The sequence below is a fragment of the Phyllostomus discolor genome, chromosome 4, assembly GCF_004126475.2.
Source record: "Phyllostomus discolor isolate MPI-MPIP mPhyDis1 chromosome 4, mPhyDis1.pri.v3, whole genome shotgun sequence".
NCBI lineage: Eukaryota > Metazoa > Chordata > Mammalia > Chiroptera > Phyllostomidae > Phyllostomus > Phyllostomus discolor.
This window is the reverse complement of record NC_040906.2, coordinates 85,049,078-85,121,166: the sequence shown is the minus strand read 5'-3', so window position 1 is coordinate 85,121,166 and position 72,089 is coordinate 85,049,078. Positions and strand designations below refer to the sequence as shown.

The window sequence follows — 72,089 nt, the reverse complement described above, 5'->3', positions numbered from 1 at the left end:
CAATAGAAAAATAATTGAAATTAAAAAAAAAAGAAATCTGAATGGAAACAGGCCTTTAAACAACCAAAGTTTCAAAGAAACCACATGTAAATTGGGAAATATTTTGAGGAAAAGGAATATGAATACACCACATAGAACTTATGAGATGTGGTAAAAACAATGCTGATAAGGAAATTTAATAGCTGTCAATTTATACATTAAATAGAGGAAAATGTCAAAATAAGAATTTAAATTTTTACATTAAGTAAAAATGAACAAATCTATAGCTAACAAAAAAGGAAATAATACATATTAGAAGAGTCATATACAAAATAAAGAATAGAAAAACAATACAAAAATAAACAAAACTATGAATTGGTTCTTTAAAAAAGATGAAAATTTGACAAACCTTTAGCTTGACTTACTAAGAAAAAAAAAGAATCAAACAAGTAAAATAAGAAATGAAAAAAAGAACATCACAACAAACATTATGAAAAGAAAATAATTATAGGAGAATATTATTACCAATATTATATCGAAGTATTAGATTATGTAGATTAAATTGATAAGTTTCTTTTAAAAGCATGATATAAAAAGACTACATCATGGAGAATTTTTTTTAAAAAAACTGAAAACCTTTTAAACACATTGAATCACTAACCAAAACCTCCCAAATAATTAAAAACATGGGAACTAGAAGTCTTTACTAGCAAATTCTACCAAACATTTAAAATATTAAACACTGATGAATATGTGCCCCTATCTCCAATACTGCAGCTCTAAGAAGTTTCACACTCAACCTAGCCCACACTCAACTTCCAGTAATGCAACAAATCTAATATTTAAGTATTTCTGCCAGTTTATGGCTCTGGTATCACCCACTCACCTTATTGGGAAACATGGCATTAATCTCTTCCTGCAGTTTCTGCTGCACATCAAGGTGAGTAGCCAATAAATACATAAGGAAGAAGAGAGAAATGCTAGTGGTCTCATAGCCAGCAAAAATAAAGATAATAGATTGGGCCACAAGATCCAGATCAGATAAAGCTCAAAACAGAAAAAGGATATTTTATAAAGAAGGTCAGAAGGGGAAGATGGCCATGAGGTAGGTGGGAGCTGAACCCACTTGCTCTAGTGCCCAAATTGGACATCTAGCCAATCTACTGAAGAACAAAGTGAACAGCCACCAGAAACCCACCTTATATAAAGTTTGGAAGTCAAAGATTGCAGATTTGAATAATAGATAGTAAGGTGATTGTGTAGGGATGGTAAGGTCCCTGGGACATGTGCAGGGACCGAGGCTGCTATGGTCCCCAGCCTGGCACCTGGCACCAGGTTTGTTGCTGCCACAGGAGCTTTAGAAGAGAACCAGATCAGTGATCATAACTTTGAAGCTCCCTCCCTTCCCAGAGCAGGGAAGCCAGACCCACACCAGGAAAGACATGGATGCTTGAAGTCAGTTGCTGTGACGAATAAGGATGCAGTGGGAGGCACACAGGCAGTGTTCCCTCACTGGGATTGTGGATGCTAGCTGGGACACTGCAGTTGCTGGCTGGGACACTGCCAGATAAATCGGGGAGCCAGGTGACGCCTGGAGATGGGAGAAGAGTTGGACCCAGGTAGTCTCTGGACTGACCAGAGAGTTGGTCTGTGTAAAAAGTTGGGTGCTTGTTAACAATGGTGGGTGCCAATAAGAGGGATTTACTAAAAAAAAAAAAAAAAAAAAAAAAGGCTCTCCACCTCTGTTCAAGGAACTTTCAGGCGGCTACAAGGCCAGAGAAGAGGGAGGAGTGAAATATTTTCCAAATCTGGGTGCCTCATGGAGTGATCAAAGGAGGGCAGCAGGGGCTCAGAGGGGTAGCAGTCCCCAGAGAGGTTTAATTTAATACAGGAACTAAACTGCCTTGAGGGGGCTTTGAGAGCGCACAGCACCCAGACCAGCAAAGAGGGGGTGCAAGTTGCTCCCATTTGGTGCACATCACAGGCTAACCAAACACAAGCAAAATGAGGTGGATTAAAGGCACTGGCCTGGCACGTATGGACAGTGGGGACCTTGAAAGCAACTTGAGGACTTGGGCTGGAGGTTGGACACCTGTGAATACTGGAGCCCAGATTGAGCCCCAAATGAAGAACCACAGGAAAGAAAAAAAAATGAAGCCCCTCCACCCTCTTCCTGCAACATCCAGGAAGACCTGTAGAACCACATTGGTGCTTTCAAAGTCAACAGGATGCATTTTTTGTTCTTTTTTCTCCCAAGTGTAAGACATTAAGACCTAGAGTTCTGAAAGGAGCAAAAGCAGATCCTGAGAGAGATAAGACAACTGAGATAAAATATATTTTGCTCGTATCCTAGAGACCTTGCAATTTATTTCTTAGTTTTTATTTTTATATTTTGTTATTATCATTTTATTATTATATTATTTTTTCTATTTTAATTTAATTTTTATTTTATTTTATTTTATTATTTTATTTTAATTGTTCAAGTACAGTTTCCTGCCTTTCAATCCCATCGCAGTCCACACACCAAACCTTCCCCACTTCCTTCCCATTTCCACCCCCTCTTGTTTTTGTCCATGTGTCCTTTATACTTGTTCCTGTAAAAGCTTCCCCTTTTCCCCTGAAATTCCCTCCCCTCTTCCCTCTGGTCACTGCCAGCCTGTTCTCTATTTCAGTGTCTTTAGTTATATTTTGCTTGTGTGTTTGTTTTGTTGATTAGTTTCTTGTTAAAGGTGAGATCATATGGTATTTCACTTAGCATAATGCTTTCCAGTTCCATCCACACTGTCCAAAAGGGTAGGAGCTCCTTCTTTCTTTCTGCTGCATAGAATTCCATTGTGTAAATGTACCATAGTTTTTTGATCCATTCATTTACTGATGGGCATCTAGGATGCTACCAACACTTGGCTATTGTAAATTGTGCTGCTATGAACATTGGGGTGTATAGGTTCTTTTGTATTGGTATTTCAGGGTTCTTAGGTTATAATACTAGCAGTGGAATTGTCAGGTCAAAAGGCAGATCCATTTTTACTTTTCTAAGAAAATTCTATACAGTTTTGCAAAGTGGTTATATCAGTCTGCAATCCCACCAACAGTGTACTAGGGTTCCCTTTTCTTCACAACCACTCCGACCTTCTTGTTTGTTGCTTTATTTATGATGGCCATTCTTACTGGTGTGAAATGGTATCTCATTGTGGTTTCAATTTGCATCTCTCTGATAGCTAGCGATATTGAGTATCTTTTCATGTGTCTCTGGATCCTCTGTATGTCCTCCTTAGAGAAGTGTATGTTCAAGTCCTTTCCCCATTTTTTAATTGGGTTACTTGTCTTCTTAGAGTGGAGTCATGTGAGTTCTTTATACATTTTGGAGATTAAACCTTTGTGTGAGGTATCATTGGCAAATATGTTTCCCCATATGGTTGATTCTCTTTTTACTTTAATAGTTTTCTTTAACCATGCAGAAGCTTTTTATTTTGATGAAGTTTCATTTCTTTATACTTTGCTTTATTTCCCTTGCTCTAGGGGATATATCAGTGAAAATGTTGCTGTGTAAAATATCTGAGATTTTCCTGCTTATGTTCTCCTCTAGGACTTAAATGGTATCATGGCTTATATTTAAATCTTTTATCCAACTTGAATTTATTTTTGTGTATGGTGTAAGTTGGTGCTTGGGTTTCACTTTCTTGCATGTAGCTGTCTAGCTCTCCCAATACCATTTGTTAAAGAAGCTATTTTTACTTTTTTTAAGTTGCTGCCCCTTTTGTTGAATATTAATTGAACATAGATACTTGGGTTTATTTCTGGGCTCTCTTTTCCATCTCATTATTCTATGGGCCTGTTTCTATATCAGCACCAGGCTGTTTTGATTACAGTGGCTTTGTAATACAGTTTGGTATCAGGTACTGTGATCTTTCATACTTTGCTCTTCTTTCTTAAAATTGCAGAAGCTATTCAGGGTTGGTTATGGTTCCATATACATTTTTGAAGTGTTTGTTCTATGTCTGTGAAATATACCATTGGTACTTTAAATAGGTATTGCACTAAATCTGCAAATTGCTTTGGGTAGTATGGACATTTTGATGATGTTAATTCTTCCAATCCATGAACTCGGTATATGTTTTCATTTTTTGTATTTTTCTTAATTTCTTTCATCACTATTGAGTAGTTTTCTAAGGTCTTTTATCTCCTTAGTTAGGTTTATTCCTAGGTATTTTATTTTTCTTGTTGCTATATCAAATAAGATTTTTTTATTGATATCTGCTTCTGCTGTTTCATTGTTGGTATACAAAAATGCCTTTGATTTCTGAATATTGACTTTGTATCCTGCTGTTTTGCCAAATTCATTTATTAGGTCAAGCAGTTTTTAGGCTGAGTCTATAGGATTTTCTATGTACACTATCATGTCATCTGTGAATAATGATAGTTTGTTTCCTCCTTTCCATTTTTGATGACTTTTATTTCTTTTTCTTGTCTGATCACTGTGGCTAAAACTTCTGATAGTATATTGAATAGAAGTGGTGAAAGTGGACAACCTTGTCTTGTTCCCAATCTTAGTGGAAAAGATTTTAGTTTTTGCCCACTGAGTATGATGTTGGCTATAGGTCTCTTATATATGGCCTTCATTACATTGAGGAATGCTCAGTGTATTCTCATTTTCTTGAATCTTTTATCATAAATGGGTGCTGCACCTTACCAAATATTTTTTCTGCATCTATTGATATGATCATGTGATTTTTGTCTTTGCTTTTGTTTATGTGATGTATTATATTTATTGATTTGTGACTATTGTGCCATACTTGCATCCCAGAGATGAATCCCACTTGTTCATGGTTTATGATCTTTTTTAATGTATTGTTGGATGCAGTTTTACTAATCTTTTGCTGAGGATTTTAGCACCTATGTTTATCAGCAATATTGGCCTGAAGTTTTCTTTCTTTGTTGTATCTTTATCTGGTTTTGGGATTAGGATGATGCTGCTTCATCAGAAGAGTTTTGGATTCTTCCATCATTTTGGATTTTTTGGAGAAGTCTGTGAAGGATAGGAATTAGCTCTTCCTTAAACACTTTTTAGAATTCTGTGAAACCATCTGCTCTATAACTTTTGTGTTTGGGGAGTTTTTTTTATTACTGCTTCAATTTAATATACTGTGATTGGTCTTTTCAGGCTTTCTGCTTCCTCTTCATCGAGTTTTGGGATATTATATTTTTCTTGAAATTTCTTCATTTCACCTAGGTTTTCAAATTTCTTGGCATACTGTTCTTTGTTGTAATTTTTTACAACCCTTTGTACTTCTGTAGTATCAGTTGTAATCTCTGCTCTTTCCATTCTGATTGTGTTTATTTGGGTCCTCTCTCTTTTTTTTTTCTGGAGCCTGCTTAAAAGCTTGTTGATTTTGTTTACCTTTTCAAAGAATCAGCTTCTCAAATCATTGATCCTTAGAGTTGTGTTTTTAGTCTCTATGTCATTTAATTCTGCTCTGATTTTGGTTATTTCCTTCCTTCCACTTGCTCTGGGCTGTCTTTTTTGTTGTCCCTCAAGTTCTCGTAGGTGTAAGGTTAGGTTGTTTGTTTGAAATATGTCTATCTTTTTTCTTGGTAGGCCTGTATGCTGTGAACTTCCCTCTCAGGACTGCCCTTGCTCTGTCCCATAAGTTTTGGGTTATTATGAGTTTATTTTCATTTGTTTCCAGAAACATTTTTATTTCATCCCTAATCTCAGTCTTGACCCATTCATTGTTTAATAGCATGCTATTCAATCTCCATGATTTTGAGTGTTTTGGGTTTTTTTTTTTCATTATGGTTGGTTTCTAGTTTCAGTGAATTGTGGTTAGAGAAAATACTTAATATGATTTCAATTTTCTCGAAATTGTTCAGACTTATTTTGCGTCCTATCATGTGGTCTATATGTGAAAATGTTCCATGTGCTTTTGAAATGAATGTGTATTTAGCATCTTTGGGATGAAGGGCTCTATATAGATTGGTTAAGTCCATTTCATCTAGGGCATTGTTCAATGCCACAATATGTTTGTTGATATTTTGTTTGGAAGATCTGTCCAGTTTTGACAGTGGGGTATTAAAATCCCCTACTATAATGGTGTTGGTATCAATATCTTTCTTGAAGTCCTCCAAGATTTTCTTTATGTATTTGGGTGCTCCTATGTTGGGTGCATATATATTTACAATGTTTATGTCTTCGTGGTGGATTCTTCCCTTGAGTATTATGAATTGACCTTCAGGGTCTCTCATTATGGCCCTTCTTTTTTAGTCCATTTTGTCTGATATAAGTATTGCTACCCCAGATTTTTTTCCCGTCCATTTGCTTGGAAAATTTGTCTCCAGCCCTTCACTCTTAGTCTGTGTAGATCTTTTGTCCTGAGGTGGGTCTCTTGTAGGCAGCATATGAGTGGATCATGCTTTCTTACTCATTCAGCTTTTCTATGTCTTTTGATTAGAGCATTTAAACCATTTACATTTAAGGTTATTATTGATAGGAATTTATTCATTGTCATTTTTGTACCTGTGTGCCTCTCTCTCCCTCTCTATCCCCTCCCCACCCCTTTTCCTTCAGTTCTTTAAAACACTCCCTTTAGCATCTCTTGGACAGCTGGTTTAGAGGACATGTGTTCTTTTCAACTTCTTTTGTCTGGGAAGCTCCTTATTTGGCCTTCTATCTTTATTGAGAGCCTTGATGGGTAAAGTAGCCTTGGCTGCAGGCTTCTGGTTCTCATTAATTCAAATATTTCTTGTAATTCTCTTCTGGCTTGGAGCGTTTCCATTGAGAAGTCAGCTGCTAACCTTATTGAGGTTCCCTTTTATGTTACTTCCTGATTCTCCCTTGGTCTCTTTAAGATTCTCTCTTTGTCTTGGAATTTTGCCAGTTTAATTATAATGTGTCTTGAGGTGGGCCTCTTTGGGTTCCTCTTGATTGGGACTCTGTGTTTCCTGGATTTGTGCGACTTTTTCTCTAATCAAATTAGGAAAGTTTTCCATCATTACTTTCAAATAGGTTTTCTGTCCCTTGCTTTTCTTCATCTCCTTCTGGTATCCCTATTCTATGGATAGTATTACATTTTATATTGTCTGCATTTCTCTTAATCCCTCTTTATTCTTTCTGAGCCTCTTTTCCTTTTCTTTTTCTTTCTGGCTGTTTTTTTCTATGTTGTCCTCCAGCTCACTGATCCAATTTTCTGCTTCATTGATCCTGCTATTGATTCCTTCTACTGTGTTCTTCTGTTCAGAAATTGTATTTTTTATTTCTTCTTGGCTCTTATTGATAGTTTCTATTTCCTTTTTCATGTTGAAATAGTTTGCAGTGAGTTCATTGTAGCTTCCCTGTAGTTTTTGGTAATTCACTGTGAGTTCATTGAGCTTCCTGATGACCATTGCTTTGAACTCAATATCTGATAGTTGACTTGGCTCTATTTCATTGAGCATTCTTTCTGAGACTTCCTCCTTTCCTTTCATTTGGGGATTGTTTCTTTGTCTTCCCGTTGTTTTTGAGACTCTTCTTGTTAGCCTCAGTTTCTTAAGTTTATCTTTTCTGCCTCCCTGGGTTTATGGTGTGAACTTCTGTGTTAGAATACCTGTGAGATTCAGAGGTGTCGTCTCCTTGATCTCCAGAGCTAACTGGTCTTGGGCTGTCATTTAAGTTGGCTCTGTGTTTGTCTTTGGGTTTTTATTTTGTTGGCTCTTTCTTTTTTGGGTCCTTCCCACCAGCTGGTTAACTAAGGGTCACTCTGTCCACCACTTCTTGTATTTTGTTGTGCTGGTGCGGGCAGGTTTTGTTGAAGCTGGTTCTTCCATGTATACAAGGTTTTGAGGATTCTCTCTTGCTCTTGTTCAATTGCTTGTTGTGGGTAATTTCTCCACTATGTAGTTGTATCTCCAGATATGTCCTGGATTGAGGTTAGTGTGGCTTCCACTCCCTCCTTCAACTTCTTCTGTTTTTATCTGTTGGTGGTCCTTTTGTTGTTGGGTTTTCTCTTCCAGCAGGTATCTGGTGTTCACAGCTTCCTCATACTCTCTTTTGTGATCAGTTGAATGGGAAGGCAAAATGGTTTAAGACAGCAAGTGTGTATTCTATGATATTTACAGTAGCAGCTGGTAGAGAAGAGATAGAAGATCCTTTTGCTATGTATAGTGTTAACTGTGATATTCCATCCAACTAGCCACATTTTAGAAAGGATGGAAAAAAAGATAAGACTCTTGGTGGGGATGGAAGGATTGTAAGATTGATCTAGAAAGCAGTGAGTTTGTGGGAGGTTAGATTCTGAGGTAAGGTGAGAGTAAAGGATAGTAAGTAGGTGTAGTGTGTGAGGGAATAGAAGTAACCACTACAGTAATAGAATCCAGGAAACTGAAGTGGGCTGAGATCTGGGAAGGGTGTTGTATAGTATGTACAATTGTATGGAACAGCTATTTGTTAATAATGGTGCAACAATCATATTGGAGAATCTATGTGATGTGGATAACAAGACTAGGGAGTATAGGAACTTTACTAGTGTGCTAATGGAATACAGAGAAGGGAAGGACAGTAAATTTGTAATATAGTATGAAAGAGAGAACAGGAGAAAACTGTCAAATGATACAATTTAACCAGCCAAGCAAAGAAGACTAAACAGAAAGAAGAGGAATACAAAAATACCATTAAAATAAAAGATGTAAGAATAATGAAAACAATAATAATACAAATATGCAATAAGTTTTAGGTTCTCTGTAATAGCAAAGTGAAATTTGTCTCACTGTCTCAGCTATTGGGATGATCCCTCTTTGGGTACATCTCTGGTCTTTTCACAGTCCCAGGTTTTTTGTTTTTTTCCTCACTTGCAAGTATGTAAAGAAGAAAAAGAAAAAAGAAAAAGGAAGGAATGAAGAAAGGAAGAAGAGATAAAGTTGGAAGGAAAGAAAGAAGGAATAAAACAAGAAAGAATGAAAGAGAGGAAAAAAGAATCAAAAGATTGAAAAATTAAAAAAAAATAAAGAATTCCTTAAAAAAAATAAAGCTTCTTGCTGGTTTCAAACTGGCCAAACCAATGTTGCTGGTCTTGCTGGCTGCAGCAGGCTGAGGGGCAACAGGTTTTGCTTTACTCCCTTCCTTATCTGCACTCATTCAGCCTTAGGTGCACACTCTCCCCAGGGCTAGCCAGGTGCCTCTCACCAGGTGTTTGGGTGTGGGATCCTAGCCTTCCTCAGAGCATGCTCTCCTAGGGTTTATGGGTGTGGGCTTGGGACTTTCTGCAGAGCACACGCTCCCTGGGTTGCAGGTGTGTGGGCTCATCCAGGCTGTCTCCAGTCTCAGGTTCGGGTGCACAACCTTCTCAGGGTTATAGGGGTGCACAGGGCTTACCATGCCACCTTGGGAGCACTGCCTGGCTGAGTGGGGAGGAGGTTGGAGTGGCTACTGCAGGAGAATTCCCTAGACAGTTTCTCTTTTTTCACTTTTTCTTTTTGAGAAATTCCTCATACTGAAGCCTGATGCTCCACACAGAGGTCTGGCCTCTCACACAGCTCAATTCTCCAACTAGTCTGGGGACTACCAGGGTCAGGGCCCATCAAGGACCAACTCTCAACTCTCCCCAGACAGCATCCACAGATTCTATGGGTGCTCACAGCCCCTGTGTGCTGTTTGTTTGCCACTCAGTCTGTATTCCCCTCTTTGCAACTTCAAGCAACTAGGTCTCTCCTGGTGCTGCTCAAACCTTGTTTGGCATGGGAGGGAGCCATCGACCCAGTTCTTTCCCAAGAACCCTGTGGTAGACCCATTGGGTACCTGGCCTAGGGCTGCAGCTGCCCTGGTCGCTGTGCTGGTCCCAGGGTCCTTATTGTCCTGAAGCACTCTCCTTACTGTCTGGTTTTTCTTTTTTTTTTTTTTAAGATTTTATTATTTATCTCTAGAGAGAGAAGGGAGGGAGGGGGAGAGAGAGAGAGAGAGAGATAGAGAGATAGAGAGAGAGAGAAACATCAATGTGTGGTTGCTGGGGGTCATGGCCTGCAACCCAGGAATGTACCCTGGCTGAGAATCGAACCTGCGACACTTTGGTTCTCAGCCCGCACTCAATCCACTGAGCTACGCCAGCCAGGGCTTGGTTTTTCAATGTCTGCTACAATTTTTGGTCTCTTATCTTCATATGTGCTAGGGTGCTGTTGGCTGTTTGCTCTGTTCCTCCACAGATTGGCTAGGTTTTTCTCCCATGTGTAGGGGAAAGTGGTATCCACTCCTTACTGCCTCACCACCATCTTCCCCAAGACTTTTTTTTTTTTAATTTCTCTTACTTCTATGTAGTTTTCTTTGTTTTTGTTGTTGCTGTTGTTGTTTGTTTGATTTCACTGTTTGGGTTTCTCTGTTCTCCCTTTCATATTACATTTTAATTTCTTATTACATTTCCCTTCACTCATATTCCTATAACACACTACTCTTGGTTTTTTACTTTTTATTCAAATCACATATTGTTTTTCACATTATTATTGTTCCCACTCCCACACAGCACTCTCTGTTGCTCTTGGTCAATTTTACTATCTTCCTGAACTTTAACACTGTTGTGATTAACTTTATTCTCTCACAAACTATGCTAAGTTTATATCCCTTACTCTCACGATATCTCATCATCTAACCTTGCATAAGTACTCTGCTGTCTGAGGCAGCTCACATTCTTTTTCTCCTCTAATAAGAGTCTTATCTCTCTTCACCTTTTATAAAAAGTGGCTAGTTGGGTGAAATATCATGGTTATTACTCTACTTCTCCAAAGGATCTCCTACCTATTCTCTACTTGTTGAGACATAAAATACTCTCCTTGTGTCTTAATCCATTTCATCTACACCCAGCCCCTGATCACATATAAAATAAGGGGGATTTATGCATACCAGTGAGCCTACTGGAAGAGAGAACCCACCAACAAAGGAGCCACCAACAGGTAAAATCCAAGTACAACCAGAGGGCATGTACAAACAGAAAAAAAGGCAACCCTAGAGCATCCAGACAAGAAGACCAAAAAGACTACACCACTGAGTCCTGCAGAACTCCTTCCATGGAAGTTTGCCCTACAAAGACAGCTGGCAAAGAAGAGCATTGGGAATTGCAGAAATAAACAAAAATATTCACCTAAAATGAGGAGACAAAGAAAGAACCAGCAATCGAAAAGAATGGAAGACCCTACCAAAAGAGCTAAATGAAATGGAGGCAAGCAAACTATCAGATATGGATTCCAAAGAATGGTTATAAGTATGCTCAAGGAACTCACATACAACTACAAGGAATTGAGTGAAAACTACAACAATACAAAAAAGAAAATAGGAACTATAAACAAAAACCAGGAGGAAATTAAGCATCCAATTTCTAAAAATAAAAGACTAACTAGAAGGAATTGCAGGCAGGTTGGATAAAGCGGAGGACTGAATTAGTGCTCTGGAAGACAAGGTAGGAAGAAATACCCAAGCAGAGCAGCTGTGTGAAAAAAAAAAAACAACTAAAAAAATATGAAGATAGATTAAGGGAACTGCAAGACAATATGAAATGCAACAACATTTGTGTCATAGGAAAACCAAAAGGAGAAGAAAAGAAGCAAGGGATAGAAACCACGTCTGAAAAAATAATGACAGAAAACTCTCTGAACTTTTTGAAGAAAAAATCCATGCAAGTTTAGGAAGAACAGAGGGTCCCAATGAAGATGAACCCAAAAAGGCACACTGCAAGACACATTATAATTAAAATACCAAGTGTAAAAGTAAAAGAAATAATCCTAAAATCAGCAAGAGAAAAACAAGAAGTAACATACAGAGGAGCTCTGATAGCCTAGAAGCTTATTTTTCAAAAGAAACACTTCAAGCCAGGAGAGAATGACAAGAAATATTCCATGTAATGAAAAGTAAAAGCTTACAAGCAACACAATTCAACTGTGAAAGGATCTGAATAAAAATGGAAGGCAAAATAAGGAGTTTCCCAGATAAAAGAAGTCTGAAAGAATATACCACCAAGCCATCACTACAAGATATACTAAAGGGACTGCTATAAGAAGAGGAAAGAAAAGAGTGTAAGAAAGAGGAACAAAGGTAAAAAGGGGGTAAAATGAATAAGTACCTATCAATAATAACCTTAAATGATAATGGATTAAATGTTCTAATCAAAAGACAAAGGGTAGCTGAATGGATAAGAACTCATAACCCACACATATGCTGCCTACAAGAGACACACCTCCGAACAAAAGTCCTACACAGACTGAAAGTGAAGAGTTGAAAAAAAATATTCCAAGCACATGTTCAGGAAAAAAGCTGGGGTAGCAATATTTAATTCAGACACAATAGAATTCAAAACAAGGGATACAAAAAGAGATACTGAAGGACACTTCTAATACTCAAGGGAAGGCAATAAAGAAGATAAACATTATAAACATATGCACTGAACATATGAGCACCTAATTATATAAGGATAATCTTGGAGAACTTCAAGAAAGATATTGACAGCAACACAATTATAGTGGGGGATTTTAACACCCCACTGTCAAAAATGGACAGATCTTCCAAACAAAATATCAACAAAGATATTGTGGCAGTGAACAATGTTCTAGATCAAATGGACTTAACTTTATATAATATATAATATAAAACTTATTTATATTATATATTATATAAACAATCTTTTATTCCAAAGAGGCAAAATACACACTCTTCAAGTGCACATGGAATATTTTCAAAGACAGACCATATGATAGGATACAAAACAAGCCTCAACAAATTCAAGAAAATTGAAATCATATCAAGCATTTTCTCTGACCACAAGGGACTGAAACTAGAAACCAACCTCAAGGAAAAAATTCAAAAAAATACTCAAACTCATGGAGATTGAATAGCATGCTATTAAACAGTGAATGGGTCAGCAATGAGAACAAGGAAGAAATCAAAAAGTTTCTGGAAACAAATGAAAATGAACTCACAACAACCCCAAATTTATGGGACACAGTGAGGGCAGTCCTGAGAGGGAAGTTTATAGCATACAGACCTACTTAAAAAAGATAGAAACATTTCAAGTAAACAACCCAACCCTACACCTACAAGAACTTAAGCAGCAATAACAAAGACAACCTAGAGTGTGTTGAAGGGAGGAAATAACTAAGATCAGAGCAGAACTAAGTGGTATAGAGACTAAAAGCACAATTCTAAAGATTAATAAATTCAGGAACAGGTTCTTTGAAAAGATAAACAAAATCAACAAGCCTTTAAGCAGACTCATCAAGAAAAAAAGGAGGACCCAAATACACAAAATGAGAAATGAAAAAGGATAGATTACCACTAATACCACAGAAATACAAAGGATTGTAAGAAATTACTACATAGTCCAATATGCCAAGAAATTTGAAAACCTAGGTAAAATGGACAAATTTCTGGAAAAATGTAATCTCCCAAAACTGAATGAAGCAGAAAGCCTGAACAGAACTATGACAGCTGAGGAAATTGAAGCACTAATCAAAAATCTCCTGGTACACATAAGTCCTGGACAAGGTGGTTATACAGGAGAATTTTACAAAAACATTTAATAGAGAGCTAACCCGTATTTTACACAGACTATTCAAAAAATCCAAGATAATAGAAGACTCCAAAACTCTTTTTAGGAAGCCAGCATCATCCTAATCACACAAACAAAGACACAACAAAGAAAGAAAATTCCCATCCAAGATGGAAGCATAGGTAGATACCCTGTGCCTCCTCGCAGAAGCAAAAGAAGGACAACAACAATTTAAAAATACAAAAAACAACTCGAACTGACAGAAAATCAAACTATATGGAAGTCTGACAACTGAGGAGTTAAAAAAGACATATTTATCCAGACCATTAGGAGGGGTGAAGACAGGAAGCTGGGCAGACAGGACTCGAAGCAAGGTGGTGGCTGGAGGACCAGGGCTGGCAAGGCAGCAGCTTACCATCAAGGCAGCAGCTGTTGGACCCAGAGGGGTGGAGGCTGGTGGAGCAGGTAGTTCCACATTCACATGCAGATAAACCAGGAGGAACAACAGGAGAATGAGACAGACTGTGCAACCTAGGTTTCCAGAGAAGGGAAATAAAGGCTCAAACCACTGATTGAAAACATCCATGTGGGTTGAAGTAGTAGAGGGAGAAACTCCCAGTCTCAAAGGAGAGTTTGTTGGAGAGACCTACAGGGTCCTAGATTGTACACAAACTGTGCCCCCCACCAGGGAATCAGCACCAGAAAGGCCCACTTTGCCCGTGGGGGAAGTAACTGAAATCTGGCAGAGGGAGGAGCAAGCACCATTGTTCCCTCATGGACCCCTCCCCCACATATAGCATCACAGCACAGCTACATGGGTTAACCTGCCCTGGTGAATACCTAAGGATCTGCTCCTTACTATGCAACAGGCAGGTCGAGACTAAAAAAAGTGGCCAAAATGAAAGAACAGATCAAAGCTCCAGGAAAAATACAACTAACTGATGAAGAGATAGCCAACCTATCAGATGCACAGTTCAAAACACTGGTAATTGAGATGCTTACAGAATTGGATGAATTTGGTCACAAATTAGATGAAAAAAATGAAGGCTATGCTAAGTGAAATAAAGGAAAATGTACAGGGATCCACCAGTGATGGGGAGGAAACTGGGACGCAAATTAATGGTGTGGTCCAGAAGGATGAAGGAGACATCCAACCAGAAAAGAATGAATAAATATGAATTCAGAAAAAAAATGAGGTGAGAAATAGGAACCTCCAGGATATCTTTAAATGTTCCAACATCCAAATTAATAGCGTTGCCAGAAGGGGAAGAAGAGCAACAAATTGAAAACTTATTTGAACAAATAACGAAGGAGAGCTTCCCCCATCTGACAAAGGATATAGACTTCCAGGAAGTGCAGAAAGCTCAGAGACTCCCAAAGAAGTTGGACCAAGGCAGAACACACCAAGGCACATTATAATTACATTACCCAAGGTTAATAATAAGGAGAGAATCTTAGAAGCAGAAATAAAAAAATGAGAGAGTTATCTACAAAGGAGTTCCCATGAGACTGTCTGCTGGTTTTTCAAAAGAGACCTTACAGGCAAGAAGGGTCTAGAAAGAAGTATTGCAAGTCATGAAAGGCAGGGACCTACATCCAAGATTGCTCTATCCAGAAAAGCTTTCATTTAGAATGGAAGGGCAGATAAAAGGCTTCTCAGATAAGGTCAAGTTAAAGGAGTTCATCATCACCAAGCCCTTATTATATGAAATGTTAAAGGGGTTTATTTAAGAAAAAAAGATAAAAAATATGAACAGTAAAATGACAGCAAACACAGTTATTAACATCCACACCTGAACCAAAAACAAATGACTATAACAGGAACAGAACCACAGAAATGGAGATCACATGGAGGGTTATCAACAAAGGAGTGGGAGAGGGAGAGAGGGGGAAAAGGTACAGAGAATAAGTAGCATAAATGGTAGGTAGAGAACAGACAGAAGAAGGATAAGAATAGTATAGGAAATGTAGTAGCCAAAGAACTTATATGAATGACCCATGGACATGAAGGGGTGGTATATTGGTGGAAGGGGGTGTGCAGTGTGGAGGGAAGTGAAGGGGGGGGATGAGACAACTATAATAGCATAATCAATAAAATATATTTAAGAAAAGAAATCTATAGGCAAATATCACTAATGAACATAGATGCTAAAATCCTCAAGAACATATTGGCAAACCACATCCATCAATACATGAAAAAAATTATACACCATGATCAAGTGGGATTCATTCCAGGGATGCAAGGATGGTACAATATTTGCAAATCAATAAACACAATATATCACATAAACAAAAGCAAAGACAAAAACCACATGATCATATCAATAGATGTGGAGAAAGCATTTTATAAGGTACAACACCCATTTATGATAAAAAACACTCAGCAATTGGGAATAGAATGAGCATTGCTCAATGTAATAAAGGCCATATATTAGAGACTTAGAGGCAATAGTACCTACAGCCTTATTGAATGGTAAAAATTAAAAGCTTTCCCACTAGATCAGGAACAAGACCAGGATGTTCACTTTCACCATTTCTACTCAACAAATTACTGAAGATCCTAGACATGGCAATAAGACAAGAAAAAGAAATAAAAGGCATCCAAATTGGAAATAAGGAAGCAAAACTATCATTGTTTGTTGATGACATGATAGTGTATATAGAAAATCCTATAGACTACACAAAAAAAAACTATGTTACCTAATAGGTGAATTTGGCAAAACAGAGGGATACAAAGTCAATATTCCAAAACCAAAGGCATTTTTGTATACTAACAATGAAATATCAGAAACAGAAATCAGAAAAAAAAATCCCATTTGATGTAGCAACAAGGAAAGTAAAGTACCTAGGAATAAACTTAACCAGGATGTAAAAGATCTATATGCAGAAAACTACACAATGCTGATGAAAGAAATTAAGGAATACACAAACAAATGGAAGTATATACCATGTTCATGGATTGGAAGAATTAACATCAGAAAATGTCCATACTACCCAGGGCAATTTATAGATTCAACACAATCCCAGTTAAAATATCTATGATATATTTAACAAATATAGAACAAACACTTCAAATATTTATATGGAACTATACATAATCCCAAATAGCTGCAACAATTTTGAGAAAGAAGAACAAAGTAGGAGGGATCAATTACCTTATATCAAAATGTATTAAAAGGCCACTATAATCAAAACAGGCTGGGACTGTCATAAAAACAGACACATGGTCCAATGGAACAAAATAGACAGCCTAGAAATAAACCCAAGTCTCTAGAGTCAATTAATATTTGAAAAAGGGAGCAGAAGCATAAAATGAAGCAAAAATAGCCTCTTCAACAAATAGTATTGGGAGAGCTGGACAGCTATATGCAAGGAAATGCAATTCAATCACCAACTTATACCATACACAAAAATAAATTCATGGTGGATAAAAGACAAATATAAGTCATGACATGATCAAAATTCTAGAGAAGATAGGCATGAAAATCTTAGATATTCCACGCAGATATATTTTCACTGATATGTCCCCTAGAACAAGATACATAAAGGAAAGAATAAACAAATAAAACTTTGTCAAAATAAAAAAACTTCTGCATGGCTGAAGTAAACAGCATTAAAATGAAAAGAGACCCAACTATATGCGAAAACATATTTGCCAATGATACCCGAGACAAGGGTTTGATCTTCAAAATGTATAAATAACTCACATGACTCCACTCCAGGAAGACAAACAAACAAATTTAAAAATATGCAAAAGTGTTAAACAGACACTTCTCCAAGGAGGACATACAGAGAGCTCAGAAACATATATAAGGATGCCCAACAACATTAGCCATCAGAGAGATACAAATTAAAGCACCCTTGAGATACCACTTCACTCCAGTCAGAATGGCCATCATAACCAAATCAATAAAAAAAATAAGGGCTAGCCAGGTTGTAGAGAAAAGGGTACCCTAGTGCACTGTTGGTGGGAATCCAGACTGGTGGGGCCACTGTAAAAAAGAGTATGGAATTTCCAGAGAAAAACTAAAAATTTAACTGCTTTTTGACCCTGCTATACTACTGCTGAGATTATTCCCTAAGAATCCTAAAAACACCAATTGAAAACAAACAAACAAACAAACAAAACAACAAAAAACTATGCACCCAATGTTCACAGCAGTACAATTTATAACAGCCAAGTGCTGGAAACAGCCTAAGTACCCACCAGTAAATGAGTGGTTAAAAAAACTAGGGTACATTTACACAGTGGAATACCAGCAGCAGAAACAAAGAAGGAGCCTCTACCCTTTGTGACAGCATGATGGAACTGGAGAGCATTATGCTAAGTGAAATAAGCTAGGCAGTAAAAGAAAAATACCATATGATGTCACCTGTAAGTGTAACCTAATTAACAAAACAAACCAGGGAGCAAAATATAAACAGAAACCTTTCATTAAAGAACAAAGTATCAGTAATGAGAAGGGAAAGGGGAAGGGAGCAATGGGCAAAAATAGGGAAAGCACAAATGGACAAAGTCAATGGGGGTAGGTTCAAAGCTAAGATGTGGGAATGCATGGAGTGGGGAGCCAAGAAGTGGTGAAAATGGAGACAATTCTACTGGAAAAAGAATAAGAAAATATTAAACACTAATCTTTAAATTCTTTCAAAAATTTGAAGAAAAAAAGAGTGATTCCAAACTCATTGTATAAACCCACAATTGACTAATTCCAAAGCCAGAAAACAAAACCACTACAAGATAATATAACTATAGAACATTAACTCATGGCTACTGATGAAAAATTGTAAGCAAAAAGTGCCAGCAAAGAGAATTCAACTGTTAAGAAGAATATACACCATAACCAAGAGTCATTTATTCCTGTAATGAAATGATGAATCCACACATAAAAATCAATCAAATAACTACATTGACAGAATAAAGATAAGTTTTTAAAAATATCTCATTTGATGCAGTAAATGAATTTTAAAAAGGGAGAAAATAATCTTCATGACTAAAACATTCAATAAAATAATAATAGAAGAAAATTAGCAATCCAATATGGCTGTAGAGTAGCTAGAAGCTTTGTCTACTTGTTCCCAGACCAGACTGGACTTCCAGCTAAACCACACAGCAATTCACTCAAAAATCAATTTGACAGTGGATGAAGGCTAGCGTGAGTGAGTGTGTACATGGATGAAAGTGCAATGAATATACGTGAGTGGGCAAGAGCCTGTTTGCCTGAAATGAATTCAGAAATAGTCTGCCTGGGCTATGCAATCAGAGCAACTGTCACCACTGCTGCCCAGTTTAGCATTTGTGACTGTGCAGATTTGGGGTGGCCACAGCTTGGCTCAGAAGCCAGGAGCTCTGGGGACAGAGAGAGATGGTTGAGGAGGTCCTGGATCCTGAAGCAGTGTGGCCAGAGAAGGCCTGCCTGAGGATGAAAATCTATGGCAGGTGTCAGGAAGACACACCACCTCCACTCCCTGCTATAGTATCGCTGCATGACTCTTCCCAGTGCCATCCAGGTGAGATCCAGAGAGAAACTTCATCTAAAACTGTTGGAGGTTCTGACACACATTGGCCAGCCCTGACTGAGATAGACTGTGATTTTGGGGGAGAGATAGCATGAAGAGAACAGGCCCTCCTAGGGCTCAGTGCTGCATTGTGGGGACACACAGAAACTGTCTTAAAAGAGGAGCTGAGGAGAAACTCTAGACTCACCAGGGACCCAGTGCTCATGTGTATGCATGTATGTGCAGCAGCTCTAGTAACAAAGAACTCAGAGAAATAAAGTCACACTGAAGGGACTATGAGACCCAACCCACAGTGGCTCATTAGAAGACCACTTCTGAACAGTTGTTCAGAGTGGAAAATTTGAGTCCATGCCTCCTGTGATAGAGTAGCAAGGTGGGGACTGGAAATCCAGGAGCTGAATGCCTGAGATTTGCTGTAACAAGGCAGATCCCCTCACAGACAGAACCACCACTAAGGGATTATAGGCTCTACAAATCAGTGAGGACCGGCTCAGGGGCCATCTATGGGGTGCATTCTGCAGGAGAAAGAAGAAAAAGCTCTGAAAGGGCCCTTTACCACATACTATGAACTACACTGTTCCTTGGGCCCTGATCCACTAAACTGAGCACAGCAGAGATAAAAGACAGGTACAACAGGGGAGACTCAGGACTCTACCTATCCTTGGCATCTAGATGGAACTACTGTCTATATCAATCAGGAAAGAGCTGCCCATGTTACACAAATTGACTCCTCACTGGAAACAGACTGCTAATTCTCTGGGAACCATACATTATTGGAGAGAATCTCAGACAGATCAAGATGTGTGGTGAGAGGATAGGAAAACACTTCCACTATCTTCCCTGAAAACTAGTGACCAATGGGGGTGATTCAAGATTCCCACATTTCTGATTGCACCAGAAGCCCCTGGTGAAGGTGGATGGTAAAGGTACTAGTAGTCCTCTTGGGTCATTAAATTAACTACTGGATCCAAGGATGATGGAAAGCCAATAGGACAGAAGAGTGGGGTCCAGCCAAATCTGAAGGAAACAGCCACAGACTCTTGATTGCTTATAATCCTGGACAGGCTGCCTAGGGTCAGACTAGAGTACCATCTGACATCACCAGAGGAAGATCCAGAAGGAGAAGGAAGTGGTAAATGCTGGATTCTACTGAGACAATTCCACCATGGTCTTCTTCATGACTTGCATTGTTTCCTCTCCTGCATAGTTTTTTAACATTGATTTCTTTTCCTTCATGTCTGTACCTATTATGTCACTAGTTTTTATATTTTAGTTTATTTCAAACCTCATGTTTTGCTTCTGCCTCCTCTTTGCCCATTTTACCTTCTCACTTCACCTTTTAATTTTTGTTTTAAATTTTATTTTTTCCTCTTGCTTCCACTTACTTTTATTCCATACTTTTACTATTTCTCCCACCTCCAGCATCTCAGAATAATTTTTCTTGTCAGTAGTCACCTCACGTTCTTTATCCCATTGTTAAAATGCCCTTATTCTCTTTCTACATAGATCTTCATTCACTGTTTTTCTATTTCAAATCTCAAAATTTAACATTCTCTTCTCCTACTCCATTTTACCTTTCCCATTCACTTTCTTTTTTATTTTAAATTTTAATGTGTTCCTGTATTAGCCTGGTTTTTATTCCTCACTCTTAGTATTCTTTCTCCCTCTGTTTTCTTAAAATCACTTTTCTTTCTTCTAGACATCTCTTAAGCTTTTCCTTCTTATTCCCATCCAACCTATATTAACCTGTGCTCATTCCTTGTTGATACTGCTGTGGTGGATCTTTTTCTCCAATTTGATCCCTATTTTATTCACTGTATGTTATTAAATTTGGGGTTAAATCTATCACTATATGCTTCTTTTCATGTACTCCTTTCTGCCTTCTCTCCATTTTTAAAATGCAATGTAAATTGTATTTTCTTTCTCTCTTTTCTTTGTCTCTGTTCCCTAATCTTAGTATTTGTCCTCTGTCTACCCTTTCAAAATCATGAAATGGCATAAAGGGCACCCTACAAATATCAAGTTCAGGAGATCAAAGTGACTGTACCACTGAGTCCCACAGTTCTCCTACCACAGAAGGTCACACCAAAGAGACAGAGATTCAAGGCAGATAAAGCCAATACACAGAAACAAACAAGAAGAGTCACCAAAATGGGGAGACAAATAATAAAAGAAAACAATTGTAAGGAAAGGAGGAATCCCCAGAAAAAGTACTAAATTGAATTGATGTGAGCAACCTCATGCTTTGACTTCTAAAGAATGGTTATAGTGATGTTCAATTAGCTCAGTGAGAACTACAAGGAATGCCATAAAACCAACAAAAAGTTACTTCAATCTATGCCAGTATAAAATGGATAGAAATTATCAATAAGAACCAGGAGAAAAATGATGAATAAAATATCTGAAATTAAGAATACACCAGAAGTAATTAAAAGCAAGTAGATGAAGCAGAAGATTGAATCAGTAAGCTGGAGAACAGGGTAGAAAAAATTCTTAGAGTCAAAAAGGCACACAAAAAAGATGGTTTATGGGAGCTTCAGAACAACATGAAATTTTGTATTTGTATCATGGGGATACTAGGAGGAGAAGAAGAGAAAGAGATAAAAACTTGTTTGAAAAAGTAATGACAGAAAACTTCTCTAACTTAATAAGAGAAAATGTCATGTTAATCCAGGAAGCACAGAGGGTCAAAATGAACCCAAAGAGGCCCTAACCAGAACAAATCATAATTAAAATGGCAAAATTTAAAAACAAAGAGAGAAATTTAAAGGGAGCAAGGGAGAAACAGCTAGTAACATACAAGAGAGCTCCAATAAGACTAGCAGCTGATTTCTCAACAAAACACTATTAGTCAGAAGGAAATGGCAAGAAGTATTCCAAGTAATGAAAAGCAAACATTTGAAACCAAGACTACTCCATCCAGCAAGGCTCTCATTTAAATTGAAGGTGAAATAAGAAATGCTCCAGGTAAGGAAATACTAAAAGAATACATCTCTAATAAACCAGCCTTGCAAGAAATGTTAAAGGGACTACATTAAAAAGATGAAAAGAGAGAAAGAGAGAAAGGGAAGGAGGGAGGAAGAGAAAGAGAGAGAGAAAGGAGAGAGAGAGAGAGGTAAAAAGTGAAAATTTTGTGGTAAATTTATTCTTAGTCGTAAAGAATAAATACCTACAAATAATATCCTAAATGTAAATACACTAAATGCTCCAATAAAAGACATAAGGTTGCTGAATGGATAAGAAAACATGACTGGCATATGTGCTGTCTACAAGAAATCCACCTCAGAACAAGAAATCTACACAAACTGAAAGTGAAAGGATGGAAAATTATTCCAAGCAAATGGATATGAAGGAAAAGGCTGGGGGTAGCAATACTTATACCAGACAAAATAGATTTCAAAACACAGGCCATAAAAAGAGAAAAAGATGGATACTACACATTACTTAAGGGAATAATCCATCAAGAAAAGATATAACTCTTGTAAGCATATATACACTCAACATAGGAGCATCCAAATATATAAGGAAAATCTTGGAGGACTTCAAGAAAGACATCAAGAGCAACACTTATTGTAGAGGATTTTAGCACTGCATTATCAACAATGGATAGATCTTCAAAGCAAAGAATTAACAAGGATATTTTGGCACTGAAAAATACTCTAGTTCAAATTCACTTTATTGATATATACAGAAATATTCACCCCAAAGAAGCAAAATATACATTCTTTTCAAATATACATTGAACACTTTCAAAGAAAGATCATATTATAGGACACATAACAAGCCTTAAAAAATTTAAGAAATTTGAAATTATATCAAACATTGTCTGTGACCACAAGGGACTGAAACTAGGAACCATCCTCAAGGAAGGAAACTCAAAACATTCAAATACATGGAGACTAAATAATATGCTACTAAATAATGAAAGGGTTAATAATGAGATCAAGGAAGAAGTCAAAAAGTTTCTGGAAACAAATATATATGAACACACAACAATCCAAAACCTATGGGACACAGTGAAGGCTATTCTGTGAGGGAAGTTAATAGTAGTATAGGTGTACCTTAAAAAACACACACACACAAAGACAAAAAAACTCTCAAATAAATGACCTAATCTTACATATACAAGAAATAGAGGGACAACAGCAAGCAAAGCCTAGTGCTAAGGCAAGGAAGAAAATCATCAAGATCAGGGCACAATTAAATGACATAGAGACTAAAAGAACAATTCAAAGGATCAATTAATCCAGGAGGTGGTTCTTTGAAAAGATAAACAAATCAACAAGCCTTTAACCAGACTCATCAAGAAAAAAAGAGAAATAACCCAAACAAATAAAACTAGACACAAAAGAGAAGTTACAACCAATGCCACAGAAATACAAAGTAATCTAAGAAATTACTATGAACAAATATATGCCAAGAAATTCGATTACCTAGGGAAAAAAGACAAGTTTCTAGAAAATACAATCTTCCAAAACGGAATTTAAAAAAAAAAAAAGGAAATCCTGAATACAATGAACACAACTAGTGATATTGAAGCAGTAATCAAACAACTCCTGGAATACAAAAACCTTCTACTGGATGGTTCACAGGTGACTTTTACCTAACTTATAAAGAAAAACTAACTCCTATTGTTCTTGAGCTATTTCCGAAAATTCAAGAATAGGGAAAACTATAAAATTATTTTATGAAGCCGTTATTAGGCTAATTCCAAAACCAGGCAAAGATACAACCAAGAGACTACTGGCCAATATTGCCATTGAACGCAGATGCTAATGTCCTCTACAAAATATTGGAAATCTAGGTCCAGCAATATAGTAAAAACATTGTGCACCATCATCAAGTGGGTTCATTCCAGGGATGCAAGGATAGTATAATTATTTGCAAATCAATAAACATAAAACACCACATAAACAAAATGAAATACAAAAATATTTGGATCATATCAATAGATGTGGAAAAATCATTTGATAAAATATTGTACCCATTATTGATTTTTTAAAAAATTCAGCAAAATGGGAATAGAGGGAGTATTCCTCAACATAATAAAGGTCATATCTGAAAAACCTACAGCCAACCTCATACTCAACAAACAAAATTTAAAAGCTTTCCACTTATGATTAGGAACAAGACAATGGTGTCCGCTGTCACCACATTTATTCAACAGTGTATTGGAAGTTCTAGCCACAGTGACCAGACAAGAAAATAAATAAAAATGTATCTAAATTGGAAAGGAGGAAGTGAAACTGTCCTTATTTGCAGATGACATGATAAAGTACATAGAAAACTCTATAGACTCCTCTAAAAAACTACTCAACCCAATGAGTAAATTCAGCAATATAGCAGGATACAGAGTCAATATTCAGAAATTAAAGACATTTTTGTACACCAATAATGAAATATCAGAAACAGAAGTCAGGAAAAAAAAAACCATTTGCTATAGCAAAAAGAAAAATAAAATACCTAGAATAAACCTAACCAAAGAGGTAAAAGACCTGTACTCAGAAAACGACACAACATTGAAGAAAAAACTAAGGAAGACACAAACAAATGGAAGCATATACTATGTTCATGGGTTGGAAGAATTAATATCATCAAAATGTCCATACCACCCAAAGCAATTTATGGATTCCACACAATCCCTATTGAAATACCAATGGCATATTTTAAATATATAGAACAAACATTTCAAAAACTTTTATGGAACCATAAACAACCTTGAGTAGCCACAGCAGCTTTGAAAAAGAAGAACAAAGTGGGAGGGATCACAATACCTGATACCAAACTATATCGCAAGTTCACAGTAATCAAAACAGTACAGTACTGGCATAAGAACAGACACATAGATAAGTGGAACAGAACAGAGAGCCCTGAAATAAGCGCATGTCTCTATGACCAATTAACAGTTGACAAAGTGGGCAGAAACATGAAGTGAAGTAAAATATCCTCTTCAATAAATGGTGTTGGGAGATCTGGACTGGTACATGCAAAAACAAAACAAAACAAACAAAAAAACCACTATACTACCAATTTTATACATCCTAAACTTTAGATGGATAAAAAACAAATATAATCCATGATGCCATAAATGTCATAGAGGAAAACATAGTAAAATTTCAGATAGCCCATGTAGCACTATTTTTGCCGATATGTGTCCTAGGGCAAGAGAAATAAAGGAACAAGTAAACAAATTGCTATAACTATATCAAATTTAACTATATCAAATTAAAATGATTCTGCATTGTCAAAGAAAATCATCAAAATGAAAAGGTATCCAGGCATATGCAAAAACATATTTGCCAAAGATAGTTCAGACAATTTTTTTATCTCTAAATTATATAAAGAACTGATACAACTCAACACCAGAATTACAAAAAATACAATTAATAAATGGTCAAAGGACCTGAGCTGACACTTCTCCAAGGAGGTAATATAGAGGACCCAAAGACACATGAATGAATGCTCAATTTCGTTAGCCATTAGAGATGCAAATTAAAACCATAATGAAATGCCACCTCACACCTGTCAGGATGAAGATCATCAATGAGTATACAGACAAATGCTGGCAAGTATGCAGAGAAAAGGGGATCTAGTGAACTGTTTGGTAGGAGCTCAGATAGGTACACCCACTCTGGAAAACAGTATGAAATGTTCTTAAAAAAAAACAAAAAAAACGAGAGAAGATGGCGTCGGAGTAGGGAGGAGCATATTCGGCTTTGCTCAGGGGAGAAAATCCTGACCGATCTATGGAGTAGAAAGGCAAGCAACCAACATATTTCAACATTTTTGAAAACAGAGGACCAAGGATTGTGGCAGAACTGAAAGAACAAAGAATGGATCCTAAGGGGAGTGCTACAACAAGGTAGGGTCCCAGGACAAGCGTGTGGTCCTGGGGCTGCAGCCCCAGGCCCAGGGCCGCTGCTGGGTTTACCATAGGGTTCTTGGGAGAGAGCCAGGTCAACTGCTCCTTCCACAGGCGAGCAAGGTCTGAGAGGCTATGGGAGGAATCCAGGTGCTGGCAAACACACGGGGGTGGTGAGCAGCTTTGGAGGCCGTGGACACCAGAGGAGCCGAATCGTGCAGCGGACCCATACTCCCATGGTCACCGGTCTGGCTGGAGCTTTGGCGGTGAGAGAAGCCAGGCCACTGTGGGGAGCAGCGGGCTTGAACGGGAGGAATTTCTCAAGAGGAAGGAGTGAATAGACACAGACACTGTTTGGGGAATTCTCCTAAAGTGACCAGTGGCTCCAGCCTCCCTGCCACCCAACCTTGGGCTCCAGGCCCACGGGTGCACGGGCACGCATGCAGGGAGAGCATCCCGCACCCCAGCCCACAGCAATAACCCTGGGGAAAGACCTGATTCCCACACCCAGGGCCCAAAGCTGAGGAGCCAGTGCGAACTCCACTGGCCAAGGAAGAAAAGCCAAACAAATCATCCTTCAGACTGTCTCAAGCAGCAAGAGCAGAAAAACCGTTTTGGCCACTTTGAAATCAAGAGACTTTTTAACTTGATTCTATTTTTTTTAACAATTTTTAATTTTTTAAGTTTTATTGTTTTTATTCTCTTTTGATTTCTTTTTCCTCTCTTACCTGATTTCTTGTTTTATTCCTTCCTCCTTCCTGTCCTCCAATTTTATCTCTTCTTCCTTCCTTCGTCTGCCTTTTCTATTTTTTACTTTTTAAAATTTTTTCCTAAATACCTACCAGTGAGACAAAATCCTGGATCTGTGAAAAGACCAAAGTTGAACCCAAAGAAGGGGCATCACAGCAGCTGGGACAGTGAGATAAATGTCACTCTGCTATTACAGAGAACCTGCAAGTTATTGCATATTGTATTATTATTATTTTTCCAGTGTTCCTACATCTTTTTTTAACAGTATTTTTATATCCCTCTTCTTTTTGTATAGCCTGCTTTGCTAGGCTGGATATATTGTATGACCTGACAGCTTTCCCCTGATATCTCTTTCTATACTGTATTACTAATCTACCATCCTTTACCTCACCTGTGTCCCATCAGCACACTACTCGATGTTCTGTACTCCCTATTTTTGTCACCTAGATCTCATAGACTCTGCATATGAATGTTGCCATAATATTATTGTAAATAACTGCTGTTCCATTCAATTGTAATTACTTCACAACATCCCCCCACCCCAGATCTTAGCCCATTTCAAAGTTTCCTGAACTCTATTACTGTAGTGGTTAACTCAATTCTGTCACACACTACACCTATTTACTATCCTTTACTCTCACCTTACCCCAGAATCTGACCTCCCACAACCTCCCTGCTTTATAGATCCAACTCACAATCCTTCCTCCCCCAACAAGAGTCTTATCTTCTTTCCATCCTTTCTAAAAGTCAGCTAGCTGGGTGGAAGACCACAGTTAACACTATACATAGTCAAAGGATCTCCTATATCTTCCCTACTTGCTACTACTGTAAATAGCAAAGAATTCTCTGTTGCTGTCTTAAACCATTTTGCCTTCCCCCTCCAACTGATGACAAAAAAGAATAGGTGGAGGAGGTGAACACCAGGATACCCACTGGAAGAGGAAACACAACAACAAAGGAACCACTAACGGATAACAGCAGAAGAAGGTGAAGGAGGGAGTAGTAACCACACAAACCTCAATCCAGGACTTATCTGGAAATACAACTAAACAGTAGAGACAGTACCCAATACAAGCAACTGACCAAGATTTCCTTAAACCTTGTACACACAGAAGAACCAGCTTCAACACAACCTGCCCTCACCAGCACAACAAAATACAGAAGGTGGTGGACAGATTGACCCTCATTTACCCAGCTGGTGGGAAGGAACCACCAAAGAAAGACTCAACAACAATCAAAACCCAAAGGCATACACAAAGCCAACTTAAACGACAGCCCAAGACCAGTGAGCTTGGGGGATCAAGGAAACAGCACCACTGAAACTCACTGCTATTCTACTAAACAAGTTCACAACATAAACCCAGGGAGCCAGATCAGATCAATATAAGAAGCTGAGGCGAACAAGAAGAGTCTCACAAACAATGGGAAGACAAAGAAATAATCCCCAAAGGAAAGGAAAGGAGGAAGCCTCAGAAAGAATGCTAAATGAAATAGAGGCAATTCAACTATCAGATATTGAATTCAAAGCAGTGATTGTCAGGAAGCTCAATGAGCTCACAATGAGCTACGAGAAACTGCAGGGAAGCTACAATGAACTCAATGAAAACTACATCAGCATAAAAAAGGAAATAGAAACTCTCAACAACGGCCAAGAGGAAATGAAGAATACAATTTCTGAACTGAAGAACACAGTAGAAGGAATGAAAAGCAGGATCGATGAGGCAGAAGATCGGATCAGCGAGCTAGAGGACAAAGTAGAAGAAAACACCCAGAAAGAGCAAGAAAAGGAAAAGAGGCTCAGAAAAAATGAAGAGGGATTAAGAGAAATGCAAGACAATATGAAACGTAATAATATCCATATAATAGGGATACCAGAAGGAGAAGAAGAAGAAGGGATAGAAAACCTAGTTGAACAAGTGATGATGGAAAACTTTCCTAATTTGATGAGATGAAAAGTCACACAAATACAGGAAACACAGAGAGTCCCAATCAAGAGGAACCCAAAGAGGCCCACCTCAAGACACATCATAATTAAAATGGCAAAATTTCAAGACAAAGAGAGAATCTTAAAGGCAGCAAGGGAGAAACAGGAAGTAACATACAAGGGGGCCCCAATAAGGCTAACAGCTGACTTCTCAATGGAAACACTCCAAGCCAAAAGAGAATGGCAAGGAATAATCCAAGTAATGAGAACCAGAGGCCTGCAACCACGACTACTTTACCCAGCAAGGCTCTCAATTAAGATAGAAGGCCAAATAAGAAGCTTCTCAGACAAAAGAAGTCTAAAAGAATACACCTCCACTAAACCAGCTCTTCAAGAGATGCTAAAGGGACTGCTTTAAGGAAAGAAAGGAAAAGAGAGAGTGAGAGAGGATCACACGTGCATAAAAGGCAATGAATAAGTACCTATCAATAATAACCTTAAACGTAAATGGATTAAATGATCCAATCAAAAGACATAGAATAGCTGATTGGATAAGAAAACATGACCCACACATATGCTGTCTACAAGAGACACACCTCAGGATAAAAGATCTGCACAGGTTGAAAGTGAAGGGCTGGAAACAAATTTTCCAAGCAAATGGACAGGAAAAAAAAGCTGGGGTAGCAATACTCATATCTGACAAAATAGACTTCCAAAGAATGGTGATAAAGAGAGACCCAGAAGGTCATTTCATAATACTCAAGGGAAGAATTCACCAAGAAGACATAAATATTGTAAATATATATGCACCCAACATAGGAGCACCCAAATACATACAGAAAATCTTAGAGGACTTCAAGAAAGATATGGAGAGCAACACAATTATTGTGGGGGATTTTAACACTCCACTATCAAAAATGGACAGATCTTCCAAACAAAATATCAACAAAGATATTGTGGCATTGAACAATACCCTAGACGAAATGGGCTTTATTGATATTTACAGAACCCTCCATCCCAAAGAAGCTAAATACACATTTTTTTTTCAAATGTACATGGAACATTTTCAAAGATTGACCACATGATAGGACACAAAACAAGCCTCAACAATTTCAAAAAAATTGAAATCATACCAAGCAATTTCTCGGATCACAAGGGACTGAAACTAGAAACCAAACCAACCAACCAAGGAAAAAAACTCAAAACACTCAAATTCGTGGAGATTAAACATCATGCTATTAAACAATGAATGGGTCAAGAATGATATTAGGGAAGAAATCAAACGGTTTTTGGAAACAAATGAAAACGAACTCACAAGAACCCAACACTTATGGGACACAGCCAAGGCAGTCCTGAGAGGGAAGTTCATAGTGATACAGGCCCACCTATAAAAGTTAGAAACATTTCAAACAAACAACCTAACCCTACGTCTACAAGAACTTGAGGAACAACAACAAAGACAGCCCAGAGCAAGAAGAAGGAAGGAAATAACCAAGATCAGAGCAGAATTAAATGACATAGAGACTAAAAGCACAATTCTAAAGATCAATGAATCCAAGAGTTGGTTCTTTGAAAAGATAAACAAAATCAACAAGCCTTTAAGCAGACTCATCAAGAAAAAAAAGAGAGAAAACCCAAATAAACACAATCAGAAATGAAAGAGGAGAGATTACAACAGATACCACAGAAATACAAAGGATTGTAAGAAATTAGTACAAAGAGCTGTATGCCAAGAAATTTGAAAACCTAGATGAAATGGACAAATTTCTAGAAAAATATAATCTTCCAAAACTCAATAAAATGGAAGCAGAAAGCCTGAACAAACCAATGACAGCAAAAGAAATTGAAGCAGTAATCAAAAAACTCCCAACACACAAAAGCCCTGGACCAGATGGTTTCACAGGAGAATTCTACAAAGCATTTAAGGAAGAACTAACACCTATCCTTCACAGACTATTTAAAAAAATCCAAAAAGATGGAAGACTCCCAAACTCTTTTTATGAGTCCAGCATCATCTTAATTCCAAAACCAGATAAAGACACAACAAAGAAAGAAAACTACAGGCCAATATCGCTGATGAACATTGACGCTAAAATCCTCAACAAGATACTGGCAAACCGCATCCAACAGTACATTAAGAAGATCATACACCATGACCAAGTGGGATTCATTGCAGGTATGCAAGGATGGTACAATATACGCAAATCAGTAAATGTAATACATCACATAAACAAAAGCAAAGACAAAAACCAGATGATCATATCAATAGATGCAGAAAAAGCATTTGATAAGGTACAGCACCCATTTATGATAAAAACACTCAGTACAGTGGGAATAGAGGGAGCATTCCTCAACATAATAAAGGCCATATATGAGAAACCTACAGCCAACATTATACTCAATGGGCAAAAATTGAAATCTTTTCCACTAAGAACAGGAACAAGACAAGGATGTCCACTTTCACCACTTCTATTCAATATAGTACTGGAAGTTCTAGCCACAGCAATCAGACAAGAAAAAGAAATAAAAGGAATCCAAATCAGAAAGGAGGAAACAAAACTCTCACTGTTTGCAGATGACATGATAGTATACATAGAAAATCCTATACACTCTACCAAAAACTGCTTGACCTAATAAATGAATTTGGTAAAACAGCAAGATACAAAGTCAATATCCAGAAATCAAAGCCATTTCTGTACATCAACAATGAAACAGCAGAAGTAGAAATCAAGAAAAAAATCCCATTGGAAATAGCAAAAAGAAAAATAAAATACCTAGGAATAAACCTAACCAAAGAGGTAAAAGACCTGTATTCAGAAAACTACATAACACTGAGGAGAGAAATCAACGAAGACACAAACAAATGGAAACATATACCGTGTTCATGGATTGGAAGAATTAATATCATCAAAATGTCCACACTACCAAAAGCAATTTACACATTCAATGCAATACCTATTAAAGTACTAATGGCATATTTCACAGACATGGAGCAAACACTTCAAAAATTTATATGGAACCATAAACGACCCCAAATAGCTGCTGCAATTTTGAGAAAGAAGAGTAAAGTAGGAGGGATCACAACCTGACACTAAACTATACTACAAGGCCACTGTAATCAGAACTGCCTGGTACTGTCATAAAAACAGGCACATGGACCAATGGAACAGAACAGAGAGCCCAGGAATAAACCCAAGCCTCCAGAGTCAATTAATATTTGACAAAGGAAGCAGCAACATAAAATGGAATAAAAATAGCCTCTTCAACAAATGATGTTGGGAGAACTGGACAGCTACATGCAAAAAAATGAAACTCGAGCACCAACTTACACTTTATACAAAAATAGATTCAAGGTGGATAAAAGACTTAAATATAAAGTGTGACACCATTAAAGTCCCAGAAGAGAACGTAGGTAGGAAAATCTCAGATATTTCACGCAGAAACTTTTTTACTGACTTGTCTCCTAGAGCAAGGGACATAAAGGAAAGAATAAACAAATGAGACCTCATCAAAATTAAAAGCTTTTGCACAGCTAAAGAAAACAGTATCAAAATAAAAAAAGAACCAACTGTATGGGAAAACATATTTGCCAATGATACCTCAGACAAGTGTTTAATCTCCAAAATATATAAAGAACTTACATGACTCCACTCTAAGAAGACAAATAACCCAATTAAAAAATGGGCAAAGGACTTGAACAAACACTTCTCCAAGAAGGACATACAGAAAGTCCAAAGACACATGAAACGATGCTCAATATCGCTAGGCATCAGAGAGATGCAGATTAAAACCACAATAGATATCACTTCACACCAGTCAGAATGGCCATCATAAACAAAGCAACAAACAACAAGTGTTGGAGAGGCTGTGTAGAAAGGGGGTCCCTAGTGCACTGTTGGTGGGACTGCAGACTGGTACAACCACTATGGAAAGCAGTTTGGAACTTCCTCAGAAAACTAAAAATGGATCTGCCTTTTGACCCGGCAATTCCATTGCTGGGACTCTATCCTAAGAACACTAAAACATCAATACAAAAGAACCTTTGCACCCCGATGTTCATAGCAGCACAATTTACAATAGCTAGGGGCTGGAAGCAACCTAGATGCCCATCAGTCAATGAATGGATCAAAAAACTATGGTACATTTACACAATGGAATTCTATGCAGCAGAAAGAAAGAAGGAGCTCCTACCCTTTGCAACAGCATGGATGGAGCTGGAAAGCATTATGCTAAGCAAAACAAGCCAGGCAGTGAAAGACAAATACTACATGATATCACCTTTAACAGGAATCTAAACAACAAAACAAAACAAAAAAAAAACTAGCAAAATATAACCAAAGACACTGAAATAGGGGATAGTCTGACAGTGGCCAGAAGGGAGAGAAGAGGGAATTTCAGGGGGGAATGGGTAGGGTTTACAGGAACAAATTTGGAGGACACATGGACAAAAACTAGGGGTGGGGGTAATGGGGGGGAAGGGAGGAGGGTTGGGTGGGTGGGCTGCAATGGGAGTAGGGCGGAGAAAAACTGTACTTGAACAATAATTAAAATAAAAAAATATATAAAAAAAGAAAAAACAACAACAACAACTAAGAATGGAGTTGTCTTTTTTTTTAAATTGTTACTCAAGTACAGTTCTCTCCACTTTCACTCCACCACACCCCCCTGCCCCACCCATTCTTGTCTCCCACCCTCGAACCTACCCCTTTGGCATTGTCCATGTGTCCTTTATACATGTTCTTTGACAGCTCTTCCCCTATTGTTGCTCTCCCCCCTGCTCTTTGGTTACTGTCTGTTTCTTCTTTTGACCCAACAATTCCACTGCTGGAATTATACAGTAAGAATCCTGAAACACCAATGGAAAAGGACCTATGAACTCCAATGTTTATAGTAGTATTATTTACAATACCCAATTGCTGGAAACAGCATAAGTGGCCATCAGTAAATGAGTGTATAAAAAAACTAGGTACATTTACATGATGGCATACTAGTCAGCAGAAAGAAGAAACCTTTACCTTTTGCAACAGCATGGATAGAACTGGAGAATGTGACACTGAGTAAAATAAGCCTGGCAGTGAAAGACAAATACCATATAATCTCACCAATAAGAAGAATTTAACAAAGAAAACAAATAAATGAGAAAAATAGAACTAGAGACAAGGAAACAAAGAACAGACTTATTGTGTGACCAGATGAAAAGTGGGGGATTGGGAAGGAAAGGAGAGAAGGGGAAAGGACTAGTCAAGGAACATGTATGAAAATCCATGGACATGAACAACAGGTTGGGTATTGACTGTGAGAGTGAAGGATGTGTGGGGCAATGAAGAGTAACAGGTGAAAATTGGGACAACTGTAATAGAACATCAATAAAATATTCACTAAAAAGAAAATCATCTGCCATTGCCATGTCCATGTATGAAAAGCCCATGGTTAATATGAGAAACTAAAACATTTTTTCTCTAAAATAATGAATAAGACAAGGATGTCCACCTTTACCATTTCTATTCAACATAGTATTAAAATACTAGACAGAAAATACAGAAGAAAAATAAATAATATCAACTGAATTAGAAAATAAAAATTAAAATGATCTTTATTCCCACTGACATGAACTTATATTTAGAAAGCACTAGGTGCAGGCATTTCCAACCTGCAGCCTGTGGGCCACATGGGGCCCAGGATAGCTATCAATGTGGCTCCACACAAAATTGTCAATTTACTTAAAAAACTTTTTTTTAACTCATCCATTTTTGTTAGTGTTTGTATATTTAATGTGCAGCTTAAGACTACTCTTCTTCTTCCAGTGTGGCTCAGGGACACAAAACATTTGGACACCTCTTTGACAATCCCCAAAATTCTGTTAGGACTAATTAAAAATACAGCTGTCTTGCCCTATACAAAAATCAATTTAAAAAATAGTTGCAATTCTATACATTAACAATGTACAGTTTGAAAATGAATCCAAGAAACGATTACATTTAATATAAAATCATGAAAAATAAAATACATAGAAAAATTTAAAATAGATAATTTGTACACTGAAAATTAACAAATGATACTGAAATTAATTTAAGAAAATGTAAATAATACAAGGATTTTCATGTATATGGAAGAAAAACTGAATATCAGTATGGTGCCAACATTATCCAAAGAGCATGCAGATCCTATTTAATCTTTAGCAAAATCCCAATGATATTTTTATCAGAAATATAAAATGTCATCCTAAAAGCATCAATACTCAAAAAACTCTGAATAAGCAAACAATCTTTAAAAAGAACAAAGTTGTAGATCTCACACTTTTTGATTTTAAAAGATATTACAAACCTGTGATAGTAAAAATACTGTGGTATTGGCATAAAAGCAAATATATAGACCAATAAGTTAGAATAAAAGCCAAAATAAAGCCTTGCCTACATAGTCAAATGATTTTCAACAAAGGTGCCAATATCATTTACCAAGGGAGGACAAACAAATGCTGAGAAAAGTGTGCAAAAAATGCCAGATATTTTCTTTACACCAAATACAAACATTCACTTAAAATAAATCAGGTCCTCAAATCTAAAACTTAAAAATAAAACTCTTGGAGGAAATATTAAAAAAAACTTTCATGGCATTGGATATGGCAATAATTTATTTGATATGTCATAAAAAGAACTCAGGAAAAATGAAGAAAACAGATAAATTAGAGTACAGAAAAATTCAGTGCACCAAAAACAGTCAACACAGTGAAAATGCAAATCATGCTATGGGAAAATATTTGCAAATCATGTTTTGGAATGGTTTAATATGCATAATATATAAAAAACCCTTTGTTTTATTAAAAACAAAACCTAACAACCCAATTAAAAAACAAGCAAAGTCTTTGAATGGACATTTCTCTAAAAAGACACATGACCAGAAAACATGTGAATGTTTGCCCAACATTGCTAATTATTTGGGAAATGTAAGTAAAACAAAAATGAGATACCACCTAACACGTTATTTGGCATTATCAAGAAAAAATACATTCAAAAGCATATAAATAAATGTTGGCAAGGATGTGGTGAAATTGAAATCCTCATATACTCTTGCTTTGGAATATAAAAGTGGTGCAGCCACTAGAGAAATTGTGTGGTAGTTTCTCAAAAATGTGTGTGTGTGTGTGTGTGTGTGTGTGTGTGTGTGTATGACATTGATTCAGTATTTCTACTTCTGGATATATACATAAAAACTTTTAAAATGGGTTCTCAAAGATAAATTTGTACATCTGTGTCTATAACAGCATTTTTCACAATAACCAAAGGTTAGAAATAACCCAAAGTCCCATAAGCAGATAAACAGAAAAAATAAAATGTGATATATTCATACAATGAAATATTATTCATCCTTAAAATGGATGACATGGGCTGGGCTGGGTTGGGACGGCATGATAGGAAGAAAGGAAAGGAAACAGGGAGGAAGGAGAGAAGGAACGGGCAGGGGAAGATGTTCAAGGATGTGGGAGAGAGGTGAAAAAGATGAGTGAGAGTGAGGAAAACACCTGATTGAATACTAGTCAAGCTATATATCATATGCAAGTTGTTTAGAAAATTATTTGAATTTTCACAGTCTCACTTTTGCCTTTTAAAATATCTAATTTTTGTTTTTTACATTTTGTATTGAAATCAATATGCAATTTGTCTGTCTTCATTCTAACAAATAAATCAATTATTTCAAGGAAATGTTGTGGTAAGATACAAATATAAAAGAGCAAAGAAAGATAAAAACATATTATAATGTGTTTTTAAGATTACACACAGCTGAATACCAGGAACATATTTCATACTTTCTTCTGTTGTTTGAGGTAATAGTACAGTTGATACAGCTATTGTTATTTGCATGTTTTAAATTATATTTTATTGAAATGAGTTTATGAAATTTTACTAACTGAAACAAAAAAAAAGCTTAGAAATAAACTAAAGAATTAAAACTACTGCAACCTTACCTGCAGTAGTTTTACCTTACCTTAATTTAATAAGCATATTCAATTAAAAAAAAAGAAATCTTCAAGAAGAGTATGGTCTCTACAAAGTTATGTGACCACTATAAGTAAAGGTTTTTAAGGATGGACAGAGACATAATTTGAATATTCCTAGGGCTAGTACTGTAGTCTCTGACAGTCATTGAAAATATACAGAAATAAATAAATAAAACATATATTTATATTTACATATTTATATATCAAATACTGAATCAAACACTGAATACTGAACCAAATGGGAACCTAGACAAATGGGATAATATTCTTAGCAGCCTCTAAAACAGTGATTTTACCAAAGTTAACAGAAATCTCTGCCAAGTAACCATGGTGAACAATTCACCAGTAAAAGTCAGAGCCAAAAATGTATCAAACATATTAATAATGTCATAATAATTCTTCACTTTAATTCAGGCACAATTGCCCAAATTCTTATTGAGGCAAACTCATTGCTAATATTTGCATCTTATTCCTGGAACAATTTAGTATTTTATTGCCACTGTTTACATGAAATGTACTAAAATATAAATGGTTTTCATAAAAGTTGCCAACTTCCAACCACCTGCTGTGTGCTCACAGCAGTAGCAACATTTCTGCTGCTGCAAAATAATATTGAATTGCAATATCTATTGTCAGATCCACAAATCGTTCTCTTAGGTTATGTGGTTTGTTGTAATAAGACCATATTTACTAATTGTCCTCTGCTCTCTGTCAGTCTTTCCAACAATCATTGCCTTGACTGATTCCAGCAAGACATGGAGCAAGCAAGAATGGAATCCTGCTGGAAATCTCATTCCCCTGCAGTTAACATCAGAGCAAATTTGGAAAGTATGCAGATGGAAACAGTTCCAATGATAACAGCGTTCAGTGCAGAATTGAAATGCCTTCCTGCCAGCTCAGCTTTTTCTGTGCCATTTTGCCAGACATGTCTACTTATAACTCTTGGAATTGTACTAGAGTTGATAGATAAACTAGGGTGTCAGAAAGAAAAAGGTTTAGGAAGCCCTTAATTTGGTTCAAGTAAGTACTTGTATGAATAATAAATATTTTCTTTATATACCAAAATGTGTTACTATCATTTGGAAGAAATGACAAGAAAAGAATAAAGGATAGGTATTTTGGGGTTTTTTTTTTTTTTTTTTTTTTGCTTTTTGTTGTTGTTTTCAGTGAAAGCTCTAAAACATGGACCTTTCATTGGCAAACACATAGCTGCAGTTAAATTGTATATTCCCAAAAGGGCCCAATAATAGCCGACATAAAGGTTTTAAACAATTCAAGAATATGTACTTAGGTATTATGTGGGGTGACCATTAGGAACTGTGGGCAACTGGACAGTATTTGCTCAATTTAAAATGTATGCTTGCTTGTCAGTTGCTGCCCATCCTTACCATGTTAGTGTTAGCCCACATTCCAGGCCCTCTAGTGTGTTTTTTTCTTTTTTCTTTCATGAAAGGTCATACATTTAAACATTTATATAAAATATACCAAATGTACCATCACTTGGATGATACAGCTTAAAACTGGAGTTCTCATGAGCACAGAGAAGAAAGGAGAACAGCAAAAAATGTATTTGCTAGATTGCAGGGTGAGAGGCCTCTGACAATAAAAAAAAGGGGGGGAGCATACTTTCTCTTTTCTTGAAATGATTTGTTTACTTTGAATCTCCACATTACCATATTTCATGTTTATTTCTCCATTCACATCACATTTTTGAGCTAAGTGATCACTTTCTTCTTCTTATAGACATCAGCTTCACTTGGATCCTGGAATGATACCTTCTCCTGGTTTCTTTTCCTGTTTGCCGTCATTCTTAATCTACTATACTAGATCCCCTCTCCTTTAAAATTCAGTTCCATCTATCATATTTTCTCTCTCTCACTCAAGTTCCATGGCTGTAAATATCATATATATGCCCACACTTCCAAATGTATACCTCCCTTTGTCAATTATACCCCAAATGCTTGCTGTTAATCACTTTTTTTACTCAATAACACTATTGGTCATCTCCAATGATAATGTAAAATTTAACATGTCCAAAATTAACATTTTAATTTTTATCCAAATTGTTCTACCCTAGTCTTTATCTTTATACTAAATGATAATACTCTACAAACACACACACATAAACAGAGACACTTGTTTTCTGCATTTCTCCGTGGAAAGGTGAGCTACATGAAGATAAGTAGCAGTGTTAGGCCAAATCCATTGTATGCCAAATTACTTCCATATCTTGTCTTTTTGTCACAATGCTTTACTTTATTGCTCAAAATTCAGCTTGACTTCACCTTTATTGATGTGAGATAAAATAGCTCCCCTCTGAGATAAATATTTATTTGCTCCTACACTAAATATATTTCTATCATTGAATGCCCAATTTCTCTACATTTATTTATGTTTCTAACCCAAAAATATGTCATACTGGCCTAGTTCATATTAGGCAATCAACAATTTCCTATTGAATAAATGATTTTGCAGATATGTGACAAAACCATCAGCTTATCAGTAACACAATTAAACACAGGAAGCACAGATGTAAAAGTCACATGACAACTCTGATACATGGGCATAAAACTACGCATAAGGCAGAATAGGATGGCAAGGAGTCTATCCTGGGCCTAAAGATGTAGAGCAAACACAAGCATACACACCTTTCTAGTCCTGCACTTGAACCTCTTCTTGGAGTCTCATAGTAGAGAAAATCATGATTTGAAACAATTGTCCCATGTAAAAATCAGACTACTAAAAATAGTTCTCTATTAATTATCCTCTAAAATACAGCCCAAAACAAAGCATATTTCCTGAGTGGGGTTTTTCAAGTATATACTTTAAAATTAACAAAAGAACATTCATGTAGTATAGTAGAAAACACATGGGCTTTTACCAATAAACTTTGGTTGAAAATGCCAGTTCAGCTTCTTCTAATTGCTGAGTTTTAAAAAGTTGATTAAAATATCTATACCTCAGTTCCATTTTTATGAAAAGAGAGATAATTATATTTATTAATTAGTTTATTATGAGTATTAACTTAAATAATGCATTTAAATATAGGAAGAAAACACTAGACAATTTTACAAATTTAACCAGCTTTTATTCTTCAGTATGGACTGCTTTAATGTAGTTTCTTATTTGGCTTAGCTTCTACCACAGATGGAACACTCATTGACCCTCATGGCATGAAAGTCTTCTCATATAGATCTAAGCTCTTTATTCCATTGATATTTTCTATGTACTTATTATGTGCCAGATATATAATTCAGGGTGCTGGGACATGAGAAGAGGATCAATTACAAATGTAAAAGTCCCAGATACTTGTGAAGAATACACACACACACACACACACACACACACATAGATAAATATATATATATATTAAAATTTATTTTCTAATTATTGACTGTACCATATAAGATAAATGCTGTGATTTTATGTGTCACATAAAATTAAGAAAATATTTTATTTTTATTAATTTTTGTGCAACTGCATAGTGAAAGGCAATAAACAGCTAATGATGCACAAATCATAGGTATTGGTCTGAAGAAACTGATTTAAATTTCCCTCATTAAAGTTGGTAATATTAAAATGTTATCTTTACTCATGTTTCAATATTTCATTATAATAAAATAAGTGCATGACTGAAAAGAGAATAACTTGTGACAGTGAAATGTGGCCAATTAAATACTAACTCCTCAAAGATGTTTATATTTTAATACTTGGTACCTGTGAATATATTGCTGTTCATACAGTCATACAGACTTTGTAGACATGATTAAATTAAAGCTATTCAGATGGTAGATGATCCTGAATTATTTAGGTGGCCCAACATGATCATAAGTATTCTTATAAGAAACAGGCAACTGTATCAGAAACAGAAAAGGCAGCATTATAATGGAAATGGTGATTAGAGAGACAGAGAGAGATTTATAGATGCTATGCTGCTGCGATGAAGATGGAAGTGACCATGAGTCAAGGAAAGCAGTTTTAGCCTAGAGAAATTGAAAAAGACAAGGACATAAATTGTTCCTGAGAATTTACAAAAGGAACAGAGCTCTGCAGACATCTCAATTTTAGCACTCCAAAAGCCATTTTAGATTCTGGATATCCAGAATTGTAAGATAATAAATTGTGTTGTTTTGATTCAATAATTTGTGTTAATTTATTATAGCAGCAATAAGTCACTAATACAGATATATTTGGAACTTCTCAGTAAATTAGATAGTTTAACACATCAAAATATTAAAGCTAATAAGAAACATGCTAATGGGTGAAACAGTGAAGAGAGTAGCAACCAATATCATTATCCACATAACATTGTAGCTTACATAGGAAACAGAGCTGACTTCATATTAGTCAAGAGCAAAGCGGAAATAAAAAAATTGACTGAAATTATGAGAGTAAAGAAAACTCCATATACTAAATAGAGAAGAAAATAAGTTATTAATAGTTGTTCCCCAAAACTTCTCTCACAAAAAGCAAGAATCACCATGTAACATAAATTTTTTTTAAAAAATCAACCATAAATAAATAATGCAGTACAATTGATTCCAGTGGAAGTGGAGACAACCTAATGAGCATAAACAAAGAAGCTACTAATAAATAAGCAAACAAAACAACTTAATATCTCAGAAAAATTTGAAAATTCTTCCCTTAAATTAATTCCTTTAATTAAGAATTAAATTAAATTCTTTCAAATTAAATTTGAAAATTCTTCCCTTAAATTAAATTAAATTCTTCCCTTAAATTAAAAACAATTAAAATTTAAAGAAAGAATCTGGAAGAGCAAAACTATACAGAAAAAATAATCATTTGAACCTAAATTTTAGGAAAAACTAGAAAGTTAGCAAAATATAGGTAAAAAATACAGGAATTATGGGATCATAGTTAACATAAAGGTAACTATGTTACCTTTATGAAGTTCCCATCTAGTCCCAAATGGAATAAATTTAAAAATACCCTACTTATCCTAAGATTAATCAAAATATTCTATACATGTTCAAAGTATTTTTTAAATGTTAAAAGTAAAGAGAACAAGGAAGATCTGCAAGAAGGAAGGATGGAGGGAAAAGTGAGAAGAGACAGAAAAAGATTTGATGTTAAATTCCTTACTAACAATGTTGGATGACAGAAACAAATAATGTAATCTTCAAAATTCTTGAGGGAAAATATATTAAACACAAAACTCAATACCAAATAAAATATTAATATAAAATATGAATAATGAAGGGACAATAAAGGCATATCTGCTAACTCTTACTTTACAAATGAATTAAATATTCCAATTAAAAGACATATAGAGGCTGAATGAATTACAAAACAAGACTCTGACACATGTTGTCTACAAGAAACAGTTCAGATAGAAAGACACACACAGACTGAAATGTAAATGATAAAATGAGATACTTCATTAAAATATAAACAAACAAACAAAAAGCTAGGGTAGCAATACTTATACCAGACAAAAAGACTTTAATAATAATAGACTTTGTTTATAATAATAAGCAAAAAAGGATAATAAACAAACAAGGACCCAGTAATTCCACTTATGGGTATTTTTCAGAAGAAAACCAAAACACTAAATCAAAAAGACATATATATTCATGGCCACATTATTTATGCCAGCCAAAATATGGGAATAGCCTAAGTCTCCATCAATAGATGAATGGATAAAGTTGCATGCATCTATCTATCTATCTATCTATATATATATATATATATATATATATATATACAATGGAATATTTGTATGGAATATCAGCCATAAAAAGAATAAAATTTTGACATCTGCAGCAACATGACTTAGAGGTTATTGTTCTGAGTGAACTAACTCAAGCAGGAGAAAATGTCATATGATTTCACTTACATGTGGAATCTAAAACGTAAAATAAATAGAACAGAAATACTAATAGATACAGAGAACATTTTGATGGTTGACAGATGGGGAGGGGGTTGGGAGGATGGGTGAAAAAGCAAAGGGATTAAGAAGCACAGATTGGTAGTTACAAAATAGTCATGGGGATGTAAAATACAGCATAGGAAATATAGTCAACAATACTGTAATAACTACATATAGTGTCAGATGGGTACTAGATTTATTGAGGTAATCACTTAGTTATATACATAGTTAATCCTGGATTGTACATCTGAAATTAATATAATATTGAATATCATCTATAATTTAAAATACAAAATTATTTAAAATAAAGAACAGAAATGGTGATATATGGTGACCTTGGAGGACAGATCAAATAAGAAAGGAGCCTAAATGATATAAGGCCTTGGAGGAAGGATCAACACAAATTGCATTTGCTGGTGGTGGCTAGTGAGAGATAACTAAGTCTTAGTTGAGTCTTGTTTGTATTAACCCTTACATCATTAACACATTTCTTTTTATACACATCCCAAACTAGAGATGTCTTCTTATGAACACAGGCAATGCATAGTAGAAAACTGCATACAAAAATATCACTGAGAAGAAAAATAGAAGAAACCTAAACAGCCAATGCTGTCATGAAATTTGTATTCCTTCTGCATTTGCGGTATTTGTGTATTTTATGTCAGAAAAAAAATGCTCTATTGTTTAATGCAGGGTAACTAAATTCTTATTTGATAAACTGAATGATGCTAAAGTTTGCAAAGATATACTTGTAAAAACAAATGAATCAATTTATTCATAAAATAATGCCACTCTCACCTGTTTTCTAATAAATTTTCTTACACTGAAAATATAGGCTTACAAGTCAAATTTCCTTGACTAAGCATGAGGAAATTCATACAATTATGAGAAACATTGTCCATTGCTTTGTCATCACCAAGTGTGTATAACAGGAAAACAAAGATTGAAGGTTATGTTTTGTCAAAAAAATTCTCAAAATTTCTCAAAAATTTGTTATGTGGAATAGTGTATTCCAATACTACAGAAACACCCTTAGCATACTCAATAAAAATACATTTGAAAAATAAATAAAAAGAAACATCCTTAGAATGGATCATTGAAACACTATGCAACAGACTTGGATTGAATGAAATTGCAGAAATGGAGGACTTTGGGGATAAAAGTCCTATGAAGAGAGAAATGAGACAAGGATATGGCTACAAATATGAGGGAGGGACATGATTTTTTCCACTCACAGTGTGGCCTAGTGCAAACTTTATATGTCAGTCTTCATGAAATTTTACCATATTTAGAGAATATAATTCCTCCACATAACTGGTTTCTGAAAATTAAGTGCCTTTTAGAATATGAGGCATGGCAGAGATAGTCTGATGAAAGTTGTTGTCTGTAAGCTCCAGTGGAACTAGATCAAAGACTAACTGGCTTTCTCAATGAGTTTATCTTCCAGTGACAATCTTATATGACATATAAGAATTCTTTATTTTTTTATTTTTTTATTGCTATTCAATTAGAGTTGTCCCTATGTTTCACCCATTACTCTCCCCTGCCCTACTCACCCCACCACCTACCACCAGGAGGATGGGGAATTGGATTCCACTGTAAAAAATAAAAAACTTGTTTGCTTATCATTATAATATCCAATGTTGTATTAAACAAAACCCTTCTCTCATTTCAGCTCTTATTATCAGCAAGCTAATTTTGTTCCAATTTGATCAGGATAGTCTCATCATCCTAGAACATCCTGTATATTTATATAGCACTGCCTTTGTTTGAAGTGTTATCACCACTTGGATTTCTCCTTCAACTTGATCAAGTATTTTTTCCCTTATGACTTGAATGAAACTTCACAAACTTCATGATACACTACAATCAATCATCATTTTTTTAATACACTATTTTTAAACATTAGCTAGGATCAGGTGCTTGAAATAGACACTGGGGACTGAAAAAAAAGCAGGTACTTACATTTTAAATTATGACAAATTATTTTGTAGCACATCAGTTTTCTTACTGAAAACAACTATAAAACCTGTAATAACAATTGTCACAATTTTGTAAAATATCAGAGAGCTGTTGTGATATGGAGTTACATTACTTACATACAGGGTCTCACTTCAATGACATATGGTATGTTTAATTCATAATAATAGAATCTTATACACAATTGAATTTAATGAAGGAATGAACCTTACAGAAATAAAATGTAGCAGCAGGTCCCTGATCATGAGCTCTATTAGTCATAGCACTACTTAGAATCTGCTATTAGATCAAATTTTGAACAGATGCTTAAAAATGTACTTGAAACATTCATTCAGAAACAAAATCCCATCACGATGGTCTGTCATCCTTTAGAAAATAATAAAGACATTGAATAAAACAACCAAAACAACAAAAACTGTCAATACATCAGCCATAAGTTTTTTAACAGCTTTATTGATAAATATTTCACATACCATAACATTCAACTATCTACAATTCAGTGTTTTAGCATAGACATAGAATTGTGCAAGCATCATTATACTCAATTATATATTTCATTACTGCAAAGAGAAACCCTATACCCTTAGCCATTATCTCTCAATGTATTCATTTTCACATCTCTAATTAACAACTAATTTATTTTTAATCTCTACAGATTTGCCTATTCTGAACATTTTATATAGAGTTATACAATATGTGGTACTTGTGACTAGCTTCTTTAACTTGACATGTTTTCCAGATCCATACTTGTTGTTGTATGTATGTATCTGTATTCTTATTTATCAAATAATATTCTATATTATGAATATACCACTTTTTATTTAACTATTCATCAGATGATGGGCATTTGTTTTTTCCCCTAATTTTTGGCTACTATGAAAAATGCTTCTATGAAAATCTGTGTATAAGCTTCTGTGTGGACACATATTTTTAGTTCTCTTCAGTGTATACCTAGGAGTGAAATTGCTGAACCATATGATAACTTTATGTTAATCATTTGAAGAATTATAAGACACATTTACAACATGATTGCAATAATTTACATTCCTACTAAGAGTATATGAACATCCCAATTTTTTCACACCCTTGCCAACAGATTTTCTGTGGTTTTGATTATAACCATGTTAATAGGTACAAAATGGCATCTCACTGTAGTTTTTTTTTTATTTGCAATTCCCTGATGACGATATTTAGCATTATTTTATGTCCTTAGAGCCCTTTGCATATCTTCTTTGAAGATATCTTGTCTAGTTTTAAAATTGAATCATTTGTCTTTCTATTGTCATTGAATTGTATCATTAGTTCTTTATATGGTCTAGAAACAAGACCCTGGTTAAATACATAATTTTCCAAAATGTTCTCTCATTCTGTGGTTTGTCTTTTAATTGTGTTAATAATGTCATTTTAAACATAGATTATAATATTGATTGTGCCAGATTTTCCTCCTTTTCCTTTTGTTACTTATATTTTGGCTTTATATCTAAAAAAAATTGCCTCAATCAAGGTCACAAAGATTGACACTTATGTCTTCTTGTAAGAGTTTTATAATTTTAGCTTGCATATTTAGGTCTTTTGGTTAATTTTTAATGTAAAAACAGGAATCCATCTACATTTTTTTTCACATGTGAACATTCAGCACCAGTTCTGGAAAATACTATTTTCCCCATGTAATTGTTTTGGCACCTTTGTCAAAACAGAATTGACATAAGAGAGAGGATTTATTTCTGGGCTCCCTATTTTCTTTCATTAATTGATATGCCTACCAATGCCAGTGCTACATTGTTTTCATTACTGTATCTTTTTGTAATTCTGAATTCAGCAAGTAATTCTGAATTTCAGGACCATGTTGTAAATTTCCCAAAGAAATCAGATTTTCCTTTGATAGAGATTACACTGAAAGTGTTGATCAATTGAGGCAGTATCACTGTAATAACAATGTAATAAAATCTTCCAATCCATGAATGAGATATCTTTCATTTATTTTGATATTAATTTCTTTCAACAATGTTTTATAATTTTCAGAATGTTTTGTATTTTTTGTTAAATATGCTTAAGTATTTTATTATTTTAATGCTATTTTAAAATATTTTTTATTTAAATCATTTTTGTTTTGCTAATTGTTACTGTACAGAAATATAATTGGTATTCATATATTAATCTTTTAACCTGCTTGCAGCATTGAGAAACTCATTCATTAATTATAATAGTTCTTATTAGATTCCTAATTGTGTTACATAAAATATCACAACACTTGCAAATATAGTTTTATTTTGTTCTTTTAAATCAGACAAAGTTCTCTAAAATCTCTTATTCAATCTTCATTAAAAGTAGAAAGAGTAGAGAATCTTGTCTTATTTATGATCTTAGGGATATAATTCAGTCTTTTACTATTTTTTATTATTGTTCAAATACAGTTGTCTCCATTTTCCTGCCACCACTTTCCCCCAACCCATCCACCCCCACCTCCCACCCTCAATCCTAACCCCCTTTGGCTTTGTCCATGGGTCATTTATATATGTTCTTCAAAGACCCATCCCCTTCTTTCCCCCTGTTATCCACCCTCTCCCCACTAGTTACTGTCAATTTTTTCAGTAAATGAATGGATCAAAAAACAATGGTACATTTACACAATGGAATACTATGCAGCAGAAAAAAAGGAGCTCCTACCCTTCATGACATCATAGATGGAACTGGAGAGCATTATGCTAAGTGAAATAAGCCAAGCAGTAAAAGACACGTACTACATGATCTCATCTATAAGCGGAACCTTATTAAAAAAAAAGCAAGGAAAACATAACCAGAGACATTGAAATAAATTCTTCCACTATTGATTGGGATGTTAATTGTGAGTTTTTCAAAGATATCACTTCTTAGATTGAGGAAGTTCTCACCTATTCCTCATTTCCTCAGTATATTCATCATGTAATAATATGTATTTTGTCAAATACTTATTCTGTACTCACTAAGATAATAATAATATATTTTTATTCTTTAGTTGATACATTAATAGATTTTCAATATTGAGCTAACTCGTGTTTCTAAAATAAATCCCTCTTGGTCATCGTGTATGTTTTTGCATGTCATAGATTTAATACTATTTCATTAAGGATTTATACAATCATAGTCACAAGAGGAAATAGTTGCTAGTTTGTTTTACTTCTGATGTTTAGTGTCAGTAATACAAGCCTCATAGAATGAGTTGAAAAGCATTTCTTCTGTTCCCATTTCTGGAAAATACTTGAAGAACTGCCATTAATATATTTAAAAATATTCAACAGTTTAACCAATAAGGCCCTCTAATACTGTTTTTTTTAAAGTTATTTGATTACTAATTTAATCTTATCATTACATTTAAAAAAATAATTTATATTTACTATTGAGTCAATTTGGATAGTTTGTGTATTTCTAAGAATTTGTCAATTTTATTTAAGTTATTTAATATGTTAACACACAAACTTATTTCTGGAAGGTAAGTAGTAGTTTCTTTCATTTCTGATTATAGTACTTAGAGTCTTTTTCTTCTTTGGATCAATGCAGCTAAATATTTGTTAATTTCATTGACCTTTATGAAGAATGATCTTCAGTTTTATTTTCTCTATAGTTTTTTCTGTTTCTTTAGTTTCTGCAGCAATCCTTAATATTTGCTTTGTTCTTCTTCCTTTGTGTTTATTTGTTTTCCTTTCAAGGGTAATAATGTAGAAGCCTGGTGATTTGTTTGAAATATTCTTGCTTTTTCAGTTGTGGATATTTTATACCTATACATTTATCTGAAAGCACTATTTTAGCTGTATCCAATACATCCTGGTGCATATTCATTTTCATCATCTCAAAGTACCTTTATGTAATTTTTTTTGTTTTACTTATTATTTAATGGTATTATGTAACTTCCACATATTTTTAAATTCTAAAAATGTTCATTTTTTGTGAATATGTAAATTCACACAATTTTGATCAGAGAAATACTTTGCATCATTTTAGTCTTTTAAGTATTTGAATATCCAGATTGCCCTGCACCATTTGATAAAAAGACTTTCCTTTCTTTATTAAATGGCTTGATATCCTTCATGATAGTCTTTTGATCATATATAAAAAGATTATACAATTATTTTTTTCATTTGTAAGATTTTATTTATTTGTTTTTAGAGAGAGGGGAAGAGAGGGAGAAAGAGAGGGGAAGAAACATCAGTATGTAACTGCCTCTCATGTCACCCCCACTGGGGATCTGGCCAGCAACCCAGGCATGTGCCCTGACTGGGAATTGAACCAGCGACCCTTTGGTTTGCAGCCTGTGCTCAATCCACTGAGCTACACCAGCCAGGGCAAATTATTTTACAATTATTTTTAAGTCAGTTAAGAAAGAAGAAAGTATATGCCTTCATATAGTCTTTCATTTTTTTATTGTTGTTCAAATACAGTTGTCTGCCTTTTCCCCAACCACTCCCCACCAACCATCCCTCCCTCCCTTCCTGATTCTACCCTCCCTTAGTTTTGTCCACCTGTCCTTTATACCTGTTCCTGAAAATTTTACCCCTTCCTCCCCCAATATCCAGTCCCACCTCCCCTCTGGTAACTGTTCATTTGCTCTTAATTTCAATGTCTCTGGTTATATTTTGCTTGCTTGTTTATTTTGTTGATCATGTTCCATTTAAAGGTGAGATCATATGGTATTTGTCTTTCACTGCCTGGTTTAAATCATTTAGCATAATGCTCTCCAGTTCTATTCATGCTGTCACCAAGGGTAGGATCTCTTTTTTTTTTTTTTCTTTCTGCTGAGTAGTATTCCATCCTGTAAATATACCATAGTTGTTTTTTTATCCATTTATTTACTGATGGGCACTTAGGTTATTTCCAGCACTTGGGCATTGTAAATTGTAGTGTGGTGAACACTGGGGTGCTTAGGTTCTTTTGAATTGGTGTTTCAGGGTTCTTAGGATATAACCCAGGCACTGGAATTACAGTGTCAAAAGGCAGTTCTATTTTTAGTTTTCTGAGGCAATTCTATACTGTTTTCCATAGTGGTCCCATCCAAATTTGGAAGGTGGAAGCAATATTGTCATTGTTTGCTAATGATGTGATAGTGTATATAGAAAATCCTATGGACTCCACCAAAACGTTCTCAACTTGATAAATGAATTTGACAAAACAGTGGAATATAAAGTCAATATTCAGAAATCAAAGACATTTTTGTATACAAACAATGAAATACCTGAAACAGAAATCAGGAAAAAAAATCACATTTGATATAGCAGTAAGAAAAATAAAAGACCTAGGAATAAACCTAACCAAGGAGGTAAAAGAGCTGTACTCAGAAAACTACACAACACTGAAGACATGTACACAGAAACCTACAGAAAGAAATTAAGGAAGACACAAACAAATGGAAGTATATTCCATGTTCATGGATGGGAAGAATTAACATCAGAAAAATGTCCATACTACTCAAAGCAATTTATAGATTCAATGCAATACCTATTAAAGTACCAATGGCATATTTCACAGATAGCAAACATTTTCAAAAATTTATATGGAACCATAAATGACCTTGCATAACTGCAGCAACTTTGGGAAAGAAAAACAAAGTAGGAGAGATCACAGTACCTGATGTCAAATTATATTACAAGGCCACTGTAATCAAAATAGCCTGGTACTGACATAAGAACAGACAAATAGATCAATGGAACAGAATAGAGAGCCCAGAAATAAACCCTAGTCTCTATGGTCAGTTAACATTTGTCAAAGGGACCAGTAGCTTAAAATGGAGTAAAAATACCCTCTTCAACAAATGGTGTTGGGGCAGTTGAACAGCTACATGAAAAAAAAAAAAAACAAAACAAAAAGAAACTTGATCACCAACTTACACCATACACAAAAATAAATCCAAGGTGGATAAAAGACTTAAATACAAGTTGTGACACAAAGTCTTGCAGGAGAACATAGGCAGGAAAAGCTCCGATATTCCATGCAGCAATATTTTCACTGATATGTCTCCTAGAGCAAGGGACATAAAGGAAAGAATACAGAAATGGGATCTCATCAAAATAAAATGTTTCTGCATAGCTAATGAAAACAGAATTAAAATGAAAAAAGAACAAATTATATGGGAAAACATATTTGCCAATGACACCTCAGATAAAGGTTTGATCTTAAAATATATAAAGAATTCACCTAACTCCACTCTAGGAAGACAAAAAACCCAATTAAAAAAAATAGTCAAGGGACTTAAACAGATACTTCTCCAAGGAGGACATAAAAAGTGTCCAGAAACATATGAAAAGGTCATCAGCACTAGCCATCAGAGAGATGCAAATTAAAACCAGTCTCTCTAATTACAAAACTATTTTTACTAATGCTCTTTGTTTTTCTTTGTAAATTGAGATTTCCATATGGGCCTATTTGTGTTCAGCATATACAATTTCCTTAGTATTTATTATAAGATATGTCTGCTAACAATGACTTCTAATTTTTCTTAATCCTTGAGAGATCCTTTTTTCAAAGACTCTTAAATACTAATACAGGCCTGTCAGCAGCCTCTGAACTTCTCAGCTTGCCTTTCTTTATGTGTAATCTCTGACCTATGTGTGAGTTGGAGAGCAGCTTGTGTAAGTGTCCCAATATGTTTGGCCTGTTTCCCCTGGAGAAAAGGCTCTCTTCTATGGGCTCAGGCTGGTAGAGGATAGATCCTCTGAGCTTTTGTTCATACTCAACAGAAAGTTAGTGTTTTCCACTTACAATTGGAGAAGCTGAGAAGTCCTGGTGTCTTGCTCCCCTCGATCCCAATGAGATTAAATAATCCTTTATTGGGTATGAAAGGAAACTCTCTCTTCTTTTTTATATTTGTGTAAATTGGAAGGACCCCTGTCTTCTTGGCTATATCTGTCTCGACTGGAGCTACTGGGAGCTGAGTTGGGGAGATAAAGAGAAGAGCAGAAGCATATTGTGGTTCAAAAACCACAAATTATTGTTCTTACTAAGTTTTAAGATTTTGTGTATAATTGTTTTGTTATTAGCTAATATATTTAGGACACTTTTGAGAGAATATAAATGGTCGTCTTATTTAATAGTTTTCACCAAATGGGCCTGTTTCCTTGTGGAGTGAGTTGGCAGAACTCACTGTCAATCCAGAAATTGACTCAGCCAGGATTTAAAAAAACAAAAAAAACTATTATTTAAGCAGTGTTGTCTCCACAGAAAATTTGGAGGGTGACACAAATATTTCCCATTCATCCCCTGCCAAACACATGCATAGCCTATTGGTTTATTAAAATCCCACCTTAATGGTACATTTATTATCATTGATGAACGTATATTGACACATCATAATCACCCAAAGCTCATATTTTACACTGAGGTTCACTCTTGGCATTGTACATTCATATATTTAGGAAAGTATATAATAACATGTGTCCATTATTATGGTATCATAAAGCATTTTCACTGCCATCAAACTCCCCTATGTTCTGCCTATGCATTCCTTTCTCCCCTTTACCTCTAGCAGCCACTGATATTATTAGTGTTATTATATCAGTTTTCCTTTTCCAGAATGTCATATATCTAGACCTATAGAGCATATACTCTGTTCTGAATGACTTCTTCCACTTAGTAATCTGAATTTAATTTTCTTTCTTTTCTTTTCATGGCTCAATAGCTTCTTTCTTGTTAATGTTGAATAACATTTCAATTTGTGTTCCACAATTTATGTATTGGTTCATCTACTGAAGAACAACTAATTTGCTTCCAAGTATTTACAGCTATAAATAAAGCTGCTATTAACAACTGTGTGCAAGTTTTTATATAAATGTAAGTTTTCAGCTCTTTTAGGTGGACACTAAAGAGTGCTATTGCTGGATTTTATGGTTAAGTGTATGTTTAGTTTTGTAAGAAACCATCTAAATATCTTCCAATGTGTTTGTACAATGAAACATTTCCACCAGAAATAAATGAGTGTCTCAACTATGTTTTTAAACTGTAAAGAATAAATTAGATTTTCACTGTTGTATGCCCAAAAGGAATAATGTTTCTGTGTCTCTTATACAAAGAATAAAATTAGTATTTTATGGTAAAATTGATTCAATATTTAAGAAAGAAGATATTATAAGCACAGTACAGATCATATCTCAAGGCATGGATATTTAACCACCATAACGGTTTCCAGAAAAAAATAAATACTTCATTGTGGTTAGAGGAGAAAATGGGTTTATAAATGAATTCAAAAAGGTGATAGAAGCTAGATCATCATTAAGAGTTTACATTTCATTGTGAAGGGAATTCATAAGAATCAACTTTTGTTTAGAAAGAACTAATCCTGCAACATTATATATGTGAAATATCCCAAAATGATCATGCTAAGATACATAACCTTATTTAGATCTGCAAGGCATAACACCTTCACTAATTTCTAAGGATATGCAAATTAGTGTAGTTCTTCCATCTCTTATCTCTCATACCCATAGGCAATAAAACAAGTGCATGATAATTGTCACAGAATCTGTTCACTTGATTTCTCTTGATATATGTTCACTCAATATATTACAGTTCTGACTGATTCTTTTGATAAGATCCAAATCTTGACCCTTTTCAAAGCTGACTCTGTACAAACACACCAACACACACACACTAAACCATTAAAAATATGATGTGTTTAGCCTTGGCTGGCATAGCTCAGTGGGTTGAGCACATGCTGCAAACCAAAGCATTGCAGGTTCAATTCCCAGTCAGGGCACATGCCTGGGTTGCAGGCCACAGCCCCCAGCAACCACACATTAATGTTTCTCTCTGTCTCTCTCTCTCTTTTTCCTGCCCTTCCCTCTCTAAAAATAAATAAATAAACATCTTAAAAAATAAAAAAAAATAAAATATGATGTGTTTATCTGTTAAAGTAACAAAGAGTTTAAGAAATTGCATATGCCATTGGCATAAGAGGACAAAGACAGATGTAGATTGACATAAACAGAGAAGTCTTTACAGAGGAGATTGGAAGTCAGAGCTTAAATATAAGAAAATAAAGTAATTAAAGAGGAGGATGATAATTTTAAGGCAAAAAGAGGTTCATAGAGAAAGATTTGGGGTGTGTGATTGAGTATGCATAAGGAGGATGCATATAAAGTTCTTAGCACATTGTTCAGAACATTGAACATGTTCAACAAATATTAGTCATATAGTTAAGGTCAATTCTGATAATGTTTTGTGTAATAGAGTGTGCTGGGACTTCCTGACCATTGTAATGTGTAGATATCGGTAAAATGCAGATATGGACACTCCATTCCAAACCAACGTCTCTTCTGGTGGAGTCTAGAGATTTTAAATTTTAAAAGATATATATTTTTGATGAGTTCCAGCCAAGATGGAGGCATAGGTAGAAACCCTTCACTTCCTCGCACAACCAAAAGGAGGATAACAACCAATCTAAAATCAATAAACAACCAAAATTCCCAGAAAATCAAACTGTATGGAACTCCAAAAACCAAGGAATTAAAGAAAAAAATCAACCAGAACAACCAGACCTGTAAGGCCACCGAGTGGGCTGACTCAGGAAAACTGAGAGGAGGTAGCTGGGGGCTGGGGCTGACTGCCAAGCAAAGCACAGCTGAACAGGAGGGATCAACTTAAGGAAAAAACTGAGACTTAGAGCTGACTGTGGGCTAAGGCTGGGGTTGCCCGGAGAGAGATACTTTGAGTCTGACATGAGTCTGCTGGAAAGTGTGCCAGAGACAAGCAGGCAAGCTGCATTGTACCCTCTCTGGCCCCTCCCACACAGGCAGCACAGAAAAGAGGATTGCCCTGCTTGTGTGAATACCTAAGGCCCTTGCCTCCCTACAACCTATCAGCTGCATCAAGACAAAGAAATATGGCCCAAAGGACATAGCATAACCGCAGAAAGAGAGCTAAGTGATGAGGAGATTGCCAACCTATCTGATGGAGAATTTAAAGCCCTGATAATCAAAATGCTCACAAAATTGATTGAGCTTGGTTGAAAAACTAAAGAACAAATGAAAGATACCCAAAATGAAATAAAGCAAAATATTCAGGGAACCAACAATGACGAGAAGGAAACCAGGATTCAAAGCAACAGTTTAGAACAAACAGAAGAAATAAACATTCAACTGGATCAGAACAAAGAAATATGAATCCAAAAAACTGAAGAGAGTCTGAGGATTCCCTGGAAGAACCTGAAATGTTTCAATATCTGAATTATAGGGATGCCAGAAGGAGAACAGCAGCAAGAAAAACTTATTTGAACAAATACTGAAAGAAAACTTCTCCAATCGGGTGAAGAAAATAGACTTGCAGGAAGTCCAGGAAGCCCAGAGAGTCCCAAAGAAGTTGGACCCAAAGAGGAACACACCAAGGAACATCTTCATTAAGTTACCCAAGATTAAAAACAAAGAGAGAATCTTAAAAGAAGCAAGAGAAAGAAAAGAGTTACCCACAAAGGAGTTCCCATAAGGCTATGAACTGATTTTTCAAAGGAAACCTTATAGGCAAGAAGGAGCTGGAAAGAAGTGTTTAAAGTCATGAAAGGCAAGGAAGTACATCCAAAATTACTCTATCCAGCAAAGATTTCATTTAGAATGGAAGGGCAGATAAAGTGCTTCCCAGATAAGGTCAACTTAAAGGAGTTCATCATCACCAAGCACTTACTATATGAAATGTTAAAGGGACTTATCTAAGAAAAGGATCAAAAATAGCAATAAAATGACAACAAACTCACAACTATCAACAAATAAACCTAAGAGAAAAGAAAAGTAATGAAAACAAAAACTAAGCAAACAACCAGAACAGGAACAGAAGCAGAGAAATGGACATCACACAAAGGGAGTTCAGTGGGGAGGGGGAATGGAGTAATAGGAGGGGAAAGGTACAGGGAAGAAGAAGCATAATTAGTAGGTATGAAATAGATGGGAAGAGTTAAAAATGGTATAGGAAACAGAGGACTCAAAGAACTTATATGTATAACCCATGGACATGAACCATGGGGGGGAATGCTGGAGAATTGAAGGGGCAAGTGTGGAGGGAGGATAAAGGAAGGAAATTGGGAAAACTGTAATAGCATAATCAATAAAAATACTTAAAAATAAAGTAAACAAAAAGATATACATATTTAATATACATCTATTGAATCGCCAAAATAAATCTACTATGAATAGTTTGGAAACAAGTAGTAATAAAAGCTAAGACATAAAAATTAATTATCCTGTGTCCACAAATACAAAATTGATGAAACAGTATTGGAGTAAAAATACTATGGTTTTGGTATCAAGTAAATCAAGGCAATTTGGCAAATGTATTTTTTTTCAATATGGTAAAATACCTACAGTTTTACAGTTTAAATTAAATGGAAGAGTATAGTAAGAGCTACCTGTAGCTACTGAATGCAAGTTAAATGAGGTAGATCTTTCAAACATAAATGTGTTAAATAGGAGTTAGTATTATTTTGAATATTTTGCTTGAAATAAATGATAATGAATATGCAGAAAGAACAACAAATGATTATATTATCTAATGGTCTATTTTTTAAAAGCCACACATCTGTCTATACCAGCTTGTTACATTCCTTGATTAAAAACTATACAATATATTCACTGGTATGTCTGCTAGAGCAAGAGACATAAAGGAAAGAATAAACAAATGGGACCCCATCAAAATAAAAAGCTTCTGAACAGCTAATGAAAACAGCATTAAAATGAAAAGAGAACCAACTGTATGTGAAAACGTATTTGTCAATGATACCTTGGATATGAGTTTGATCTCCAAAATATATAAAGAAATCACACAACTCCACTTCAGAAAGACAATCAAATTAAAAAATTGGACAAAGGACTTGAACAGACACTTCTGCAAGGAGGACATACAGAGGGCCCAGAGACATATAAAAAGATGCTCAGCATCACTAGCCATCAGAGAGATGCAAATTAAAACCACTATGAGTTACCATTTCATACTGGTGAAAGTGGTTATTATAAACAAATCAACAAACAAGTGTTGGAGAGGATGTGTAGAAAAGGGAATCCTAGTGCACTGTTGGTGGGAATGCAGACTGGTGCAGCCACTGTGGAAAACAGTATGGGATTTCCTCAGAAAACTAAAAATGGAACTGCATTTTGACCTGACAATTCTACTGCTGGGATTATACCCTAAGAGTCCTGAAACATCAGTTCAAAAAAACCTATGCACCTGAATGCTCATAGCAGCACAATTTACAATGGCCAAGTGCTGGAAGCAACCTAAGTGCCCATCAGTAAATGAATGGATCAAAAAATTGTGGTACATTTACACAGTGCAATTCTATGCAGCAGAAAGAAAGAAGGAGCTCCTACTTTTTTGGACAGCATGGATGGAGCTGGAAAGCATTATGCTAAGCGAAATAAGCCAGGCAGTGAAAGACAAATACCATATGATCTCACCTTTACCAGGAACCTAATCAACAAAACAAAAACAAGCAAAATATAACCAAAGACACTGAAATAGAGAACAGGCTGACAGTGTTCAGAGGGTAGAGGTGAGGGAATTTCAAAGGAACTTCAGAGAAAAAGGGGAAGGGTTTACAGGAACAAGTATAAAGACCACATGGACAAAAACTAGGGGCAGGTGGAAATGGGAGGGAGGTGGGGAGGGCTGCATGGGTGGGCTGTGATGGAAATAAAAGATAGAAAATTGTATTTGAACAATAATTAAAATAAAATAAAAGACAAACAAGTAAGCAATATATAACCAGAGACATTGGAATTAAGAACTAACTGACAGTAACAAGAGGAGAGGTGTAAGGGGATTATGGGGTGGGGAAAGAGGGAAGAGTTTTCAGGAATTTGTATAAAGGACAGATGGACAAAACCAAAGGGGGGTAGGGTCATGGGTGGGGAGTGGGGTTAGCTAGGATGGGTGAGTGTGTTGGGGGTAAATGGAGACATCTGTACTTCAACAACAATAAAAAAAGAGAAAAAGAATAAAAACAACAACAAAAAAACTACACAATAGTTGGTTTAGAGTTTAAAATACTAAAATTTCTCAACTGTCTCAACAGTGGAAAGGCTTAGTTTTGATTCTTTATTAGCCAAATTTGACATTCAATGTATTTGCAGTATAACCAATTCCTAAATTAATGGGGCAATTAAGGATATAAATTATATTTTACACATCAAAGTCCACATCCACCTGAAACTCAGAGTACCAGTTTTCTTTGTAGGATTTAATCCCAAAGATAAAAGATGATAAGAGAAAGGCATAGCACAAAATGCAACTTGAATGAAAATTCTGTTAAATTACCACCTCCATCCCACTGTCTGACAGAATCTTCTACATTCTGACTTGTTCTATCTGTTAAGAGTTTATGTGTTGCTATTCCCCTCTGCAGTTTTTCAGACTTCATTTTACAAGGTGAAAATAACTGTTCAGTTTTGTTCAAACACTATGCAAATAAAGACTGACATAGCAAGTGCTGACTAGTTTTAAAGACAGAAGTTAGTCAAGATTTTAGTTGTTTTTAGCACATTTTAGTGGTTGTTATTCAGAAATCATTAACCAGTTAATTTTTTATTGATTGAATATAATTATAATACATTTATTAATAGAAAAAATGAACAAACTTTTTAAAAAAGGTTGGACAAATGGGTAAATGTGGAAACACAGACTTATGAGACACTATTGAGAGGATCAATAGATACTTTATGGGAGTCACAAAAGAAGGGAGCTAAAAAGACCAAAGACTTATTTAAATGGATTACGACCCTAAACTTTTTAAATTTGGGGTTGGGGGAAAGACATCCAGATATAAGAAGATAAAACAATTTCAAATAATATCATCAAGTCCACAAGAAGACATATTCAAATCAAACTCTCAAAAGTCAAAGGCTAAAAGAAATATTTTAAAACAAAACAACAAAACCCCAACTCATTATATACAAGGGAATCCTCCTAAGGCAATAAATGGAAATCTCAGCAGAAATCTTACATGCCATAAGTAAGGGATGGCATATTCAAAGTTATTAAAGTAAAAAAAAAAATGTCAAGCAAGAATACCTATTGGCAAATTTATTCTTCCAAATTGAAGGAAAAATAAAAATATTTCTCAGCAAAACAGAAGTAGACAAGAGAGATATTTTCACCTCTAGATCTGCATTACAAGGAGTGCTAAAGGGGATTCTTCAGGCAGGTATTTAAAAAATGCTAAACAACAAGATAAAAGCATTTTAAAGTATAAACATCGCTGTTAAACTGTATGTCTAGTTCTTTTCCTTTCCTTTCTCAGTATGTAGGTGAACACCATAGGTAACATGATTACATAGTAGGAATCTATGAAGATGCTTATAGAGTTTTTTGTCTGGAGGTCAACAGGTGAATTTGGGTACCTGGACTATTAGTTTCAAATCACAGCTCCAAGTTGTTTAACTTCTCTGTGTCTGTTGCGTCATTGAAAAAAAAGCAAGAATATCTATCTTATATGTACGTTTTGGTTTGAAAATTGTATTTCTAATAACCGTTGGATACTGTTACTGAAAACATTTATTTTCTATTGTTTTCTTAGTATTAGGGCAACTGGTTGTCACATCCAAACTTTAATGTGTTTCTGTTCTGATTAAATAGTTTAGTATCAGTGTACAATAATGTGTTATTCAAAAGGAGAGCCATCACTGAGCTTTGACTATCTAGTTGCTGTATTTTCTACATCATCTTGAAACATGGTAAAATAGTGAGAAATCTTTGAAGGAAAGCCTAAATATGAATCCCAAATTTTCCACTTATTAATTCTGTGACATCAAAAACATTATTCTATTTCACCTGGGGTAAAATAAAGACAAGGTCTGTTTTACACAATGGAAAACAACAGTAATGGAAATAAATAAACTTATTTATCTTGTTATGAGAGTTGACAAGGAAGAACCATAAAGACATACTGAAGCAGCATTTTCTTTAACCAGCCTTAGTCTGGCTACTCTTACTAAAGTCCAAAGGATTCTGAAAGAGCTACCAGAATCCTTCATTGATTCAGTGTCCTTTTCCTCTCACATCCTCTTGCTCTAATTCCTTGAAAACTGTGATTTTTTTTAAGTTACCAGCTCTTTAAAAAAATAAAGTTATATACAGTAAGCTTGCCTAATACCTTACCATTAATTATGTATAACTAAATTTTCTTTGTTAAATTTTTTAATCTTTATTTTCCCATTACCCATTAGTCCCCTTATACCCCTTATTGCTGGCAATCACAATACTGTTGCCCATATCCATGAATGCTCCTTCCCTTTTGCTCAGTCCTTCACTAACATTTGGACAGTTGGAGTTCAATTATTATTTGGTATCCGGGGTTTTTTAAATGTCTTCCTTCATAGGACTATAACTTAGTGGGGAAATAAGAGTGTGTACTTTTGAAGCAATTTAATTAACTTTTAAAACATATTACTAAGTGGAAAGAAAAACTTAAATAATTAACCTCATCCATACTTCAGTTTTAAATGATAGAATTGCTGGATTGTAAGTCCTTCTTTTCATCACTTTGAATACTTCTTGCCAGTTAGGGTTAGGGGTTGCTAAAGGGAATGGAGGGTACTGGGTGGAGTTGGCCAAAGGGGGGAATTAGGACAACTGTAACAGTATAATCAGTAAAATATATCAAAAATGCAAAACAAGAACAGCATGCACTTTAGTCACATAATTTTTTAACCCAGATTTCACACTTTATAGCTGTCTTGGGTGTATAAAATAACATCCTTTTTCTCACTCTACTGCTATAGTATTTAACATAGAACAGAGAGGGAGAACATGAAATTTTGAGTAGGATAGGCTAGAGTGTGACACCTATATGACTTGTAACTTGGGGAAATAATGTACTCTGTGCAGTCACTGTGGTAAAAGTAGACCATGAATTTGATAAGGTTGTTTGAACAGTATATAAAACATAAGAGCACAGGGAATATACGGTTATCCCGGTTATTTCATATATGACAACAGTTTTCATCACCACCCTGAACTCCTCCATTCTTCTCATCTCCTCCCAACCTATATGTTCCCCAGAGTGAGTATTCTATCAAGGGAAAACCAAAGGGGTAATTGTCAGGCACTATCATATGGCCATGGGTTCCTCTGCTCTCATGATATGGTGGGAAATCACTGGCAGGTAATTGCTATCTGTACCTAGATATGAAATCATCATTTTAAATGGATACTTTTGTGAAGGAAGAATGTAGTGTTAATATGACTACTGAAACAAGAAGGTATATCTTTCTTTGAAGATATATCTTTGCATTTATAACCACAGGCATGCAAACACACAGAATTTAGGAAGAGGAAAGTTAAAATAGCACACAAAAATATTCAGTGTGGAGAACAGAGGTGTATGAGTGAACAAAGGGAGAAAAAATGAGGCACAAGAAGGAGAAGCTTCTGCAGAATTGAGGGCTTATGTCCTCTCCACTGTCTGCTGTCTGTCTCTTCAGTACCCTCTCATTAGTCTTCCTGGGCACACTGACTACTGATGCTCATATGTCTCCTTAACTTTAACAGTAAGCTGAAAAGTGTAATCTTCAGTCTACCACCAAATTGCTTTCCTTTTTTTCTTTTTGCAATATTGACAAGTTTATGCATCTTTTCTTAAAACTTCTTCCCCACAGCTCAGGTCCGTTCTCTTATTATTATAAAATAATGTACACATGAGTTATTTCTTCAGTGAGAGTAAGTATAGTGTTTTTCCATTTAGCCCCAAGAAAGCAGAGCTCAAGAAGAGCTCAAGAAGAAAGCAATAATTTTCTTTTAGTTATTATTTCTAATCCATACACACATACAAAGTGACTTACTGCTCTCTAAGGGGCTCCTTAAAAAAATTGAGATAAATATCTACACCTTCATGACAATTCAACATATTCCCGCAACAAAAAGTTAATATTCCTGATGATGTAACAATAGAGACCAAAATGATACATGGTTAACTGTTTAATAAATGACAGAGAGACAATGTTTTATTTAGAAATCCATAAAAGAACTTAATCAACAAAACAAACAAGCAAGCAAAATATAACCACAGTCATTGAAATGAAGAACAAACTGACAGTAACCAGAGGGGAAGGAGGGGCATAACAGGGGAAATAAGAAGAAAAGTTGTTAAAGAACATGTACAAAGGACCCATGGACAAACCCATGTACAAAGAACTCATGGACCCACGGAGGGATAGGATCTAGGGTGAAAGTTGGGTATCGGTGTGGATAGGGGAGTAGTATGGGGAAAATAGAGACAACTGTACTTGAACAATAATTTAAAAAAAAAGAAATCTATAAACAAAAAAGGTCTGATCTGGCACAGAAAAGCACAAACAGATTGAATTTGAATAGGAGCTTTTGGATGATCTGCACAATGGAGAAAAGTGGGGAGTCATCCCAGTTGGGAAAATACATGATAGCTGTCTCTGTTACAATGAGTAGCCAAGTTTGCCTTTAGGTGAGTAGGTTTTTGAAGTCTAAGTTTGCCTAGTGTAACATCATAGAAGAACTTGTATGCCAAATAAAATAGTTTGTTGCAAATAAGCATTGTTGTGGAAATAGTTTATAAAATATATGAAGATAAATAAAATATTGTTGTATCAGTGCATATAAAAATATATTAGATTTTTAGGACAGTGGAACTATATAATATTATAATGTTAGCTACCTCATGTCATTATACATTTGTTAAAACACTTAGAACTTTATAACACAAAGAGTAAAATATAATATAAATTACGGATTTTATTTTAAAATGACACATCAATATTCATAAATTGTGACACATATACCTTGCCAAGTAAGATATTAATAATAGAAAGAAACTGTGAAAGGCAGTGGAGTAAGAGAGGAAATCTGGGAACTGTCTGTATAAAGTCTTTGATTTTCTTTAAACCTAAAACTGCTCTAAAAATAAAATTTAATAATTTAGAAAAAACTATATTCACAGAGGGAAGCAACACCTAATAATCCACATAACTGCCCAAAAGTGCTGTGTCTCATATAATTCCAAAATCTAAGCAGAGTCATGCAACCATTCTCAAATTTCAAAATTATACATAACCCAGGCCAGATTTTCTCTACACCTACTTTTTGGAATCTCCTTGTCTTCTGGATTAAGATCCTCTGCTTAAGGGTCATCTTGTTGGTGTTCATTGGCTATATTCTTGATTGAATAATCAAGCTATATACTGTATTTTATTGTGGGTATTGTCAGAATGTGGTGTATTTTGCTGATTTTAATAGTAATCTTATAGAATAGTCAGTCTTGTGATTTGATGAGATGCTTAAAAAGTCTATTGACCCAGAAAAAATTAATATATAGCTACCCAATTTTGGCATTGTTTAATTTATATAAGTAGATAGAAGTGTTGTGTGAGTTACTGCATCACTTCATATTTCATACTATGACATTTTAAAAAATGCATTTTTTCCTTGAATTGAAAAAAAATGCTAAACCTTGATGAGGAACTTCAGTGACAAACTGCTTTCCGCAAGAGCTTTTCATGCTTTTCCTTGAATAATTATGTGGTAATCATGATAATGAGAGAAGAGAGAGGTAAAGATGTATTGTTTTTGTCTTGCTGCTGTTATAAATTAGCATAAACTTAATGATTTTTAAACAACATGAATGTTTACCTTATGTATCTGAAGATCAAAAATACAAAGTGAGGCTTACTACAGGGGTAAAATCAAAGCATTGTCAGGGCATCATTCCTCTCATAGGCTCCAGGGGAGAATCTGTGCCTTGCTTTTTCTAGCCTACAAAGGCAACTTACATTCCTTAGCTTGTAGCCCTTTCCATTATGTTTATAACACCTCACTCCAATCTATGTTTTTCTCAATGCTGCTTTTTTTGCTATGATCCCTTTGTCTTATTTTTATAAGGACCTATGTCATTACATTGAATCAAACTGGGTAATTTCAGACTTCTGGCCAAGATCTAGGTGTAAGTAAATACACCTTGCCATGTTGCATAACCAAAGGACAACAACAAATTTAAAAACAAAATATAACCAGAACTGCAAAAAAATAATTGAACTGTGTGGAAGTCCAACAACCAAGGAATAAAGAACAAACATTCATCCAGACTGGTAGGAGGGGTGGAGATGGGCAGGCAGGGTGGAGAAGAATCACAGCAAGATGGTACCTGGAGGACCGGGACAGGTGAGGCGGTGACTAGTGAAGTGAAAGGTCCCACATTTGCATGCAGATAAGCTGGGAGGAACAACTGGGGAGTAAGACAGAATATGCAGCCAATGTAGGGAAATAAAGCCTCAAAACCTCTGACTGAAAAAAAAATCTGTGAGGGTTAAGGTGGTGGGAGACTCTCCTAACCTTACAGGGGAGTATGGTGGAGAGACCCACAGAGTCCTAGAATGTACATAAACCCACCCACCAGGTAATCAGCACCAGAAAGGCCCAATTTGCTTGTAGGTAGTGGAGGAGGTGACTGAAAGCCTGTGGATAGTTGAACAAGTGGCATTGTTCCCTCTTGGACCCTTCCCCCATATGCAGTGCCACAATGCAGTGATGTGGGTTGCACTTCCCTAGCGAATACCTAAGGCCCCACCTCTTACTATGTAACAGGCACCCAAGACAAAGAAATATGACCCAGATCAAAGAACAGACCAAAGCTCCAAAAAAATACAACTAAGCAATGAAGAGCTAGCCCACATATCAGAGGCACAGTTCACAACACTGGTAATCAAGATGCTCACCGAAATGGTTGAGTATGGTCACAAAATACAGGAAAAAGTGAAGGCTATGAAAAGTGAAAAACAGGAAAATGTACAGGGAACCAAGAGTGACAGGAAGGAAACCAGGACTTAAATCAATGGTTTCATGCAGAAAAAAGAAATAAGCATTCGACCAGAATAGAATGAAGAAACATGAATTCCAAAAACATGAGGAGAGGTTTAGGAACCTCTGGGACAACTTTAAACATTCCAACATCTGAATTGTAAGGTTGCCAGAAGGAGAAGAGGAAAAGCAAGAAATTAAAAACACATTTGGAAAAATAATGAAGGAGGACTTCCCTAATTTGACAAAGGAAATAGACTTCCAGGAAGTTCAGGAAGCTCAGAGAGTCCCAAAGAAGTTGGACTCAAGAAAACACACACCAAGGCATATCATAATTACATTTCCCAAGATTAAAGATAAGGAGAGAATCTTAAAAGCAGCAAGAGAAAAGGAGACAGTTACCTACAAAGGAATCCCCATAAGACTGTCAGCTTATTTCTCAAAAGAAACCTTGCAGGCAAGAAGAGGCTGGAAAGAAGTACTCCAAGTCATGAAAGGCAAGGACCTACTTCCAAGATTCCTCTATCCAGCAAAGCTTTCATTTAGAATGGAAGGGCAGATAAAGTGCTTTCCAGATAAGGTCAAGTTAAAGGAGTTCCTCATCATCAAGCCCTTATTACATGAAATATTAAAGGGACTTACCTAAGTAAAAGAAGAATATCAAAATATGAACAGTAAAATGACAACAAACTCACAACTATCAACAACGGAACCTAAGGAAAAACAAAAACAAAAACGAACAAAGCAAACAACTAGAATAGGAACAGATTCATGGAAATAGAGATATCATGGAGTATTATCAGTGGTGAGGGGGTACAGAGAATGGGGGAAAAGGTACAGGGAAAAAGAAGCATAAATGGTAGGTATGAAATAGACAGGGAGAAGTTAAGTATAGTATAAGAAATGGAGAAGACAGAGAACTTATATATACAATCCATGGATATGAACAAGGTGAGATAATGATGGTCAGGTGGAGTACAGAGTGGAGGGGAATAAAGGGAAGGAAAAAAGTGGGTCAACAGTAACAGTATAATAAATAAAATATATTAAAATACAAAAAAACAAGCTGGGTAATTTGAAATAACTACCCTATATCAAGAATGATAACTTAATCATATCTGCAAAGGACCCTTTTCTCTGTCTATTCCTTAGGATTAGGATGTAGACATCTTTGGGAACCTGTTATTCCCCTATAGAGAGGGCTAGATCAGAAGGTGGGTAGATAGTTTATCTGACTGAGGAATAGAAAGAGAGTCAGGAGAAAGAAGGGAGTTAAAAAATAAGAAGAGTTTCCTGAAAAAAATAAATAATTAAATAAGAATTAAACATGTATTGCTAAAACCTAAGTACACACTTAATATGAGAGTTATTTTAATTACATTTATAGTTAAGACATGCTATTTGAATTATACAAAATATAGATATTAAATTACTCTGTTGTGCTTCCTTGGATATTATAACAAGGAATATGGGAATTCATTTTCAGATTCAGTTTGTCATGCAGCTCTACAATTTATAAAGAATTTGTGGAGAAAAAGATTGAATAATATGATTTGACTGCATTATGCAAATTAACTTTTAGTTTCCTGTCTATGTTCAATTTATGAACAGAAAGTTTACACATTTCCTCAAAAATTAATTAAAATTTTCTTTCACTTTTCCAAAAAGAGATGTGATTATAATAAACATGATATAAATAATTTTCTATTCCAAAATATCATTTACAAAGAAGTTGTGATTTTAAACAAATTATGTTTCTTATTTTAAACAAATTGTATTATTGTTCTATGTCAAAAAATAAGTTTTAGTGGAGGGACAAACCTGAATTAGAATCATGTACCTGTCACTTAATAATAATTTAACCTGTCTTAATTTTCTTACTTGCACAAGGGTATAATAATGCTTTCCTCATTAGTATTTTTATAGTAGATAGGATAATATATGAATAATATGTGAGAGTTAATAATAATCATTATTTATTAACTTACTTCGAGAAGCTCAGTGAATGGTAATCAGAATTAAATAAACACATAATACCCATTATTGAGAAAGTACAATGTGTCAAGCATTGGGTTGGAGCTGATAAAACCAAGAATACATATCTTTAGAATAGAACTTAGTCTTCATTTTCCATGCTGAACCTCTAGCACTTTGCTCAATTCCTGCAACAAAGTAGGTTTCTAATTAGTGTATATTTAATCAATACATGGACAAATGGTACATAACTAATTCAATCAAAATTATCACTGTACAATGATGACATAAAATAAATGTTTACAGTAAAAATTATAACTTTGTGCCTAAAAGGAGCGTTGAGAGCTAGATAGGTACCACTTTGCAGGAGAAGAATTTCTGATTATCTACTAGGTGAAAAAGTAAAAGAAGTACATTTCAAGGAAGAGGAAATTTACATGTGAAGGAAGAAGAGAACAGAGATCTAATGTGGAAGGTAAACTAGTTTAAAACATTTATACTGGGAAACACAGAACAAGATGGGGTAGACAGTTTGAAGTGTTCACCCCTTTACTAGAAAAATATTAGAGGGATAGAAGATGGTGGCCAAGTAGATGGAAGCTGAGTCCACTTGCTCTTGCCCAGAATTTGGATACTTGGCTCATCTTCCCAAAAATAAACTGAACATTCAATGGAATCTTAAGTGATATGAAGTTTGGAAACCAAGAATACAGAAAATCCTTCACAATGAGCAGTAAGGAGATTTGATAAGTTGAAGGGGAAGTGCCTCGTGTGTGGTGCTTGCAGCTGCAGAAAGCCTGGTCAGAGATTACAGTTTTGCATCTCCCTCTCCTACCAGGGCAGAAAAACCCAGACCTAGGCCTAGAGTGACTTGGATACACAAACTTAGGGAGATCCAGACTACAAACATACACACACAGAGCAACATACTCATTTGCAGTAGCAAATGCCAAAAGGGAGACTGCTAGAGAGGGGCGAGGGAGGGGGTGGATTCTATCTGCATCTGGGTTGGGCAGAGGAGGCAGACTCCAGCCACCTGTGACAATGAAAGAATTTTGGCTTTTTGGAGAAGTGGTGTGTATGGAAAGCTAGACAGTGACTCAATGCTGCAGTGGGAGTGCCCAGACATACTTTTTAAAAGGGAAACTGAGGTGCAACTGCCCTGCCAACAAGGGGAAAGGATTAAGTGTGTTGTTGGCTCCCACTGAAAGAAGTTGGGCAGAGAAATCAGAAAGGTGCACAGAGAAGGGATTTCTGGGTCCCAGCTCAGCATAGCTGGCAGGCCAGAGGCTATACAGTGTATAAAGTTTGGGACTTTGTTTGCTTCAAGGGCAGTGGGCTGGCAACTGGATGGGCTGGAGCTGAGCACCAGAGATTATTTACAGCCATACAGAGCCCACTTTCCCAGGGGAGATCAAACCTCCAGGAAGGGAAGGACATACCCAGCCCCCAACTCCTATGGGAGCACAAGCACCACCAACCAGGGTGGTTCTGCAAAACAGGCAGGAAAGGCTCAAGGACCCCTGTCAAGATGTGTATCCACAAAAGAAAGGCAGAAAGAAAAATGGTTAAGGGCCCATTTTGAACTTTTCATGTGGAAGCAAAGTTCTCTGGTTCTTAGGGCCCTATTCCACTGAGGCCAGCAAACCTGGGAGGTCAGAAATTGGTGCAGCAAGGGGGAATCAGAGCTACAATCTGCCTCAGCTCACACACATACCTGCCATCAGCACCAAGCAGCAAAGACCTGACCCTCTTAAACAGACAGGGCCCTCCCTTGAGAGAGACAGCTAATGAATGCATCAGAAACCATACATTATTGGAAACAGGCTGGGGAGGACCAAGGTGGTGCAGGTGGATAGGGAACACAGCCACTATTTTCCCAGGAGACTGAACAGTGCCTCCCAGGGGAGACCCAGGAATACCACCCTCCCAATTGAAACAGAAGCTCCCTCTAGAGGCAGATGAAGGTGATACAGGTAGTGCTGCCAGAAGTTAGATAACCCACCCCTAGATCTAGAGCTGATAAAAAGCGCCAATCCAGAAAAAGACAAAAGGCAAACACCAAACTCTGCTGAGATGAATACCACTTCATTTTTCTTCAGAATTTGCATTATTTTTTTCATTTCTTTCACATAGTCTTTAATATTTCTTCTTTGTATTCAACTGTATTCCAACTAATTCACTATTCTTTGTTTTTTATTTTTATTCTTTTTGTTTAAACTTTTATGATTTTATTTTATTTTTATTTCAAGTCTCACATTGTACCCTTCCCTTGTCTTACTTCATTTTGCCTTCTTCCTCCCCTTTCTTATATTCATTGTAAATTTTATTTCCCACCACACTATGCCTTGTTCCTATCCTTTACTCTTAATATTTGTCCTCCCTGTATCCTCTCAAAATCAGTCTTCCTTCCTCTAGTCAGCTGACATTATTTTTCTCCTTCTTATAATATTCTTATTTTCTTTCCACCTTTATAAATTGTGGCTTGTTTGGCATGGATATGGTTATTGCTGTTCTTCAACTATATTTCTATTTGCTCCCTATTTTTTTCTTAATTTCAAATCTCATCAGTTACTCTCTCCCTGTCTTGCTCCATTTTGCATTCTTCCTGCCATCAATCACTTGAATTTGGAATTTTATTATTTCTCCTTTCTTACCCTGGATTCTATTCCTTACTCTTATCTCTCTTCCTTCTGTCCTCTCAAAATCATTTTTCTTTACAGTAGACATCACATTTTCACTTTTCTCTTTTGTACAATATTCTTATTCTCTTTATACATTTATCATTCTTTTTCTTTTTAAAATTTTATTTATTTATTTTTAGAGAGGGAAGGGAGGGAGATAGAGAGAGAGAGAGAGACATCAATGTGCGGTTGCTGGGGTTTATGGCCTGCAACCCAGGCATGACCCTAGCTGGGAATCGAACCTGGGACACTTTGGTTCCCAGCCTGTGCTCAACCCACTGAGCTATGCCAGCCAGGGCTTATACCTTTATTATTCTTTGCTCAGCTGTCATTGTAATTGACCCTGTTGTGGTTTCTCTGAAATTTTGTTCCCTTTGGTTCACTATTTTAAAATTTATTTCAAGCCTCAGATTATACTCTTCCCTTTTCTTACACCATTTTGCTATCACCTTTCCCCATTTTAGTTACACTTTAATTTTTTCTCTTTCTTTGCCTTATTTCTATTCCCTACTCTTATTTTTGCTCCTCCTTTCTCCTGCTCAACATCATTTCTCTCCCCTATAGTCATCTCATAATCTTTTTCTCCTATATTGTGTATTATTTCTTAACCCCTTCCCTACTTTATTAATCCATGTTCAATTACTGTTGATATTATTGCTGATGAAGTAAGGGGGGAGTTTTGATGGCATGAGTTTGGATGGGAGTAGTATAGCATTATTAACCAGCACCTGTAAAATAACTTACAAGATGTGGAAATAGTTGTAACTATCAGTAAGCAAGTTGAGGGGAGAACCCACCAATGAATGAGCCATCAATAATCAAATTCCAAGTACAAGAGAGTTCACTTAAACTGAAATAGAAACCCTAGAGCATCCAGGTCAGGAAATCAAAGAGTCTGAATGACTGAGTATCCCAGAACTCCTGCCAGAGAAGTGCACCCTATGAAGACAGGCAGGCAAAGCAGAACAACTTGAGATGAAGAAACAAACAAAAACTGTCACCTAAAATAGGGAGACAAAGAAACAACCCCCAATTGAAAGAAATAGAGCAGTCCCCAGAAAAAGTTAAATGAAGTATAGGAATGCCATCTATCAGACATAGATTTCAAAAAAAACATGGTAATAAGGATGTTGAAGAAAGGTTGAGGTCCACTCTGCCTGGTCTCAGGAAGCTGTAACCCCCCCATGGCTAAGGCTGAGTAAGAGACCTCTGGACCAGGAGACAGTAAGGAGACAAAACTTTTTTCCCTGGCATGAACACTGCCTGTTCTGTGCTGGCCCCCAAAGCTTGATCAGTTAGCCAATGATGGGTAAGATTTCCCAAGGGGGGAATCATCTAAGACAGGCATGATCACATGGAGTCCTCAGGGAAGAGACTAAGGGGGCTATGGAAATGAAGGGGTGATTGACATTGACCCCTGCCCCCTCAGCTTTGTCAAAGCCTGAGTCCTTGAGAAATCTAAGTCTCCTGGCTGCCTTTGTCTCCTCTGCCAACTCAGGCCTGTGGAAATAAGAGGGGTGATGCAGTCCAGACCAGAGTCAGTGGACCCCAGGGGTAATCAGGCCTGAAACATAGCATATGCAAGATCCTGTGAGATCTGATTGCTGGAGGATGCTCTTGAATTAGAGGCAGGGGCAGGAAATCAAACTATCCTTTTAGGTCTTGTAGTTTTTTTAAGTGATAAACCCCAAAATCTCAGCCTAGAATCCCAGCGAGAGATCTGCCAGCCAATTTGAAAACTATCTACTTGTTTTATCTTCCCTGCCAGACTGTAATCCACAAACTGCATTTGTATTCTTAATAAAAACCTACTCAAGTGGCAACTCGTGGCTCTCTCCACTAGAGAGAGTAGCCGTTTCATCCCTATTTCTCCACAGGACTCGGTTGTCTGTGTGTATGTTTTTCTTGTGTTTTGACAAGCATCTGCAGCAGTGATGGATACTGCTGGCTGGTATCCATTACAAAGGAGGTCAGTGATAATGATGAGGAACTGAGTGGCAAGTAAATAGCATGAAAAAGAAATCATAACTATAAGCAAAACCAGGAAAAATGAAGAATACAATATCTGAAATAAAACTACACACAAAAAGGAATTGCAAGCAGACTGGATGAAGCAGCAGACCAAATCAGGGAGCTGCAAGACAAAACGGAAAGAGATATCCAGGTAAAGCAACAAAAGAAAAAAGACTCAAAAATTATGAGGGTAGTTTAAGGCAACTTCAGGATATCATGAAACATTTGCATCATAGGAACACCAGAAAGAGAAGAAAAAGAGCAAAGGATAGAAAACCTGTTTGATAAAAAATGACAGAAAATTTCCATAATTTGTTGAGGGAAAAGGTCATGCAAGTTAAGAAAGCATGAGGGTCCCAATCAAGATGAACCCAAAGAGGCCTACTCCAAGACATAGCCAATCTTCTGAGGAACAGAGTGAACACCCAATGGAATCCCAGCTTAAATGAAGTTTGGAGGCAAACAAATTGTAGAGGACATTTAAAAACAGATGGTAAGGGGATTGTGCTGGGACAGTAAAGTCCCTGGGATCTGCTCAAGGACTTCAGCTGCTGGGGCCCCTGCCCAGTGCTTGCTGCAGGATACTTGGAGGATAGTTAGATCGCCAGTTCCCTCCCCTACCAGAGCAGGGAAGGCAGCCCAGAACCAGGAGAGACCTGGATGCTGAAAGTTGCTGGGGGGAACAGAAAAAGTGGAAGACACACAAAGGTGGTGTATACCAGCTGAGACTGTGGATGCCAGTTAGGTCATTACAAGAGAAACTGGGGAGCTGGCAACACCTGGAAATTGGAGAAGAGATGGGCTGTGTTGAACCCTACCTGGATAGTCTCCAGACTGGTTAGAAAATTGGGCTGTGTAAAAAACCGGATATTTGTTAAGAATGGTGGGCATAAACAAGAGGTTTTACTCAAAAGAAAAATAAAAAGGCTCACAGTCACTTTGTAAGGTACCCTTGTGCAACAGCTGGCTCACCCCCAGGGTGATTTGAGTTGCATACTTGTGCTTGGCTCAGGCCACATTCCCAACAGTGGATTTGAGCTCTGTGCCTGCACTAGACTCTAGCTGAGAGCCTGGCAGCTGAGATGAGCCACTCTTCTGGAGGCTCACAGGTGCCACCTGCTCTGATGATTCTGGCAGCTCTCAGCACCACTCTCCCCTAATCTAGAGATTAGGAGACTTCTTAGTGATAGAATGAGGACTCAGGCTATGACAAAGCTGAGGGGCGAGGGTCCATTACCCTCTTTTGCTATAGTCCCCCAAGTC

The 72,089-nt window shown here is 36.0% G+C and overlaps 2 long non-coding RNA genes across 2 annotated transcripts; both read right to left on the bottom strand.

The window, feature by feature from the left end:
• Positions 1 to 15,125: 15,125 nt before the first annotated feature.
• On the bottom strand, positions 15,126 to 35,503 carry LOC118499881. The gene is made up of 3 exons (XR_004902425.1): positions 35,493 to 35,503; positions 34,406 to 34,411; positions 15,126 to 15,284 (listed from the first exon to the last, which is right to left on the bottom strand). It is a non-coding gene; the product is annotated as an uncharacterized LOC118499881 (long non-coding RNA).
• Positions 35,504 to 68,449: 32,946 nt separating this feature from the next.
• On the bottom strand, positions 68,450 to 69,202 carry LOC118499880. Its single transcript, XR_004902424.1, has 2 exons — positions 69,119 to 69,202; positions 68,450 to 68,598 (listed from the first exon to the last, which is right to left on the bottom strand). It is a non-coding gene; the product is annotated as an uncharacterized LOC118499880 (long non-coding RNA).
• Between the last annotated feature and the right edge of the window lie 2,887 nt (positions 69,203 to 72,089).